Genomic DNA, 70,474 nt, shown 5'->3' on the forward strand with positions numbered 1-70,474 from the left:
TTCACAGCCTGTAATCTAGTTCTTCTCACCAAAACACTTTACCTACCTTCAAACTAGCACAACATTCTTCAGGGTATTATCCTGTTTATTTCCTGAGTGGCTCAAAGGATGAGACCTCTGCTCCTTTTCCTAGGGAACTGAATCTGTGACAACACTATCTCCTCTCCTGCTTCCTCCTGCCTATTCCTCCACTCTGGCCAGGCATTGACAGGGATTCTGGGCTGGGCTTTAACACCATCTCACCCCCAGCATGTCAGATGGATGCTTCTGTGATGGTGAAGATCAAGCAGGGAGTAGGAGCTCTGCTCATTCCCTCTGCAAACGTCTTACAGTCCCTGCCCCAGAGCTCCTTGTAACTCAGGCTGACAACTATTCCTGGGGCTGTAATGATGCAGAACAAGATATCTGGAGGCCCACCTCATTACTTCCCTGCTCTGAGGCAGTATCACCCTGTCCAATTTTGAATCTTTGAGAATAAAGTCTGCAGTTCACATTTTGGCTTTTTCACCTAAAACCAGAGCAGGCTGATCATCAAGCACAACTCATAAGAGAGTTGAAAAGATGCTTTTCAGCATTACTTGGCAGCATCTGGGTCCCTGCAGAGGGACCTGGACAGGCTGGATGGGTGGGCAGAGGCCAGTGGGATGAGAATGAACAAGGCCAAGTGCAGGGTTCTGCACTTTGGCCACAATAACCCCAAGCAGCACTACAGGCTGGGGACTGAGTGACTGAGAGCAGCCAGGAGGAAAGAGGCCTGAAGATACTGATAGATAGTAGCTGAAGATGAGCCAGCAGTGTGCCCAGGTGGACAAGAGAGCCAATGGCATCCTGGCCTGCATCAGGAACAGTGTGGCCAGTAGGACAAGGGAGGTTATTCTTCCCCTGTACTCAGCACTGGTCAGGCCACACCTTGAGTACCGTGTCCAGTTCTGGGCTCCTCAATTCAAGAGAGATGTTGAGGTGCTGGAACGTGTCCAGAGAAGGGCAACAAAGCTGGTGAGGGGCCTGGAACACAAACCCTATGAGGAGAGGTTGAGGGAGCTGGGGTTGTTTAGCCTGGAGAAGAGGAGGCTCAGGGGTGACCTCATTGCTGTCTACAACTACCTGAAGGGAGGTTGTAGCCAGGTGGGGATTGGTCTCTTCTGCCAGGCAACCAGCAGTAGAACAAGGGGACACAGTCTCAAGTTGTGCCAGGGGAAAGTATAGGCTGGATGTTAGGAGGAAGTTGTTGGCAGAGAGAGTGATTGGCATTGGAATGGGCTGCCCAGGGAGGTGGTGGAGTCACCGTCCCTGGAGGTGCTCAAGAAAAGCCTGGCTGAGGCACTTAGTGCCATGGTCTAGTTGACTGGCTAGGGCTGGGTGCTAGGTTGGACTGGCTGATCTTGGAGGTCTCTTCCAACCTGGTTGATTCTATGATTCTAGGATTCTTCTGCATCAAAGTCACCACCAGCAAAGAAATACAGGGTTTGGAAAAGCAAATCAGAAGAAAAATGAACAGAAAAACCCACAAATCTTTGGTGGAGGTTGTTTCAAACCTTATTTTTATTGGCCCTTCCCCCTGCCTACTAAAATGGAATACAATTGTCTTTTTTTTTTTTTTTTTTCTTCCCTCTGCACTAGCTTGCACTTTTAAAATGGATGAAGTCCATCACAGGGGTTTCAAAGGAGAAAGAGTGCCATGAAAATGCCTGCTACTGCTCTCATTCAACTGATGAATAAATTATAAGTGCATTACAATGCTATTTCAGCTGAGATTCTAGGGCCTGAGGAGAGTGACGTCTGTGACTTTATGCCTGTCAGACAGTGGTTTGCATTTCCAAACAGTTTGTGTAACCAACTGTTCAGGTCATCTTACACTCCACCTTCCATTCTGGGCTCAGTGTACAGAGCTCATTTGAGCCTGTTCAAGTTTCCACCTACAGGTGCTCCAACTGCACAGACCAGCTGCTGTAGATGCTGTAGTACTTAGAAATTCCTGATGTGCTTTCTGTTAAAAACTGAAGTGACTGTTGTCACGTTCCAAAACAACCATCTGAGGCACCTGTTGATTTATTTATAATTCTCTAGCTGCAACATCCATATTGTTTGGTCCTGTCAGTAGTTTCTATATGAAGTACTGGAGTATTAGGATATTCCATCTGCACAAGACATTTTTGTCTCAGGCATTAAACTGTGGCTGAGATGACACTGTGTCTTCATTTAGGTAGTTGCCCATCACAGAGTGATACTCTCCTCCTCCCCTCACGCTCTGGGAGACTTTGACTTTTGTTCATCCCTAACTGTTATGTCTGCAAGACCACAGCCAGCAGAGATTTCCTGCAAATATTTTTGGCACTTTGGAGGAGTCATTACAATTATTTCAGAACACATCACAGCCTGTGAGTTATTTCAGTGATTCCTGTTAGAATCACAAGAGTTCTTTAATTTGAGGAACACACATCTGTTGGGAAACACGTTCGGTGGAGCGCTATGGAAGATGACTCTTTGTTCACCAATATGGTTAGATGGTCAAATCCACTTTATTTCCATGATACAGTGACTTATATGCATTCTAGGAAGAGGCATGCTCAGCTTAAGATTGGTTACAGTCAGAGGGTCCAGAGTTACATGTAAGGTGTGCATAGGTTAACTTATCACAACATTCTAAGTGTCAGCCTTCCAGACCACCCACTCCAGCACCCTTGGTTATCTAGTCTCTGCCCACTGCAGCTGTGTGTGGGGTGCTCAGTTGTTTACATCTTGATTTCCTAGCCTCGCTGGGAACCAAGGACGTTCTCAGTGCAAGCTACCCATGTTTATGACTTTATGTCCTCGACTGGCGAGAAATTCTTCCACACACATCAGCTCTTCTCTGCCAGGGCTGTTACAGCCTTATTGTTTCTCCTGTTCTGGCTGAGACAAGATGTCCAGCTTGCAACCACATCTGTGCTGGGCATTTCTCAAGCACCCTCATGGTGCTGTCTGTGGGCAGGCAAGTGCCTGCTTTTGCCAATGTGAAACCCAATTTGCACTGTCTGAGGTTGTACTATGGTGTTTGTTCCCATGGATAATCACTTCATTGTTTTTCTTCATCTGTTTTTATACTGAATAGTATTTATGTTGTTTGTTAAGGACTTGCTAAGCAATAGGATCTTGCTCATGCTGACTGGTTGAGGTATCTCACCACCTCTGCAAAGATGAATTGTGTTGAGGAAGTATAGAACAATTTGGATTGTAAGAGGTCTTTAAAGGTCATCTAATCCAACCCTTCTGCAGTCAGCAGAGACATCTTCAGCTACATCAGGTTGTTTAGAACTGTCAGGACACATTGCTGTAGGCATCACTGGCATAAACTGGCACAGGACCCATGGCACACTCCGAAAGCATCACTTGTCTAAGCCCCCATCTTCAGTGTTTCACCGTCACCTCTGCTGCAGTCGACATCAGCTCTGCAGGACTGTTCTTGTCTTGAGAGTGAGTGACCATCATCAGGCCTTTGCAGTTGTCCCCATTCCTGGAGCTAAGCCATTTGGGTTAGACATTCACTGGAAGCAGGGTGAAGGAGCTGGACTCCACAGAGCAGCTGCCTGCTAGAATCATAGAATCAACCAGGTTGGAAGAGACTTCCAAGATCATCCAGTCCAACCTAGCACCCAGCCCTAACCAATCAACTAGACCATGGCACTAAGTGCCTCCGCCAGGCTTTTCTTGAAGACCCCCAGGGACGGTGCCTCCACCACCTCCCTGGGCAGCCCATTCCAATGGGAAATCACTCTCTCTGTGAAGAACTTCTTCCTAACATCCAGCCTATACCTACCCTGGCACAACTTGAGACTGGGTCCCCTTGTTCTATTGCTGGTTGCCTGGGAGAAGAGGCCAACCCCCACCTGGCTACAATGCCCCTTCAGGTAGTTGTAGACAGTAATAAGATCACCCCTGAGCCTCCTCTTCTCTAGGCTAAACAGGCCCATCTCCCTCAACCTCTCCTCATAGGATTTGTGCTCCAGGCCCCTCACCAGCTTTGTTGCCCTTCTCTGGACATGTTCCAGCACCTCAACATCTTTCTTGAATTGAGGAGCCCAGAACTGGACACAGCACTCAAGGTGTGGCCTGACCAGTGCTGAGTACAGGGGAAGAATAACCTCCCTTGTCCTACTGGCCACACTGTTCCTGATGCAGGCCAGGATGCCATTGTCTCTCTTGTCCACCTGGGCACACTGCTGGCTCATCTTCAGCTTACTATCTATCACTACCCCCAGGTCCCTTTCCTCCTGGCTGCTCTCCAGCCACTCAGTCCCCAGCCTGTAGCACTGCTTGGGATTGTTGTGGCCAAAGTGCAGAACCCTGCACTTGGCCTTGTTCAATCTCATCCCATTGGCCTCTGCCCACCCATCCAGCCTGTCCAGGTCCCTCTGCAGGGCTCTCCTACCTTCCAACAGATCAACACCTGCTCCTAGCTTGGTGTCATCTGCAAACTTACTGATGCTGGACTCAATCCCCTTGTCCAGATCATCAATAAATATATTGAACAGGACTGGGCCCAGTACTGATTCTTGGGGAACACCACTAGTGACAGCTGCCAACTGGTTGTGGCACCATTCACCACCACTCTCTGAGCTCTGCCATCCAGCCAGTTCTTGATCCAGCACAGAGTGAATCTGTCCAAACCATGGACTCCTGAGCGAGTCCATTGGACCCCAGTTCTACCTTCTGAACAGCCATCTCTTTGACAGAAGTCACTGTTAGAAGGGACAACAAAGAAGGCAAGGAAGAGGGAGGAAGAAGCTCTTCTGGGTCTTGCATCACTCCTGGTTCAAGTGTCAGGTACTAGGTGCATATCAACACCATGATCCATGCTAAACTGAGTCATTTCACATCCAGAGCATTATCAGCTACTCTCACTTGCTGCTGTGCCTCTGGTGGTCTCTGAGGACTGGTTTCCAGAAGTGATACAGTCATTTTCTGCCAGTAGGTCAAATAAAATACACAGCTATCTAGGCCTAGCTGAAGGTGCACAGCTCAGGTCCTGCCCATGGCCACAAAGAAGAGTTTCCTTTAAGAAACAGAGAGAGGGACCAACAGAACTAGTTGATCTTTAAGGTCCCTTCCAACCTAAACCATTCTGTGAGCTGAACTGGAAGTCATTTTGCCAAGGCTGAATTGAACCTTTCCATGATCCTTCTCAAGTACAAGCAGATTCAGAGGAAGGAAACCAAACTTACATGGCAAATGCAATGTCTTAATCCTCTTTATGCACAGATAGGCTACGAGCTCTGAAAGCCACACTCTGTGGTGGGTATGAAGTAGCACTGGAAAGGGGAGGACTGGTGCATCAGTCCTGCCAACTGCTCTGTATACCTGTGCATGGCAAGGATAAGGCTGAACTTTCCTACAGGAGTCTCAATCACCAGGAGGGTAATTAATGTAAATTCTCCCAGACAGGTGAACAAGTCTGGAGAAGTCCTTCTGCTTGGGCCCTTCTGAGGAGTGCAGTCATATCCAACCCAGGACTTGCCATCCCATTGAAATTTGGGAAGACCTTCTGAGAGGTCTGGAAAAAAAACAACTAGAAAAACACTGGTCTGATATCAGAAAGCCAAAATTGTCCCATGTTCTCTGTGTGGGAGAGCAGTGTTCAGAAGCTCTCCTGGAGATAAACTCTCCATGGAGAGACTGGCACTTCAATACCAGCCTGCATTGTCAGTGGCTCAGGAAGCAGTAGCTGGAGGTTGAACATCTGCTTCTCAGCCCTTCTAGTTCCTGTACACCCATGTCCCCTCCAGCGACCCTGTGCTGGTCCCTGTTGCTCCATCAGCACCCTGTCACAGACCTTGGGGCAATCCCAGGTACGTCTCTGCCATGGTTTTGTGGCTGTGGCTGGAGGGCTTACATTTTCAGGAGGGTCTCTGGTAGGGTTCTGGACAGGGCAGAGGCTGTGTGTCCTTTGTAGGTGCTGTATGTAGGTGCTCAATGTTTTGCTGTGCCAAAATCTCACTTCTATGTACAGCTGCCCACAGGGCCAGGTGTGTTTCCTCCAGGCTTGTTTAAGTTCCAGGAGGTTTCCATTAACTACCTGCTAGCTTCTCTGTTCTGCAGGAAAACCCTTGGCTGCACCAACTTGAAGGTCTCCATGCATGGTGGGTTTTGCACATGCTACATCTTGTCCCATTTAGCACTCTGCCTGGCCTGTAGGATGAGTCATTCTCCATCTTCAAATCGTCTCTTCAAGGGCCAGCAGAGCACAGAGTGCAGTCTGCAGGTTTGCATATGGGTGCACAGCAGGGCTGATCCCCTCTGCAGAAGCAGTCCCATTTTAAAGGTGCAGGAGGCTCTGATCACAGAATCATAGAATGCCAGGAAGGGACCTGAAAGATCGTCTAGTCCAACCCCTTCTACCAGAGCAGGATCAGCTAGACCAGATCACACAGGAATGCGTCCAGGTGGGTTTTGAATGTCTCCAGAGAGGGAGACTCCACAGCCCCCCTGGGTAGCCCGTTCCAGTGCTGTCACCCTCACAGTGAAAAAACTCCTCCTCATGTTTACATGAAACTTCCTATGCCTCAGCATCCACCTATTGTCCTGTCATTGAGCATCACTGAGAAGAGCCTGGCTCCAGCCTTCTGGCACTTACATAGAATCATAGAATCAACCAGGTTGGAAGAGACCTCCAAGATCATCCAGTCCAACCTAGCACCCAGCCCTAGCCAGTCAACCAGACCATGGCACTAAGTGCCTCAGCCAGGCTTTTCTTGAGCACCTCCAGGGACGGTGACTCCACCACCTCCCTGGGCAGCCCATTCCAATGCCAATCACTCTCTCTGCCAACAACTTCCTCCTAACATCCAGCCTAGACCTCCCCCAGAACAACTTGAGACTGTGTCCCCTTGTTCTGTTGCTGGTTGCCTGGCAGAAGAGACCAATCCCCACCTGGCTACAGCTTCCCTTCAGGTAGGTGTAGACAGCAATGAGGTCACCCCTGAGCCTCCTCTTCTCCAGGCTAAACAGGCCCAGCTCCCTCAACCTCTCCTCATAGGATTTGTGTTCCAGGCCCCTCACCAGCTTTGTTGCCCTTCTCTGGACACGTTCCAGCACCTCAACATCTCTCTTGAATTGAGGAGCCCAGAACTGGACACAGCACTCAAGGTGTGGCCTGACCAGTGCTGAGTACAGAGGCAGAATAACCTCCCTTGTCCTACTGGCCACACTGTTCCTGATGCAGGCCAGGATGCCATTGGCTCTCTTGTCCACCTGGGCACACTGCTGGCTCATCTTCAGCTTACTATCTATCACTACCCCCAGGTCCCTTTCCTCCTGGCTGCTCTCAGTCACTCAGTCCCCAGCCTGTAGCACTGCTTGGGGTTGTTGTGGCCAAAGTGCAGAACGCTGCACTTGGCCTTGTTCAATCTCATCCCATTGGCCTCTGCCCACCCATCCAGCCTGTCCAGGTCCCTCTGCAGGGCTCTACTACCTTCCAAGAGATCCACACCTGCTCCTAGCTTGGTGTCATCTGCAAACTTACTGATGCTGCACACAATCCCCTTGTCCAGATCATCAATAAAGATATTGAACAGGACTGGTCCCAGCACTGATCCCTGGGGAACACCACTAGTGACAGCTGCACTGGTGAGGCCTCACCTCAAGCACTGTGTGCTGTTCTGGGCCCTTCACTTCAGAAGGATGTTGAGGTGCTGGAGCAGGTCCAGAGGAGAGTGATGAGGCTGGTGAGAGGGCTGGAGGGAAAGGCTTATGAGGAGAGGCTGAGGGAGCTGTGGTTGTTCAGCCTGGAGAAGAGGACACTCAGTGGGGACTTTATCACACTCTACAATTACCTGAAAGGAAGTTGCAGTTAGGTGGGGGCAGGCTCTTCTCCCAGGCAACGAGTGACAGGACAAGAGGGCATGGTCCGAAGCTGCACCAGGGGAGCTTTAGGTTGGCTATTAGGAAGCACTTCCTCACAGAAAGGGTAATTAGGCACTGGAATGGGCTGCCCATGAAGGTGGTGGAGTCACCATCCCTGGAGGTCTTTAAGAAAAGATTGGATGTGGCACTTGGTGGCACGGGTTAGCTGATGTCATGCTGTTAGGTTGTAGGCTGGACTCAATGATCTCAGAGGTCTTTTCCATCCTCAATGATTCTATGATTCTGTGATGTATGGATAGGATCCTCTCTTAGTCTCCTTTTCTCCAGGCTAAAAGGCCCCAAGACCCTCATCCTCTCATGATAAGAGAGATGTTCTAGTTCCTTAATCATCTTTGTCACCCTGTGGTGTACCCTCTCACTCAGTTCCCTGTTATTGAACTGAGGAACCCAGAAATGGACACAATACTCCAGATGATGCCTCACCAAGTGTGACAGTTTGGGTGTACCTCGCTCCCCCCACACTTTAGAAATCACCCAGACTAGACTCAGACGGCTCTGGGAATATGAATGAAGCTATTTATTTACAGCTAGCAGAATATACAAGCAGATATTTACAATATATACAGTTATAGAGAGAAATATACAAGGTAAAAGGTAATACAGAAACACAACTCTCCTCCCAGAAACCTGAGTTCCCAGGAGGGGCTCTCAACCACCCCTCACCTTCCCCCTGCCCCTCCCAACCTTACCCCTGTCCCAAGGAAGAATGGAGGTTTGGCCAGGGGGTTAGGAAGCAAAGTGGGTTAGGCCAAATGGAAGGTGAGGTTAGGGAGTTAGATGTTGCTCAGCCAGCAGCCCAAGTGAGAGTGAGAGAAAATGGCAAGAGTGTTATCTCATGTTTTCATTTCTCCTTCCCAAACTCCTCAGCGAGACTCTGAGGGAAGTAGACATCACCACTGTTTTCCTTTCACAGCTTGTGATCTAGTTCTTCTCACCCAAACATCCTAGCTAGCTTCAGACTAGCACTCCAAGGCATAGTAGAAGGGGAGGAGAACCTCCCTTGGCCTGTGTGGCACACTTTTCTTAACGCACCCCAGGATGCCATTGACCTTCTTGGCCACAAGTGCACATTGCTGGCTCATGGCCGTCTTGTTGCCCACCATGACTCCTAGGTCTTATTCCACAGTCAGTCTGTGGTGGAGGGGCAGCAGCCCCAAAACTGAGGCTTCACCATGCCTCTACATGCCCAGACATGGTTTTCTGCCAGGACCCACGAGGCAGCAAATTGTGTAACACACACACGCCCAGCCCATGTACCCCTGGGGTCCGCCCAGGTAATCCCCTATTGGGAGGGTCCAGGCATGTCTCTATTGCCTATTGGGGCAAGGTTTGGCTTACTGCCAGCCTGATTGATCATTTTAGATGTCCAATGAGCCACGAATCTTGGCCCAGAGCCTTTAAAGAGGGGTGCACAGCAGCACCACGTGTTCATTCAGTCTGTTCAGACAGTCCAGACTGTTTACCAGTTCAGAAGCTTAGAGCATTTAGACTCAGCTCTGATCCACAGCAGCACTCTGCTGCCCTGACCCAGCTTGCATTGGCCTAGACAAGGGATCAGGCCTCACTCACCTGCAAGCATTACAGAGGCTCAGACCTCATGCATTGATCTCAAGGCACAGTCAAGCTACCTGCGAGCCCTTTGAGAAGCAGCAGAGCACATTCATGCCTGCACCATACATATATGGGGAGCTGAGACCCCCTGCCTAAAGCCTAGAGCTATCTTGATTCAGCTACGGAGTTAAATCTCCCTGCAGCACGGCATAGACCCTGCAGCCCAGCATAAATACTACTTGCCAGCTATCCTGTAGGTCTGGAAAGACCCAGGCCCAGCAGACCCTCAGACTGTCTGCAAACCTACGAACGCAGCCTGGTAGCTGAGTGACCGTGTCACAAGATACACAGACCAATCCTTCTCCTGCACCTGGGAATTCCTGCCAGCTGATCATCCCTGGACATGCACAGCATCCAGAAGCCGCAGCTCCAAGGCAGAGATCACCCCAGGAGAGAAGGTTAGAGAAAACTCAATTTACCCCAGAGACTGGGAAAACACTTTATCAATTCCCCCTTGCAAGCCAGGACAGACTCCAGCTATACCAAGACCCCAATACTGGGCATACACTGAGACAGATTCCCGGGAGGGTGATTAATGATTAATACTCAAGAGCAGCACACCTAAGTAAGCTTTAAATCTTTGTAATATCAGTTATCTCTACCTAAAGAGCACACACAGTTACAGCCTTTGCTGGGCAAACACTAGAGTGGTTAAGAGGCATTAAGCCCAAGAAATATTTCTCTCTGTCAATAATTGTTGATAATTTGATATTCCCATTTGATAATCAATCCCTGTAAATATATCCCAAGCTATTTTCATAAACTTGCAAACGAACCCTGGATTTCATAGTGGTTGGGGGTGGTGTAAATTTGTAAATATTAATTTTAATAAATAATTTTATAAAAAATCAAAACCACCTCAAATTAATTTCTCACCTCCCCCTAACAGAGGAGGAACAGAGAAAACCACTCCACAATGCAGTCCCCAACTTTCATCGATCCATGGGGTTATTCCTCTCTAGGTGCAATAACCTACAATTGCCCTTGCTGAATTTCATACAGTTACTGTCTGCCCAGCTCTCCAGCCTATCTGGATAGTGCTGGCAGCACAGCTTTCTGGTGTGTCAGTCCCTCCTCCCACCTTTGTGGCGTTGACAAACTTGTTCAGGACACACTCTATCCCTTCATCCAGGTCACTGATTTTTGTTTGCCTGATGACTTATGAGAAAAGGAAATTAGAAAGCAGGCTTTAGTGGCATCATGCCTAGCTTATCCTCTAAGAGCATAAAGCCATTCCTTCCAGAGATGTTTCCAAGCTTGACTTGATCACAGAACATTTGCCCCACTGCATCACCTTTCTCTTCCCCCACCCCTTCTTTCAATTAAAAAAAAAATACTTGTGAAAATGCCACCCCACTCATTTTGCTGCCTTATCCTACTTGTTGTTTGTATTCATCAACATCACATCTTTCACACATAAATATAATACATGTAAACATATATGCTTCTGTCACATCTAATTGCTGTCTGAAAGTTTGTGAAAGCTTTGAAGGATTTGCTACAAGATCAGAATGAAAATATGATCCTGTTATTCACAGTATCCTGATGAAAAGCAATAAAAGCTGTCCAAGTAATACTCTATCTGGAGCTCTCAGAGTACAGGGCATGGAAATATATATAAGCTGTGACTATCCCACCTGCCTTCATCCTTGGAGGCATTTCCAGTGGCTGGGAAACAAATTGCTTCTAGCTTACTGAAGTTCTTCACAGAGAGAGTGATTTCCCATTGGAATGGGCTGCCCAGGGAGGTGGTGGAGGCACCGTCCCTGGGGGTCCTCAAGAAAAGACTGGATGAGGCACTTAGTGCCATGGTCTGGTTGACTGGCTAGGGCTGGGTGATAGGTTGGACTGGATGATCTTGGAGGTCTCTTCCAACCTGGGTGATTCTATGATTCTATGATTGTATTTTGTGTGCATCTGGTTGGCCAAGCAGTATTTTATTGACTTTGAAGATTACTGCAGAGCAAGATGGCTCTCTGTTGGCACTGACACTGCCTTCACACAAGACACTTTGCACATAGAGAGATGGATAGTAACACCTTTCAAAGCCCTTGGTGTGAGGGTGGTATTTTTTCCACTCAGTAGATATACACTAATATGGCTTAAAGACTTGTGGGCCATTTTAGGGGCAATGGTCTTGTCTCTTCTGTAGAGAGAAGTGAGAACAGTCCAAAAGACAGAAAGGTGCAACTGTCCACTAGGGTTACTTTGAGTCCATCTCCTGCCAGTAATTTTACCATCCAGCCCTCAAGACATCTTGATCAGGAAAGCCAAGAAGATACTGCACATGGCACCAGGGAGCATGGTATGGCTGAAGGGAGGGAGGCACCGTTATGGCCATGGTTTCATGAGTCTCTTTAGGGAAGTGATTGTGCCCTGTACTTGGCACTAGTGGTGAGGCTGCACCTCAAATACTGTGTTCAGTTTTGGACCCCTCACTAGAGCAAAGACATTGAGTTGCTGGAGCACATCCAGAAAAAGGCAACAAAGCTGGTAAAAGATCTAGAGAACAAGTCTTACAAGGAGCAGCTAAAGAGAACTGGGGTTGTTTAGTCAAGAGAAGAGGAGGCTGAGGGGACACCTCATTGCTCTCTACAATTACCTAAAAGGAGCATGTATTGAGGCAGGGGTTGGTGTCTTCTTCCTAGTATCAAGCAATAGAATAAGAGGAAATGGCCTGAGATTGTTCCAGAGAAGGTTTAGATTGGATATCAGGAAACATTTATTTACTGACAGAGTGGTCAGGCATGGAAACAGGCTGCCCAGGGAGGTGGTGGAGTCACCATCCCTGCCAGTGTTGAAGAAATATGTGGACATAATTGCACTTTGGGTCATGGTTTAATTGCCATGGTAGTATTATGTTGAAGGTTGAACTCAATGACCTCAAAAGTCTCTTCCAACTCAAATGTGAGTTTATGATACCATGCCTTGCTCACGTGAAAGCCTGACCTGGGTCTGAGGCAGCAAGCTGGACTATGGCTGTTTAGAATTAATTGCTTTGAGTATTTTCTTTTCCTGTCTTGTTTTTCTGCATCACAGGAACGAAAAAAGGAGATTTGGAAATTCTCAGTCCCAGGCTGTGGGCTGTTTTCTTTCTGCCCTTGTCTTATCACACAGTCTTCAGGCTTGGTTTCTTAACTCAAGAGCCAGCAATTGGTGCTCTATCAAGGCACTGCACTGAGTGACTCCCTCACCACTGCCCTATCTCTAGGGACCTGCTTCCACAGGTCCAGATGGCAGCTATCTCCTGTCCCCACCTGTGGGTGCTATGTGTGTCCTTCAGAACACAAGCCTCCAGGAAATGCTTTGCACAGCACAGCAGTGAGGCTCTGGGACAGAACAGAATCATTGAATCAGTCAGGGTTGGAAGACACCACAAGGATCATCTAGTTCCAACCCCCCTGCCACCGGCAGGGACACCCTACTCTAGATCAGGCTGCCCAGAGCCCCATCCAGCCTAGCCTTACACACCTCCAGGAATGGGGCCTCAACCACCTCCCTGGGCAACCCATTCCAGCCTCTCACCGTTCTCATGCTGAACAACTTCCTCCTCACCTCTAGCCTCACTCTCCCCACCTCCAGCTTTGCTCCATCCCCCCCACTCCTGCCACTCCCTCACAGCCTCAAAAGTCCCTCCCCAGCTTTTTTGGAGCCCACTGGGAGCCTCCTCTGCTCCAGCCTGCACAGCCCTAACTCTTTCAGTGTGTGCTCACAGCAGAGCTGCTCCAGCCCTCTGATCATCCCAGTGGCCCTTCTCTGGACATGCTCCAGCATCTCCACAATCCTCTTGTAATGGGGGCTCCAGAACTGGATGCAGTACTCCAGGTGGGGGTCACACCAGGGCAGAGTAGAGGGAGAGAATCACTTCCCTTCACCTGCTGGCTACACTTCTCCTGATGCAGTCCAGGTTGGCCCTCCAGGCTACAAATGCACACTGCTGGCTCATATTGAGCTTCTCATCCACCAGCACCCCCAACTCCCTCTCCTCAGGGCTGCTCTCCCAGCCAGTCACTGCCCAGCCTGGATTTGTGCTTGGGATTGTCCCGACCCAGACGCAGGACCCTGCACTTGGTCTTGTTGAATCTATCTATCTTGGATAGATTCATGCAGCAGTATAATGAGTCTATCACAACTGACTCTGCATTTCTGCACTGTGTGCTTTTATATTTGTAAATATAGAAATGGCTCCCAATGGCCCATGCACCTCTCTTTGTGGAAGTCCACCCCTGGAAGGGCATAAGGACAAGTGACACTTCCCTAGAATATTTCCTGAACCTCCAACACTTTTTTTGTGACTCAGACACCCTGAGTCAGAGGTGTTCCTGTGTTTAATAGTCTTTAGTAGATTTTTTCTGCCGTGAACTTGTTCAGCTGTTTCTGAAGCCAGGTGGACGTTAAGTATTTGCAATATCCTGTCTCAGCAAACAGCTGCCCAGTCTTACGACCTGTCTCAGTGCAGAATCATTTCCTTTGGTTTATTTTGATCCTGTCACCTTCTAGTCTTTTTGATGCCCTCATGATAGAGGAGATGATGTGTGGTCATTTCCTATCCAAACACGCTCTGTTCCTTGTAATTTTGCAGGCTCTATCATAATTCTTGTGGCTGTCTTCTGGGGACAGAGAGATCTTATGCTGTTACAATCATGGTTTCCTTTTTGTCTCCATCCCTTTGACAATTAACATCTTGAGTCCTGGGTACACCCTGCCCACACCTGATTGTTTAAAAGACATATGAAAGGAAAATATCCCAAAGAGAGATTTCTGTCATCTCCCAGGTGGCTCCAGATTGTCCCATGCCTGTATGTCTTTCCCTCTGTGCTGCTGTTGTCCTCGCACAAGAGGACCTGATGCCTGGGTAATGTGTCTCTTTATGTTCCCTCCTAGACTAGACACAGGCGAGTCCAAGGGAATCCCAAATAACAGCAGTCATTCATCTCCAACATAAAATAGGTACAGTGACCTGCCTGTTTCAGGACAGAGGCTTATCATTTGAGGGTAAGGGAGCCATCTGCTTATTTCTTGGTAAGCCATTCCATAGCAGGGCAAGATGGAGTATCCAAGACCATCTACTTGGAATTTCAGGCTTGCTTGTGTGTTCACAAAACACTGTCTGCCAAGACAAGCTCCTGGCAAAGCCGGCAGCTCATGGCTTGGAAAGATTCACTCTGACATAGGTCAAGAACAGGCTGGAGGGCTAGGCCTAAAAAGTGGCAGTCAGTGGTGCCAGATCCAGTAGGCAGCTGCCACAAATGGTGTTGCCCAAGGATCAGTACTGGGCCAAGTCCTGTTCAATGTCTGGACCAGGACGTTGAGTCCAGCATCAGTAAGTTTGCAGATGACACCAAGCTAGGAGCAGGTGTGGATCTCTTGGAAAGTAGGAGAGCCCTGCAGAGGGACCTGGACAGGCTGGATAGGTGGGCAGAGGCCAATGGGATGAGATTGAACAAGGCCAAGTGCAGGGTTCTGCACTTTGGCCACAACAACCCCAAGCAGTGCCACAGGCTGGGGACAGAGTGGCTGGAGAGCAGCCAGGAGGAAAGGGACCTGGGGGTACTGGTAGATAGTAGCTGAAGATGAGCCAGCAGTGTGCCCAGGTGGCCAAGAGAGCCAATGGCATCCTGGCCTGCATCAGGAACAGTGTGGCCAGTAGGTCAAGGGAGGTTATTCTTCCCCTGTACTCAGCACTGGTCAGGCCACACCTTGAGTCCTGTGTCCAGTTCTGGGCCCCTCAATTCAAGAGAGATGCTGAGATACTGGAACACGCCCAGAGAAGGGCAACAAAGCTGGTGAGAGACCTGGACACAAACCCTATGAGGACAAGCTAAGGAAGATGGGGTTGTTTAGCCTGGAAAAGAAGAGGAGGCTCAGGGGTGACCTCATTGCTGTCTACAACTCCCTGAAGGGACATTATAGCCAGGTGGGGGGTGGCCTCTTCTCCCAGACAACCAGCAACAGAACAAGGGGACACAGTCTCAAGTTGTGCCAGGGGAAGTATAGGCTGGATGTTAGGAGGAAGTTGTTGCCAGAGAGAGTGATTGGCATTGGAATGGGCTGCCCAGGGAGGTGGTGGAGTTGTTGTCCCTGGAAGTGTTCAAGAAAAACACTGGATGAGGCTGGATCCAGTCCAACCTATCACCCAGCCCCATCCAGTCAACTAGGCCATGACACTAAGTGCTTCATCCAGTCTTTTCTTGAACACTTCCAGGAACAACAACTCCACCACCTCTCCCTTTGAAGAACTTCCTCCTAACATCCAGCCTATACCTCCACCAGCACAACTTGAGACTGTGTCCCCTTGTTCTGTTGCTGGTTGCCTGGCAGAAGAGACCAACCCCCACCTGGCTACAACCTCCCTTCAGGTAGTTGTAGACAGCAATGAGGTCACCCCTGAGCCTCCTCTTCTCCAGGCTAAACACCCCCAGCTCCCTCAGCCTCTCCTCATAGGGTTTGTGTTCCAGGCCCCTCACCAGCTTTGTTGCCCTTCTCTGGACACGTTCCATTATCTCAATGTCTCTCTTGAATTGGGGAGCTTAGATCTGGACACAGCACTCAAGATGGACTCAGTTAAACTTCCTAATGTACAGTGAGTGTGACCCTGCCCAGCTAGGGTCAGCCGCCCTTGCTTTCACTGCTCCTGGCTTTAGCACCTGGCTGACTCAAAACTGCTGAAGACTTTGACCATTATGGAGACCCATATGCCATATCTGGCCATAGGTAAACCCAAAGCATCCTATCAGCTTTGTTCTCACCAAATCAGGTGCTGCAGTCTTCTCAGAAATGTAGCTTTCCTGAATAGAACACTGATTCTATGACTCTACCCCAACCAGGACAGCCTGTCACCTCTGCATCTGGGCATTTGGGATTTTTTCAATCTGTTCTTCCAGCCCCTTAATATCTTATGGGGCAAGGCCACATCCTTGGGACTTATCCCTATGTAGAAGGAAGCCCAGGAGAACAGCCTTAACACCCACAGTTTCAGACTGCTGCTGGATAGTCCTGGAGCAGCAGAGTTCTTGAACTGGTCTTTGGTAGCATCCTCTTGAGTTGAGTCTTGTGTGGCTAGTAATGCACTTCAGTGTGCCCCGCTGTCTTCTTCCCAGTGGAAGGCACTGGTTATCTGTTCTTCCAGATGAGCTACCCAATTCCATCTCTGAAACACCTACACCTGAGGCTGAAGCTGTCCATGTGAGTCAAAAAAGCATGAACAAGGAGGGATCTGGTAGAGAAAAAGACAACACAGCTTAATAATCTCTGTTTTGTGGGAAGCAAGAGTAAAATGGACAGCAACGAGAGAGTTTCCTGAATGCTTATATCACCTCTGGTATAGCTTTCCCTGCATCCCAGCAAACACTGGCAGTCCCTGCCTCAGTTTCCCTGTTGAGTGACCAAGGATGGACCAAACCTGTCTTGAAGGGATGGAGGACTATGACAAAGAAAGAAGGGGACAGAGTTGTTAAACCTGAGCCAGGTGTGCCTGAAGATTTCAGTTAATCAGGTCATCATCATCATCATCATCATCACTTCTGATGATGTTTGCCCAGTGCCACAGGAGTAGGGTTTGACTGCCAGGTCATTTGACACTTAGCATTACATCATGTATAAATGCATGCCATGTGTGATGTTCTTGGGACTCTTCACTACATCTAGCCTAAGGAGCTGCCCTGGAGATTGACTTTATTTTTTTTTCCCCTGGGAGGGGAGGCAGAAGGGACGAGGGGAGGTGAGAGGGACAGAAGGTGCAGGGGTGGGGGTGGGAAACAGAGCAATATTCTGCTGCAGAGACATTGCTGAGGGCTGTTTTGGTGGAGCAGACAAGACAAACAAACCATCGCTGATAAAACGTGGCATGTCTGCAAAAGGAAAGCAGGCAGAGCTTTTCCCCTTCAGTGTTGCTGAAGTTATTTTTGGAGGCTGCAGAGAGTTTCTCGTTATCAGGAGAAAAAGAAACCCAAACACGTTCCTCCTTCTTGTTAAATCAGATAAATTTGCCCCCTGGCCTGCTGCAGAAAGCAAATGAAAGTGGCTGGAAAATAAAAGCAAAGACACAAAATGATCTGTGGGAAAAGCAAGCAGTTGTGTTGTTACAAAGAGGCAAAACACTGCTAATCATAGAATCATAGAAGCAACCAGGTTGGAAGAGACCTCCAAGATCAGCCAGTCCAACCCAGCACCCAGCCCTAGCCAGTCAACTAGACCATGGCACTAAGTGCCTCATCCAGGCTTTTCTTGAACACCTCCAGGGATGGGGACTCCACCACCTCCCTGGGCAGCCCATTACATTAACTTCCCAGGAGTTCTCTCTGCAATTTAGCTAACATAGTTTGGACATAAGGTTGACAGGGTCACTAACTTTGGACAATTAAAATCAGTCTCTTGCTTTCCAGTCCTCAACGATGTATTGGTTTAGTCCTCTTTGAATTCTTGACTTTTTAGGGTTGGGGGTTTTGCCTAAGGAGGGGTGCATAATGCACCATCATCATAGTGTGTGACCCACCAAGAAGGGCTGCAGCTGTCATACCATCACAGGAACTTTGGCTTTATCCTTGGAGCCACTGGTGCAAGTCTAGGTAAAGCTGCTGGGAGAGATTGGCCAGGCAGTGGAATGTGCTGGTTTGAGGATAACTGGAATATCCTAATAAGACAAAATAGATTATTGGTTATAAAATAATAAAGTCTGTATCATTCATTGGTTTGCTAAAAGGGATAAAAAAGCCCCAAACTCCTTGCTTCTGAGCACTTGCTCCCATCTCTCTGTCTTCCACTAACCTTGGCTGACTGGATAACACATAAGCCCTTGCTGGTTGCTTTTTGTGTGGGAGACAGAGAGAGAGGGTGGTGCTGGGCCCCCTCTGGGCTTCTTTTCTTTGCCCATGAGGGAAGTCTGGATTTCTGTATTATTTCTAAGTTGTATATCATTGTAAATATATTGTATGTATATCCTTGTAAATTTAGCTTTGCTGTAAATGCAGCTTTATCTTACTTCCAAGCCGTCTCAGCTGGTCTGGTAAATTTCACTGGGGTGTGTGTGTGTGTGTGTATGTAAGTTTCTCAACCCATTATACGGGAAGAACCACATCCCCTCCTAGCCAGACTGTCTTTCTGCCTTGCTTCAGGCACTACTGCTGACATCAGGTTTTGAGAAGCTTGATAAAAAAAAAAAAACATCTGAGGTCTTGAGGTGGTCAAGGCAGGCTAAGGATGGATGCAAAGGGTGACCCAAGTGAGGAACAGATGGAAACAGAAATAATACAACAAGGAGGGAGACAAATTCAGCCCTAGCCTGTCGGTGCCACCAGTGCTGTTATCTCATGGGAGATATATGAGGTATTGGCTGTCACAACGGTTCCTCACAGTGTGGGGCAGAAGGCTGTGTGCCCATGCATGATTTTGACCTGTGTAGAGTGAAGGGCTGGGTTGTGGTTTTTGTCCTGCAGTTGGTGGTCATGGACCTTCTAGGGTTTGGGGTTGACTTTGTAGGACATAGCATCTGGATGGCTCGGCTGCCTATGTGAGAGCAGTCAATAGGGGATGCAATGTAGATGTTTTAAATGAAGTATGCATCTTATTTTGAGGAGTTCTCCTGTTTTTAACATGCCACTGTTGGATTTTGGTAATGGTGTCTGGATTGTTTGTGCTGATGTGGGATTTTCCCAGGAATAGCTTGATGCCACGTTGCCATCCATCTGTGCCTCTTAGCAAAGCAAGAACTCTGGAATGCCACTCCAAGAAGACAATGGTACACATAGCTTGGGGATGATCACCTTGGTGGCTTCAGCTGGTCTGTGAAACATACGATTCCTGGGGATGAAGTCAGGGAAATAATTCCTCCCATTCCCCTTGAGTTACCAGGCAACTGGGATGAAGCATGGCTGGAAGTGGGAGCCCCACAGCAAGCAGGCAGCTAGCTGGGGCTATGCTGTGACTCTTTGGGCAAGGTTGGATGGTGGGAGGTGTGTGATGCCTGCAAGGGCGGGCACTGGCTGTGGAATGCTGTAAAATATTTTTTAGTATTAGTATTAGCATTGTAGCATGGGGTGTAATTAATGACTCACTAGGAGCTGAAATACTTTATTAAATCACATGTTCTGGGGAAGATGTCACTGGTTCTGCTCCCCACTGCAGGGCTGACTGGGAAAACTGGCTGCCCTGGCACAAACAGAAGCCAACCTGTCCCAGACACCCCAGTTATCCTTCTGGCACTCTTGAGTCCCTAGGTCTCACAGGGTCCAGTAGAGCAGGCAGTTTCTTGCCATGACTGTGAGTGTGTGAACATGTGTGTCCCTAGGTGTGTGCATATAGGCTTGTGTCTATGTGTGTGTGCATATATATGTGTGTGTATTGCATCTGCATGTGAACACATGTGTGTGTGTGGGCATACATAGGTGTGTGCACTGTGTCTCTGTATGGGCATATGTGTGTGGGCATACATAGGTGTGTGCACCGTGTCTCTGTGTGGGCATATGTGTGTGGGCATACATAGGTGTGTGCACCGTGTCTCTGTGTGGGCATATGTGTGTGGGCATACATAGGTGTGTGCACCGTGTCTCTGTGTGGGCATATGTGTGTGGGCATACATAGGTGTGTGCACCGTGTCTCTGTGTGGGCATATGTGTGTGGGCATACATAGGTGTGTGCACCGTGTCTCTGTGTGGGCATATGTGTGTGGGCATACATAGGTGTGTGCACCGTGTCTCTGCGTGGGCATATGTGTGTGGGCATACATAGGTGTGTTCACTGTGTCTCTGTGTGGGCATATGTGTGGGCATACATGTGTGTCTGTGTGCATTGAGTCTGTGGGCATACATACATGTGTGAGAGCATACATACATGTGCATGGGCATGCATACGTGTGTGCATCGTGTCTCTCTGTGTGTATATGTGTGTGAGCATCGTGTCTGTGGGTGTGCATGTGTGTAGACATACCTATGTGTGTGTGCATTGTGTCTGCATTTGTGCATACAAGTATGTGCACACAAACATGTCTGCATCATGTTTGTGTATGTGCACAGGTGTGTGTAGGCATACATATGTGTGTGTGTTTATGTGTCTGTGTGTGTGCACACGTGTGTAGGTGTGTGTGTGTGCATGTGTGGGTAGGTATATGTACCTGCAGGGAGTGTACGTGCACAGGTGCCTGTGTTTGTAGATGTGTCCATACAGATGCACATGTGTGTATCTGTATGTGTTTATGTGTGCACCTGGGCATGTGTGTGCATGTGTGTCCAGAGGTATGTGCATGTGGGGAGTGTACATTGTGTGTGGTTGGGTATGCACGTATGCAATTGTATCTGTGTGTGCTATGGGGCTTTCACCTGGAAGCAGAAGAGCAGGAGAAGCAGCAGGAGGCTGGGGAGATTCCAGGCACTGTCCCATTATCCAAGCCCACCCTGGGGCCAGACATTCAGCTCCTTCTGCCACCCCAGCTGGGTGTTACACTCAGTCCTGGGGACAGCAGGAGTTAAGGAAGGATGCTGAGGGGTTTGGACAATGGGCATGCCAGCAACCCTGTTGTGGAGGCAGGGAATTAATGTGGCTGAGTCAGGAACATATACAAAAATGGAATTATTTTATTTTCCTGAAACCCCACCCCCAAAACTATATACAGAAATTAATTTACTTGAATTAGCAGACTCAGTTGCATTGAGAATACCTTACAGAAGATACTAGAGATAAATGTGGCTATTTTAGAAGTCAGGAAATGGAAAAGGCTAAGCTGTAAACACAGCTTCTCTCCATTATTAATCAGGCTGAGCAGAAATGGTATATTACAGGTGAGCTAGGCTGTCTGAGAGAAAGGGTGGTCCAGGTGCTTGTCAGCTCTCTCTCTTTCAAAAGACATCCGAGGCTCCTTAGGCCTATTAAGCTTGCACAAAGGGGTGCTTACAGTGGGGAGCTGTCCTAGGCAGGGACAGTCCTGTCCCTCCGGAGCTTGTCCTTTGTAGCACCAGGGGACTCTCTCTGCAGGAACTATCCAGGCGCGGGAGAGCTCTAAGGCGGGAGCCCCAAGGTGGGAAGCATCCCAATATTTATACCTTTCCTAGACAAAGAGGTGATTTACCATTTCTAGGAGTGAAGACCACAGTCAATCCCCAGCCTGATTCCAGTGTGGGCATCTGCACAGGACACCACTCGTGCCAGAAGGACCCTTTGCTCCCCCCCCCCGCTTCATGCCTGCAGGGCAGGGGTGGGGGAAACAGGTTTTTTTGTGCCTGTCCTCTCCCACTGAAACCACGGACGGAGAGGAATTTTGGGGTACCCAGGACTCCAAGACAAACCCACTCTGTGACCAGGTCCTTCCTCCCTTGCTGATCTCAGTCACTGCAGGAATATGGTCCTGGGACCAGGGATGGCCAAACTGGTTTTCCCAGACTTCCTAAAACCCTGTGCAGGGCTGCAATTATCTTCACCTTAAATCAAAAGGAAGCTTGACACCACAGGTATGGCCACAGCAGCCACAGGTGTTGGACAGTGAGTCACGTCTCAGGGAGCATTGTGACACAGCAAGGACAGGGCATGATGAACTGGCAATGGGGGAGAGGAGTTGAGCTGGGGCATGGGCATCCTGGTCCTGTTTAGGACAGACAGGAAGAGAGGAAAGTGTAAGTTCCTCTAGCCAAGGAGCTATTTCTTTTGGGAACATGAAGGATAAATTTGGGAATATGGAGGATAAATGCAACAGTACAGATTAGAGGTTGACTTCCTGGAAAGCAGCTCCATGGAGAAGGACTTTGAAGTCCTGGTGGACAATAAGTTATCCAGGGGACAGCAGTGTGCTCCAATACTGTCCTGGGGTGCATGAAGAAGAGTGTGGCTAGCAGTTCAAGGAAAGTTTTCCTCCCCTTCTGCTCCGCCCTAGCGACAACATATCTGAAGTATTGTGTCCATTTCTGGGCTGCTCAGGTCAAGTGGGACTAGACAGTGTCCAATGGAAGGCTACAAAGATATTTCAGTGACTGGAACATCTGCCTCATGAAGAAAGGCTGAGATATGAAGCTGTTTCATTTGGAGAAGACAGAAGACTGACAGGGGACCTTAATACTGTTTATAAAATCTGAAGGCTGAGTGTCAGGAAGGTACTAGTCTCTTTTCAATGGCATTATGTGGTACAACAAGGGACAGTGGATACAAACTAGACACAGGAAGTTCCACCTCAACATGAGGAAAACCTTCTTTACTGTAAGGGTGATGGACCACTCCTTAGAGAGATGGAGGCTGCTCAGAGAGATTGTGGAGTTTCCTTCTCTAGACAGTTTCACCATTCAACTGGATGTGTTCCTATGTGACCTGTCCTAGGTCATCCTGCTTTGGCAGAGGGGTTGGACTCAATGATCTTCAGAGACCCCTTCCAACTCCTACCATTCTATGATTCCTCCCAGGTTAGGAGCTGACACTAATTTGTACTTAGCAGAATAACAGGAATGGTGCACAAGAACTGCTTTCAAAATTGACTAGGAGTTGAATCATAGAATCAACCAGGTTGGAAGAAACCTCCAAGATCATCCAGCCCAACCTAGCACCCAGCTCTAGCCAGTCATCTAGACTATGGCACTAAGTGCCTCATCCAGTCTTCTCTTGAACACCTCCAGGGACTCCACCACCTCCCTGGGCAGCCCATTCCAATGCCAATCACTCTCTCTGCCAACAACTTCCTCCTAACATCCAGCTTATACTTTCCCCAGCACAACCTGAGACTGTGTCCCCTTGTTCTGTTGCTGGTTGCCTGGGAGAAGAGACCAACCCCCACCTGGCTACAACCTCCCAGGCTAAACAACCCCAGCTCCCTCAGCTTCTCCTCACAGGATTTGTGTTCCAGGCCCCTCACCAGCTTTGTTGCCCTTCTCTGGACACGTTCCAGCACCTCAACATCTTTCTTGAATTGAGGAGCCCAGAACTGGACACAGCACTCAAGGTGTGGCCTGACCAGTGCTGAGTACAGGGGCAGAATAACCTCCCTTGTCCTACTGGCCACACTGTTCCTGATGCAGGCCAGGATGCCATTGGCTCTCTTGTCCACCTGGGCACACTGCTGGCTCATCTTCAGCTTACTATCTATCAGTACCCCCAGGTCCCTTTCTGCCTGGCTGCTTTCCAGCCACTCAGTCCCCAGTCTGTAGTGCTGCTTGGGGTTGTTGTGGCCAAAGTGCAGAACCCTGCACTTGGCCTTGTTCAATCTCATCCCATTGGCCTCTGCCCACCCATCCAGCCTGTCCAGGTCCCTCTGCAGGGCTCTCCTACCTTCCAACAGATCAACACTTGCTCCCAGCTTGGTGTCATCTGCAAACTTACTGGTGCTGGGCTAAATCCCCTCATCCAAATTATCAATAAAGATACTGAACAGGACTGGGCCCAGCACTGATCCTTGGGGAACACCACTAGTGACAGCTGCCAACTGCATGTAGCACCATTCACCACCACTCTTTGGGCTCTGCCATCCAGCCAGTTCTTGACCCATATAGGAGTGAATTTAACCAAGCCAGGAGCTGCCAGCTTGGCCAGGAGCTTGTTGTGGCAGATGGTGTCAAAGGCCTTGCTGAAGTCCAGGTCATAAAAGGAGATCAGGTTGGTGGGACAGGACCTGCCCTTCCTAAGCCCATGCTGGCTGGGCCTATCCCTTGGCCATCCTGCATGTGCTTTGTGATGGCACTCAAGGTGACCTGTTCCATGACCTTGCCTGGCACTGAGGTCAAGCTGACAGGTCTGTAGTTTTCTGGTTCCTCCTTTTGACCCTTCTCGTGGATGGGCATCACATGAACATCTATATTAAATGAATGCTAGTTTTGGAGGCAGCCATGGAATGCAAGCGTGAGGCAGTTTGTGTGTGGGTGTGCATGGATGAAGGTGGTTCATCTCTACCACAGGACAATTTGGATAGAGGAAGAAATTATTCAGAAATTACAGTGAGCAAAAATCTTCTCTTGGGATGCACTGGAAAGGGTTGAGGATGCTGCTGCTCTTGGCTAGGACTGAGAGAGGCTGTGATGCAGCAGCCAGGCAGGAGCAACAATGCACTGTAACAGGGACCATTGGCCCGGCCTCATACCTACAGCCATCAGCCACATCCCCATTGCAAGCATTTACATGCAAGAGGCAGTCCCCAGATACAATGAGACACCTTGGCTCTTGGGATACTTTCCCTGGAAAGCAGAAGCCTAATGCTCACCTGCAGGAGTTCTGGTTCCCTGTTTGACCCAAGGCTGGGACTCACCTTTCAGAAAACACCAGAAATGTGAGGTTCCTTCCTATGCCCACATAGGCAGCAGGTGAGTCAATGAATGGGCCAGCCTGTTTTCAGAACTGAAACAATGTTTGGACTCAAACAGGATCTCAGCACTGGGATTTCCCAGAGATGCACCACAGTGGCACCTTGTGGAAATGAACTCTGAAGGGTGGAATCTGTCCAGCATGGGTGTCACTGAATGTGGCATTGTTCTGCTTTCACTAGCAGAGGAAAGAGAGCACATGCACCGCTCCAGTACAAGACAGATGCAGCAGACCTGCAGGGCAAACAAAATCTGGCTTATTTCCCCGCCAACACCCAGCCTGCTTTCCCTCCTACTCCCAAGCCTGCTTATTTTCCCCTGAATCTGTTTGTATCTTCTACCCTCTGTCTTAATAAGCCTACTCATTTTGCTCCTGAAGAGATCCTGCTTAGTGTTCACACACAAACAGGAAAAACTTGAACTGATGCTGTGATGGTTCAGGGAGAAGAATTTGTACCTATCTTGGCAAAGACACAGTCCAGACTTGGATGCCATCACAGAGCAGAGACCTTCTAAAGGACAGTCTCACTGGAGTCACATTTGTGTTTCACAGCAAAGTGAGGGGAATTGAACATAAGCCAAAGAACTGGAAACAGGACAAAAAGTATCTGATTCCCGACTCTCTGACCTCTTGTTCACACATAGGGCAAGCTTTTATATACCTGGACAACACAACTCTGGTCAGATCTGGGGCCTGAGTTGCTTCTGTAAAGGGTTGTGTATATGTGTAGAGGCATATATAAAGAAGGTCTTTCCTATGCTGTAGTAATTTGCATTTAGGCTGCTGTTGGCTGAGCCCTGCTCGTCCCAGCCCCTGTGGGAGGTGGCCAAACCAGGTCAGGCTGCAGCGGCTTTGCCTTGTGCTCGCTGCAGGTCACGTACAGGGTGTCCACTCTGATTAATCACAAAATACTAGAGCCCAGCTCTGCAGTGCACAGGCAGCTCTGCACTCGCCCTGTCCAGGATCAACCCAGCCATCTTGCCTGCAGGAAACACTTCTCCGCCTTCACAGTATCGAGTAACTCTGGGTTCGCTGAAAACTCTTGTGAGAAATATGTGTTTGATCCAATCAATTCGTGGCAAGAGGCCACAGACAGGGAGGAAGGGGGTTTTGAATGGAGCTGCACTCCTCCTTGCACAACCATCACAAGAGTATACACAATAAATACACAAGATAGCAGCAATAAATAATTAGAAACTAGAAAGGTTGGTGGAGGAGGGAGGCAGGCGGAAGAGACAGCCTTTGTGCATGAGCAAACGGAGGAAGAGTCATACAAAGGACACTACTAGTTTGGAGTTCATGGAAAGCACACTTGAGGAAGATCCCTTACTTCATCACTGAAGACCACCAGAGGGAACCCATGCAGAGATACAGGCTGGGGTCGGAGTGGCTGGAGAGCAGCCAGACAGAGAGGGATCTGGGGGTACTGATTGATACCCGCCTGAACATGAGCCAGCAGTGTGCCCAGGTGGCCAAGAGAGCCAGTGGCATCCTGGCCTGCATCAGGAATGGTGTGGTCAGCAGGAGCAGGGAGGTCATTCTGCCCCTGTACTCTGCACTGGTCAGACCACACCTCGAGTACTGCGTTCAGTTCTGGGCCCCCCAGTTTAGGAAGGACACTGAGATGCTTGAGCGTGTCCAGAGAAGGGCGACGAGGCTGGTGAGAGGCCTCGAGCACAAGCCCTACGAGGTGAGGCTGAGGGAGCTGGGGTTGTTTAGCCTGGAGGAGGTTGCTCTCTTCTCTCAGGTGGCCAGCTCCAGAACAAGAGGACACAGCCTCAGGCTGCGCCAGGGGAAATTTCGGCTCGAGGTGAGGAGAAAATTCTTCACTGAGAGAGTCATTGGGCACTGGAATGGGCTGCCTGGGGAGGTGGTGGAGTCGCCGTCCCTGGGGCAGTTCAAGGCAAGGTTGGATGTGGCACTTGGTGCCATGGTCTAGCCTTGGGCACTGTGGTAAAGGGTTGGACTTGATGATCTGTGAGGTCTCTTCCAACCTTGGTGATACTGTGATACTGTGATACTGTGATAAAAAGAGACATGCGTGGAAGAGACACCTCCCATTCTTAAAACTGATAAGCAAAACCCAACCTTTTCTTAGAATTAGTAATGAATATGTAATAGAATAGGGTATAAAAAGAGAAAACTGAAAACAAAAGGTGTGCGTTAGGGTAGAGCAGAGCCTCCCCCTGCACCCAGCCCTGTACATTGCTTGATTCCTGCCACTCTATTAAAGCCTTATCTTGCATGAACCCAAGTTTATGGCTGTTATTTATGACACTCTGAAGGCACACGCAGCTCTACCACTAAGCCTCCCAAGGCTCCGAAGTGGAGGCTTTTGGAAGATCACATTCTCTCCCAAACTCCACTCGGCTGCCTGCCAGAACCACGCGTACTGCACAGACTGCAGCTTCTTTCGCTGCCTGTTTGTACACAGCCGGTGTGACTTGCTCCGCACCCAGATGGTGTGCTGGTTACCCACCTAATCCCCACAGCCAAACAGACCCAGGTGTTCCCCGCGTCTACAGTACGAAGTCACAGCAGACTGAAAACTGGTGTTCTGGTATGCATCTTAAGAGCCAGTGTACCCCATCCTTTCACCCCAAAGTATTGTACGGCCTCTTCCAAACACGACGTGTAAGGCACACTCCCCAGGAGGCAGCGCAGACCAGCCTGGGCTCACAGAGTAAAGCCAGTCCTGGCCCGGGATCGTCCTGCAGGGCGAGCTGACCTGAAGCAGTCACATGCGGCAAGTCTGACCGAGGCTGCCTCGAACTCTGCAGGCCTGTGCGTCACGGCTGCGAATGGGGTCCGCAGCGCACCTGGCCCCGGACAGCCGCTGGGGGCAGCTCGGGCTCCTGCCCAGCCAGGACCGGGAGGCACCAGGTCTTCTGGGGGCTGCTCAGTCGCAAGCCTGTGGGGCTTGTAACAGGACGCGACACCTCCGCGGGACGACGCTGGGTCGCTGCCCGCTGCGCCGGGAGCCCCTTAGGCGCCACCAGCGCCGCGGAGCGGGATCCACACTGCCGCCAAGCGCCCGCGACTGCTGCAAACTGCAGCGCGCCCTGCCGCAAAGCGAGGCGACCCTGGCCCGGCCTGCGCAGCCGCCTGGGCGGGGCGTTGTTTCGCGCAGCCAATCGGGAGCGGCTCTCTCCCAGTCTGCGCAGCCGCCTGGGCGGGGCGTTGGTTCGCGCAGCCAATCGGGAGCGGCTCTCTCCCAGCCTGCGCAGCCGCCTGGGCGGGCGTTGGTTCGCGCAACCAATAGGGAGCGGCTCTCTTCCGGCCTGCGCAGCCGCCTGGGCGGGGCGTTGTTTCGCGCAGCCAATCGGGAGCGGCTCTCTTCCGGCCTGCGCAGCCGCCTGGGCGGGGCGTTGTTTCGCGCAGCCAATCGGGAGCGGCTCTCTCCCGGCCTGTGCAGCCGCCTGGGCGGGGCGTTGTTTCGCGCAGCCAATCGGGAGCGGCTCTCTCCCAGCCTGCGCAGCCGCCTGGGCGGGGCGTTGGTTCGCGAAGCCAATCGGGAGCGGCTCTCTCCCGGCCTGCGCAGCCGCCTGGGCGGGGCGTTGTTTCGCGCAGCCAATCGGGAGCGGCGCTGCGCGGCCTTTGGCGTGCGTGGTGCCGCACGTGGCTGCGCGCCCGCGTGTGCGGCGGCGATGGGGGTGAGGCGGCTGGGGGTGCCCGGGGGAGCGGGGCGCACTGCGGGGGAGCGGGGCGCACTGCGGGGCTCTGTGGCGAGCCGTGTTGTCTTCTTCTCGCAGGGCTCTCCGGAGGCGATGGAGGGGGAGGAACAGGGGCGGGAGCCTCCCGCCAAGGAAGCGGCACGGGGCGGAAAGAGGTCCGCCCCGGCTGCGGCCGGAGCTCTGCAGCCGGTGAAGCTCAGCCGGGCCGAGCTCTACAAACCGCCCACCAGCGAGGAGCTTAGCCAGCTGAAGGAGACTGAGGACCTCTTCCACTCCAGCCTGCTTCGCTTGCAGGTCAGGTGCTCTGGCGGCGAACCTGGGATGAGGGATGGGAGAGTGGAGTTGGGAGGGGAAGGGAGCGGGGGGAGCCGTGAGGTCGTCTCCTGCATCTGATACTCAGTCGTGCAAAAAGCCTTTTCGTAAGCTGTGCGAGTGTGAATCATACCAGTAGTTCTATGACTGGTCCTAACATCGCAGTTAGTGGGATGGAGTCGGTTGCCATCCAGCACTTCACAGGAGATGGCAGGAGCTACCTTATCCTTCTGCCCATGGGCCAATTGGACTCCCTGTTCGAGGCACGGTTGTCCATTGGTAATGGGGGAGAACAGTTCCAGTGTGGCATCTGCTTTTGATGTTCCCCATTGCCCCTACAGATAGAAGAGCTTCTGAAGGAGGTGACATTGAAGGAGACTAAGAAAAAGAAGATTGATGACTTCCTCCACGAGATTAACAGCCTTCTGCATGCCATCCCAGAGACTGCAGAAACCGAGGTATGTACCGTGGATGAGAGAGGTGGTGAGATGCAAGGGTCCCTGGATGGAGCAGGCTTTGATGTTGCTCTGCGACCAGAGGTCCTGATAGACTGTATCCCTTAAGGACTGAAAAAATCTACTTTGCTTTGTCTTGGAGGGGAAAGGGGAACGTACTTTGTCCTTAATCTCTGGGTGCAGACGCCTGTAGCTGTGTGGGAAGAGTGTCCCCCACCCCTGCATATCTGGTGTTGGTGGTGCTGAGTGCTCTTGTCCTGTTTCCAGCTCACTGACCAAGCCTGGCTCCCCAAGGGCGTGAAGGTCCCGTTCCTGCAGGTGCCATTCATTGTGAAGGGGAGGTTCCGCTTTGTGCCCCCAGCTGAGCTGAAGGTGGTGGGCAGCTACCTGCTGGGCACTTGCATTAAGCCAGAGATAAATGTGGATGTAGCAGTGACCATGCCACGGGTGAGTCTGGCCATGTCTGCTTCTGTGTAGCCTGAGGACACCTCTGCCTGGTCCTTCCTGTTCCTTAGGGAGGTTACAGAATGTGGATGTACAGTGCGATGTCTCCCATGAAGAGCTGGAGGGTGCAGTCTCGCTGCTTGTTCTATCAGAGCTTGCAGCTGCTTTGATTTTAGTTCCTCATGAGGATCTTTCGCTTGTGACGAACTTCTTTCACGGTGCTAGGAAGATAAATGTGTCCAGTGTTGCACCCTGTTGCTCTTCTGCCCAAGCTCCTAAGGTTGTGTAACAGGGAGGGGAATGTCGGCAAGCTGTTGCCCCTCTAGAGCTCCTTCCCGCTGCTGCCCAGACTTCCTCTAACGGGGTTTGAGAAGACATGAGCCCCTGCTTGGTCCCATGGTTGTACTCTGTCTCCTATAATCATAGAGCCTGGTGAGCCAGCAGTGGGGCAGTGCTTCTGATCAAACTGGAGCTTCTTGTGGCTGTATCTACATGGCTGAGTTGAGGCTGCCTTGTGGGGCAAGGGAGAATGGTGGGTGGTGTGATGATTCAGACTGAACCAGGCTCTGCAGGCTGGTGAGGTAGGATTGCCCTGTTCCTCGTTTCCCAGGAAATTTTCCAGGACAAAGACAACTTGAATCAGCGCTACCACCGTAAGAGAGCTCTGTACCTGGCCTACATTGCCCATCACTTGTCCCAGAAGGAGCTCTTTGGGAGCGTGAAGTTTGCCTACATGCACAGCAACCATCTCAAGCCCATCCTGCTTCTGAGGCCTCAAGGTAGCACTTGAGCCTGCTTTGGTGGGGAGTGTGGGTGGGTGTTAAGTGGTGGTGTGTGGTGGTGTGCTTGTACCGTGCAACATGCCCTATGGAAAGGAGTCAGTCGGGGCTGTTGTCACAACCAGTGATATTTTTTTTGAGCTTTGATGCTTCCAGTTGTCCTCTTCCTCCACACACACCCTAGTGTTCAAGGTCTCTTTTCCTCCTAGCTTTCCTCTGTACTTAGCTGTGCTCCTCAGCCTTGGCCTTGCTGGGTGGCCTATCCTGTAAGTACTTCAAGGGCTAAAGCAGACCCTACAGAAATGTCTGTGCCTAACAGTGTCCTTCCTTCCTGCTCTTCCCATAATCCTTTCAATTTTCAGCAGTAGCTGTGTGAACCTGGCTTTTCTTTGAGGTGACTTGAGGTGTGTGTAGGTTGTTGCATGTTTATGTCAACCCCTGGTGACAGGAGGTTTGAGGCTAGGACAGACAGTAGCGTGCAAGGCCAGGGTGGACAGTAGGGTGCTGGGTTACTGGAGTGGCCAGTGAGATGAAGATGGCATTTGGACATGAGCAGTGTGTCCTCAGAATTATCATTGACTCCAGGTTGTGGTTATTCTGCTCTGACACGATTTACACTGCTGCTGAGCTTTGCTGGGAAAGAGCTTTTTCCTTTCCCAAGATGGGGATGCTCCCTGTTCTGATTTAATCTCTGACATCATTTCTTTCTGCACATCTTACAGGCAAGGATGAGAAAATGGTCACTGTCCGACTTCATGCCTGTCCTGCTCCAGGGCTCTTCAAACCCAGCCGCTTCTATCCCAGCAAGAATAATATCCGGACAGCCTGGTTCATGGAGCAGAGTACCTCCAGAGAAGGTAGGGTCTAAGGCTGGGGCAACACAAGGCTGCTCAGTTCAGCCAGAGGCTACACCCAGTGCCCAGAGGTGGGTCTGCTGCAGCACTTTTTGGTGATCAAGAGGTTGATGATAGCATCCAATGTGCTACTGTCTACACACACAGGAACCACCGAGCCCCCGACTCCTCACTACAACAACTCCATCCTCTGTGACACCATGCTGCTGTCTCACTTGCACTTCTTGTCTAGTGCAGCCACTGACTTCCCAGGCATGAAGGATGGCCTGGCCCTTCTCAAAGTTTGGTTGAACCAGCGGCAACTTGGCAAGGTATGTCATGTGTTAGGGGACAGGCAAGGCTCTGCTCTCTTGGCTGACCTGCCTTTGTCATGCTCTTTCTGAGGGTGGAATGATGGTGCTTTATTCCTGCTTGGTGGTGTGATGAGTTTGTGACTGGATTGCAGTGTGCTAGATTTCAAGCAGTGCCATTTTAACCCTGTGGGTTGCAAGGACTGCATACCAAACAATTGTGCCATGTAATGTTATAATGGAGTTTTGGGTTGATTGAGGGTATTTTGGGGAAAACTCATTCAGTTTCCCAAAGAACCTTGAGGTGTTGCCTTTCTACAAGGGGATCCATACGTTTTGCATGTTGTACAGGGCTTTGTGTTAGTGTTTTCCTGGTGGGCTTGGGGCTTGCCCTGTTAGTGATGATAGAGACCAGAAGCAGCCATGTGGGGCTCTCTGTGCTCATGGTGCCTTGCTGAGCTGTTAGCTCAGACCAGTGTTTTCGCAGGGTTTGGGGTGCTTCAGTGGATTCTTGGTCTCTATGCTGGTTGCCTACCTGCTGATGAAACGCAAGATCGTCAAGGTGATGAGTGGGTACCAGGTGCTGAGAAGCACTCTGCAGTTCTTGGGTGAGTTTTCAAGGGGTCTCTCCAAGCAGAGGAAGGCTGTTGTCAGTCTATGCACAAAACCTGAACACAGAGAAGGAGAACTTTGGGCTTCTCTCTCTCTGACGCTGAAAACCTTTGGATGGGGTGGACAGGAAGATGCTGAGCAGCAGAGCAGGGCTGGATTGGAGCAGCTTGCAGAGGAGTTGAGTCCTGCAAAGCAGAAGCCAACATTGTCTTGCAGCACTGTTAATGGTGTGAGATCAGGGTTCTGTTGCATGTATCTGTACCAGTATCACCAGTGGGGTAAATGTGGGTGCTGGTGTGACTCATTTCTTCCTGTCTGCCCACAGCCACCACTGATCTGAGTGTGACAGGGATCACCCTAGCAAAGGATGTTGATGCCTCATTGGTAAGCAGCCTCTGGAGGAGCCTGTATCTGAGTGTGCTGCCACTGCTGCCTGGACACAGATGTGCCTGTTACAGGGATGTCAGACGGCAGTGAGATGGTGGAACAGTGGTGCCTGTGCTGTGTAGCAGCACTAAGAACTTTGTTTACTCTTCCAGCCTGTCTTGGATGACTTCCACCAAGCATTTGAAGTGGTCTTTGTGGATCCCTCTGGACTAGTGAACCTTTGTGCTGATATGACTGCCAGCAAATACCATCAGGTATTGAGCAGGCTGTCTTAGAATTGAGCTGAGGCAGGCAGAGAATGATTTGTTGTCTTGTAGGAAGAAAGTGTACATGGGGAGGTGGATCGATGTTGCTTTTAACATGCATCTTCAACTCTGAAGCTTAGTGAGTTTTAAAGAGCTTGGATATGTTGCTGCCTTACTTGTCTTGCTTCAATGATGAACAAAACTTCTTTTAATCTTTGTGGGCATCTTCCTATGAAGCTAAGCATCTGTTTAACAGAATAACTGTTTTGGACCATTAAAAAAAAGTCCACCTTGATAGTGGGGACATGAGGGAGACTGTTTGACCAGCAGTGACAACTGTTGACTTGGCTTCACTCTGAGGACAGAGGTTGTCTGGGGTTAGAGGCTGATGGTGACTGTGTGTCTGTGGTTGTTAGGGGAACTTTGGTGATCATTGCTGGATGGATTTACATTTTTCTTCTCAATTCATGCTCTTGCTGTGTTCTCTTCTCACTCAGGTCCAGTTTGAAGCCAAGCGCTCCATGGAACTTTTAGATGACCGAATGGTGGATGGCTTTCAGGTGCTGCTCATGACTGCAAAGCCCATGCTCAGAGCCTTTGACCATGTCTTCCAGTGAGTCTTGCCATGTTACTGTGGGAATGCTGAGCAGCCTGTTGAGGGGAGTAGGCTGCTTCTGGCTTTGGACTGGGGTGGGTTTGGACCTGCCTGATTGAAGGTGATCCTAGTAGATCTGAGAGACTGGTGTGCCTTCGCGTTTTACCTATTCAGCTTTTACTGTCTAGAAAGCCTCCTGGGAAAATGCTGCTGTGGCCTTTGAGTGATGACCAACCCAACGACCACATTCTCCTATTAGTGCATCCTGATGTGCTGAAATGCACTACTCCTTCTTGTAGTCCATGTTTGAGCCTCAGTTCCCCATTTCATTTATCTTCTAGCTTTTTTCTTTCAAAGGATTTGGTAGCAGAGGTGGATGACCAGTTTTTCTTCTTCATCCATAGCCTGAAGCATGTCTCCAAGCTGCAGGGTACGTGCAAGAAGATGCAGCTACTGAATGACCTGATGGATTGGGGTGGGAACTATGTGGCTGCAGCCCTTTCCTTCGTTGTCTCGCTGCTGGTCCGTGGGCTGGCTGGGAGAGCGCTACTTGTGGCCCACTCTTTGCCTCAGACCCCCGAGGTAATGCTGCTCTGCAGTGACACTGTCTCCTTTGTAGCGTGTGGGGTCTTGTGTTGCTTGTGGCACTGCTGGACACAGGGAAGGGATCTTTTCTAACTGAGGGAAAAGACAGACCTGTCCTGTTGATGGAAAATACAGGCATCACAGCAGCTGCTACTTCAGTAACCTCGTGTCTGCTTGAGCTTCATGTACACCTTTTTCCTGCAGTGGCCAATTGATGCTGAGCCCCCAAAACATAAGGATGTTGGCCCCCTGATGTTTGGGCTGCTATTTGTTCCTGACTTTGCTGCCAGCACACTGGAGAAGGGACCACAGGCTGATAACCCTGAGGTGAGGGAAGCCCTTCTTGTGCTGAGTAGGGTAGACCAGGGATGGTGCCATGCTGTGGTTGCAGATGGCTGTGGGGCTGGCTCATAGTCATAGAAATGGTTTGTCTGGCTCTGCTGGTGACCCATATCCTCGTGTTGTCTTGGCCTCTATCACTGTTCAGGCCTCGGACTTCAGGACCTTCTGGGGGGAGAAATCAGAGCTGCGGCGGTTCCAGGACGGCAGCATTTGTGAGGCAGTGGTGTGGGAGGCCAAAACCATCTGCCAAAAACGCCTCATTCCTGAGCAGATCGTCAAGCACCTGCTGAAGCTGTAAGTCCTGCCAAGCAGTAGCTGAGGCTGGGAAACCTGCAGCTGAGGAGGGTCATTGCCACTCTCCTGGCTTGTCATGTCCCTGGTAACACCATTGTTAGCTTTGTGCTCTGGGGAATGTAGGTCTGGAGATCGTTTCTGTTATGGTCCTAATGCTGCAAGCTGCTTCCAAAGAGAAGGTGAGGAGGGCAAGCACATAGTCCTGTAGGTGATGGTAGTGCGAAGGGCAGCACTACCCTGTCCTTACGTGTTGATGGGGTTTTGTGACACTCAGTGTTGGCAGAACAGGAGGAGAAGCTGTCTGGACCTTCCAGTGGTTCACAAGGCTGTGTCTCCCTAAGGCACTGGAAAGTCTCACTGTAGCAGTTTATACATACTGCCAAAAATGAGAGTTTCTGGTATAGAGTGGAGAGGTACCTGGATCTCTTTATCCTGGTTAGAGGAGGGGTCCTGTAAGGAAAGGCTGCACACGGGTGGCTTTGAATCCTCTGAAGCTTCATGAGCCACTAGGCTGCTTTGGCTTTGGCATGGGAGGAACATACAGAGATCAGTCTTTTCACCATGATTCTCCTGTATGGAGTGATGCCTCATCTTTGGACTGACTCTTTCCTGTGGATGCAGCATGCCATGCCAGGATGGGCAGTTTGGTATGTCTTAAGTCTAATGTTCTGTTGTCTTCCTCCGTGTAGACATGCAGACATTCCTGAATCTTCCATCTGCTATACTGGAGCCCTGCTGGAGTCTGTGATCAGGACTGGGCAAAAGGTATGGTTGCTTTCCTATTGCAGCTGTGGTCTTGTTGAGGAAGGGCAATATGGGGAGGGCTACAGGGAGAGTCATTTTAGACTTGTGGCTTTGAGGCAGCTAGGTGGTTTCTGAGAGAAGGTAGAGTGTGTGAAGAAAATTTCTGCCTGCAGGTGCTTATTTGGGCATTGTGGTGCATTCCTTGGATCTGCCAAGTCTTCTAGGGCAGTCAAGGCACAGCCACTGAAGTTGTCTTGTTCTGGCAGCTCCCACACCCTGTTTTCCCTTGTTAGAATCCCACTGATCTCTGCTTGCATCCACTATGTCCGCATTGTCTGAGGCTGTATTACTGTTCCGCTGCACTCCTCTGCCTTTGCCCTTCAGGTTCTGCATCCTTTGTAGTATGGGCAAGACACTTCTGTGCTGTCATCCCATAGGTCCATCTGGGAAACTCAGGGAAAGGACCTTTCCTGTCATGGTGCCAAGTGCTATATAATCCCTACCAAGCCCAGCTTAGTGATCCAGCTGAATGTACAGCTAAAAGAAAGAAACTTTTCTGTGAGACTAAAAAGGCCTCATAATCTTGGAGGCTGAGAAATGTCCCTCTCCCTACTTTGGCTATTCAGCTTGTGAAATTAAACCCTGGAGATGAGCCACTTTGATGCTTGGTAAAACCATCTTTTTACCTAGCTATTGGATGGATTATAGAATAGTTTCCTTTCAGCTTTTTAAGAGCAAAGGGGAAGAAATACGATCAGAAGAGTCTTCTGTGCCAAAAGCAGTTGTGGTATGGGTAAAGCTGCATGTCAGATTTGGGATGAGATTCTGGTTTTCACAGCCTGTTGTGTAGTGAGGTGGTAAAAGTCTGCATGGGCAGTGTCCCTGTAAGCTAGCCTGGGGAAGTCAGGGCTGACAAGTCTTACAGAGAGAGAGAGAATGCTCTTTCCTGGAGCCAGAAGGATGTTGAGGAGTCCTATTGTTGGTAGTGCTCAAGGAACAGTGGAGAAACTTGCCATTGTGGGGTGCTCTATGAGAGTCTGTCTGCCTCTCCAGTTCGTTGGGTGCATGCAGTCTGGGAAGCCCGTGGTGGTAAGGCAATGCAAGGGACAGTGGGACATGGTGTAGCCTGCTCTAGAAGTAGGCAGGATGGAGCTTGTCATTCCTTGCACACCCCGCAGAGGGCGCTGCTGCTCTGCCGTAAAGCCCACACTTGCTGGATGTGTGGGGCTCAATTCAGCTGCATCTGTCTCCACCTCGTTCAGGCTCCTGCTGTGCTTTGCAGAGATGGAAAGCAGCAAGGGCAGCAGCAGTTCTCCTTTTGGTGCTTCTTATCTGACTGCTCCAGGGCTTCTGCAATGCTCTGGCTCTTTTCTGTCTGTTTTTGCTGTGCTTCACAGCTCTGCCTCAGCTAAGAATGTAGTCTGTATAGTTTTTTTGTTGACTGCTGCCTCTGTTGGCATTGCAGTAATTGGCAAGGAGGCAGTAGCAGACCTCTTACCTTGCCAGTTTGTGATTTCTATTCCCAAATTGCTCTTAACTTCTCCTTTCCCAGAGAGAATGCTGGCAGTAGCTCTTGGTGCTGCCTTACTGTCTTGCACGGGAAAGAATTTCACTTAACACTTCACATGCAGTCTCTAGGATGCATACAGCTGATGGGGAGCCACAGAGAGACTCATCCTTGACTTCCTTCTATCTCACCTCACCATTTTGCTGGGTGCTCTTGCCAGAAGCTGCGTCCTGATGTGGCAGTGCTTGGTCCTTGGTGTTTGGTGGAGGGAGATGAGGTGGGTGCCCACGCAGGAGCAGGAGACATGAATAGAGAGTCTTCCTGTGTTGTCTGCAGGCATATGGGACTGGTGAGGAGGCCATGGTCAGTGTTGTCTGCTCCTGTGACGACTTGAGCCGCAAGCTTTGGAACCTGAAGGGGTTGCCACTGACAGTGACTGCCGTGCAGGGTGTCCATCCAGCCCTCCGATACACTGATGTGAGTGTCCATGGGTATGGCCTGTGCATGGGGGTCTGCAAGAAGCTGGGGGATGCCCTAGGGTGAAGAGGGACAGAGTGAATTAGTCACTCTCTGCTTTTGTGGCTCCTGAGAGCTGTCTGGGTGATGTGGTGCCTCCTCTTTGCTGCCCTGTCTTCAGGTTGGGGGGCTTTGCTGGGGTGGGGCTTGTGGGCTTAAGGGGTGAGTTGTGCCTTGTTCTCAGTCTTGGGATAACTATTCTCTCCCAGGTCTTCCCTCCCATTCCCATGAAGCCGATTTATTCCGCCCATACCCGAATCAGGATCAAGCACTTGTTGCTTCCCTCAGAGGAGAAGCCCTGCCCAGCCTATGTGGCCCCTTTGAAGAGTAAGTGCATGATTTGGTGGGGGAAGTGGAGGCAGGCAGTGACTCTAATGCTGTTTCTGCTATGCATATGTGATGTAACTAGAAGCAGAGGCTCAGCGCCTCCTGCTCACTTGCTGTAACCTCTAGTCCTAGCTACCTCCACCCAAGACCTCGTTTCTGTGTGGGCTAACTGGCCTCTTCCTGCCCCTTTGTCCCCAGTTATCTGCCACATGGAAGGCAGTGGCCAGTGGCCACAGGACAAAGAAGCCATCAAGCGCATCAAGGCAGCTTTCCACCTCCAGCTGGCTGAGCTTCTCCAGCAGCAGTATCAGCTGATTTGCAGACCTGCAGTCACCCACACTGATGTGTACAAGGTAGGGGGCTAATAAGGACCTTCTCTGGAACTGACTTGTTACTGAGAAGATGGGCAGGGATCTGTGGCAGTGGACCCACTGGACAAAAGCAGAATTGGGATGGTAGGCCTAGAAAAGAGCATGGTGAGACTGCACTGATGCCAGGATACTACTGTTGTTTCCTTGAGATGCTTGCTTTTGGTGCCACTAAGCCTAACTTTACCTTTTGTTTTCATCTCAGGATGGCTATGTTTTCCGTCTCCAAGTAGCCTACCATCGGGAGCCACTAATTTTGAAGGAAGTGGTCACCCCAGAAGGGATGCTGAAGTACCAGGACACAGAAGAGTCTCGTCTGCTGGAGCTGGAGACAGTGCATCTGCCCTATCTAACCAGTTCTCTGCATGGGTAGGTGAGGTGGGGGGTAATTTCAGGGAAGGCAAGGACATGGCATGTGTCTGTGTGCCAGTTTGAAGGTGTCCTCAGATGTTGGAGGGTGATGGTGTTGAGAGGAGCTCATCATGGGAAGTGGCCATTTAGTCCACTTCTGTGAGGGACTCTGTAGGAGGATAGAGGGACAAATGTGGATGGGGGCAACACCATTTGTCTCTCTTTTCATATCCAATGGTCACCCCCAAAGTTTCAGCCCCTACAGAGTACCCAGTGCTAGTGATGCTGTGTTCATGTTCCTGGCATATTTTCTCCACTTTCCTACCAAATGTCAAAAGGCCATTTTGGGTCCTGGGAAGTGCGGGCTGAGCTGTGACTTGTTTCCTTCCTTGCAGGCTTCAGCAGCAGCATCCTGTCTTTGGCAGCACTTGCCGACTGGCCAAGCGTTGGGTCAGTGCCCAACTCCTGAGTGATGACATCTCTGAGGAGTGTGTGGACCTCCTTGTGGCATTTCTCTTTCTCCACCCAGCCCCTTTCATTCCACCAAGGTAAGGATGAGGAGCTGGCCTGATGGGGATTTAGTGCTTTTTTTTTCCCTTACCTGGGATGGACAAAAGTTGAGATGCTACTAGGCAAGGAGATGCTGGAAAGGTGCACAGCAGGAAGTGTGAGGCCCTTGTGCTGCCAAAACACTGTCCCAAGCCTTCTTGAGAGTGGCTGATCAGAGGAAGGTGGAGATGTTTCCTCCACGCTGTGGGCTGTAGAAAAAAGCAGGGGGAGGCAGGGCAGGATGGGAGCAAGTGGCCTCTGGATGCTGGTAGCACATCCACAGGTTATCTTGTGTCTTCTTGAAGACTGGTGGGACCCACTCTTCTGGAGGTGATGGCCAGGAGAAGCACAGGCAAAAGCCGTGTTGAGGCTAGCAACATGCTGGAACTCCTGGGTTGCTCCAGGAGGGATGCTGTGGTGGTGCTTGTGGCTGCAGCCTTCTTCCTGGAGAGGATTCTCCAGGGACGAGTGAGAGGTTGGCTACTGAAAGATGAATGGAGTAGCATATTCATAAATAACTCTGTCATCTGCTGGGCCCTGGCAGGTGGATGGGGATACAGATCAGAGGGAGTGAACTGAAGTTAAAGGAAGTAGTTTTGCTCTTTGTGAAGCCAAAAGGTTACTCTGCTGTGTGCTCAGGATCTGTTTTCCTTTCTCAGAGTAACAGCTTGATACCTGGAATGCTCTCCTGTGTCCTAAAATAACACTGCTAGGAGGGTGCCCATCTTCTAGCTGTCTGATTTTGCATGTTTGTTGTGTTGCAGGGTTGAGAGGCATGGTTGGAACTTGACTGGTGTTGTTCAGAGCTGCCTCTGTTGTTCAGGAGCAGACCTCTCTTCATCTCCTCCTTGCTGCAAACCTGGCAGTTTTGGGTGGGGAGAACCTCAAGAGCTGAGCCAGTGTTTTGCTTCCTGCTGTTTTTTTTTGTTTGTTTGTTTTTCATTTGGGGAGATAAGAACAAGGGGAGAGACTTTCTGCAGAGATTCAGAAAAGGGGAATTGCCTCTTGTGTGTCCTGGACTTCTCCCACAACGTGGGATGTGTGCACTAAGTCCAGTCTGTTGCTGTCAGGGAAGCAAATGCCAGTGTTGACCTCTTTGTGGTCTTGCCTGCAGTTCTCCTCAAGTGGGACTTCTGCGCTTCCTCGACTTGCTAGCAACCTTTGACTGGAAAAACAACCCTCTGATAGTCAACCTGAATGCTGATCTTACAGGTGAGCTTTTGGCATGTGGGAGAGCCATGGTGTGAGGGTCTTGGAGACCTCCTTTGCTGGTACCTGGCTCCATGGGTCTTGGAGACATTGCAGCTTCTGCCAGGGGCAAGGAAATTGTCTGTTCCCTTTCTCCTGTCCTGCTATTCTTTCCTTATTTAATCCATATCCGAGGCCAAACTGTAGCAGTTGCTCTATCACCTGATGGCCCTTCCACAGCAGAGAAGGGGATTAGGAGAGGACTGAGAGACTGAAGGGTTGAAATGGAAATTGAAAATAGAAATAATACAAATACAAAGTATGTGAAGTTCTACTCATCCCTGAAAAGGTACAGGAGTCACAGTAAAATGGGAAAACAGTCCTCAAGAGCAGGAGAAGGAGCAAGACTGGGAGGAGTCCAGGCAGAAGGCTCCTCTCTCCTCGTCAAGCTTTGTCCTTTAATATGGAATGTGACATTTATGGTACTGGATACTCCTGTGAGCCAACTCAGGTTGGCTGCCTTGGCTGCCTCAAAACTGCTAGTGGCTTGCAGCCACAAGTAGTCTATGAGTCTGTCCCAGCAAAACCAGGGCATATTCTTAACTGGACTTCAGGATGAGCTGTGGTGTGGAACTTTTTTCTCTGCATGCCCTGCAGAAGAGCATCACCAAGATCCACTTCTGCTGCTCTGGTCTCACTGAAAACTGATGAGTTTGAGGGATGTGGGGTGTGGTGGTGTCTTTGAAGCCCTCTGCTCCTTTGTAGCCAGCATTTTCACTTAAGGCTTTGCCCTGGCTATTTAAAGCCTTCTGCTTTGAGAGCCCCACTGAGCCACTCATACAGAATCACAGAATCATTAAGGTTTGAAAACACCTTTAAGGTCAAGTGCAGCTACCCAACTACCATGACCACTAAACTATATCCTGAAATGCCGCATCTACACACTTCTTGAGCACCTCCAGGGATGATGACTCCACCACCTCCCTTGGCACTCTGTTTGAATGCTTCATCACTCTCTCAGTAAATAAGTTTTTCCTGCTGTCCAATCTAAAGCTCCCCTGGCACAACTTAAGCCCATTTGTTTTTGTCCTATTTCTAGTTACTTGGGAGAAGAAACTGACACCAGCCTCGCTACAACCTCCTTTCAGGTTGAGCAATAAGATCTTTCTGGACTAAACAAACCAAACTCCCTCATTTTCCTTATGAGTCCCTCCAGACCCCTCACCAGCCTCATTTCTCTTCCCTGGACACATTCTAAGACTGCAATATCTTTACAGTGTCCTTCAGAACTGAGTGCAGCACTCAAGGTGAAGATTTGATCATCTCCCATTTCAAAACTTGCAGGGGAAAAGGGTTACAGTTCTCCAGGTTTTACTACTACCTGAGCCTTGAGAATTTCATGGAATCATAGAATGCATTAGGTTGGAAGGGAGTTTCAAAGGTCATGTAGTCTAAACCACCTGCACTAAGCAGGGACATCAACTCCATCAGGTTGCTCTGAGCCCCATCAAGCCTGAAGGGTGCTGAGGGGCATGTGAGAGTAGGGCAAGCCCAAGATGGTGAAGCTCTAATCGCACATGGACTGTAGGATGGAAGGGTGGGAGAGCATAAAGCCTGTTGCACTGCCCTTTCAAGGGCTGCAGTACATGAGTGAGGAGGCTGGAGGGTTGTGAGTGGAGCAGAGCATCTCACTTGTCTGTCTGTCCTCTCCAGATGCTGACTGCACAGAGATCAAGAACAAGTTTGTGGCTGCGCGCTCTCGCCTCCCTGTCATGTTCATTGCCACTCCCAAAGACCGGTGGGGATCCATGTGGACCCAAGAGCGACCCTCGGCACAGGTGAGCTGGGCCTTCTGTTCTTGTCCCATGATAACTGCTGGTTTGGAGCAATTCCTTACTCCCAGTGCTGGAGTGAGCTTCAGTGGCTCCGTGGGTGGGCCAGATCCCTGCTATGTCCAAGGCTGCTGAGTTTCACCCTCTGGCATCCTTACTTCCTCAGATCCTGCAGCGCCTTCTTGTGCTGGCCTCAGAGTCTCTCCACACCTTGGAGGAGCAGCTCATGGACCCACTCAACAGCCACGATGTGAAGGTAACTCCCTAGGGCACCAGTACAAGCCTTTTTCAGACTCTGGCAAAGCACACCAGTCTTTGGTGATGATCGGTGGGACGTGTTAATGCATGCTGTGGCCATATGTGGTTGCCCAGGGATGAGGAACAGTAAGGATCAGAGAGAGCATGGGGGCTGATAGCCCTTCTCTCCTAACCTGCTGCTCTGCATAGCAGTCTGGGGTGGAAGTGAAAAGCCTTTCCAATGCAGCTTGGAGTTGCCTCTTCTTCCCATGTGTGGTGTTTCGTTTTTTGGTCTTTGCATTTGAGTCTCTTGGTGGCAATTCCTGCTCCCATGCAGATGCACACATAGGTTTGTGAGCTCTTTCTCTGCTCATAGAGTGGTAACAGTAAGCTGTGGTCTTGGTCAGCTGAATGGGAAGAAGAGTCTGCATAGACCAGATTAGGAACTTGGTGCCTCTTGCTGGTACTCTTCATATGTGTTCTCCCCAGCCTGGCTCTAAACCAGTTCCTAACAGTGGGTTTTCTACCAGCACGAAGTTGGGCAGTGTCCCATGCCTTTTGATCATGTCTCTGCATCATTTATTCCATGAAAATAGACACATAGTTTTAAGTTTTTTTTTCCATTTTAATACATGTGCATCTCCAGTGCCAGATCCTCCATGTCCAAATATTCATGTGACTGAGATTGCTTCTGTCCAGTAGTAGAGCTTGTTCTCACCATCTGTCTGCTTCATCCAAGATGCTGCTATACTATGGGGCAACTGCTGTTGCACAGATAGGACTATCTTGTTATTAGATAGCTCCTTGTGTCCCCTGGGTGGTGTTCAGCTCCTATTAGCTTCTTGATTATCCTCTTTGTTATGGTACCCTGGCACCTGTGGTGCAGTTATCAGTGTCTCCGTTCATCTTCTGTCCTCTTGATTGCCCATCCTACTGCTATGCATTCGAATGGGTTCCTGGTATCTGTGGTTAGGACTGTAGAGGAGCACCTTAGTCCTTTGAAGAGTTGGCCCTGGAAGCAGAATAACAGGTGAGACTCTCCAGAGATGGCAGCCATCAGGAGGAGAGACTGTTCCCACTGAGCTTCCTAAAAATTAGTGACCATGTCATATATGGTATGGAACACCTTTTGTTGGCCAGCTAGGGTCAGCTGCCCTGGCTTATGCTTTTAACTTTAGCACTTAGTTGACTCAAAATTGCTGAAGAGTTTAGGTACCATAAGGATCCACATGCCAGGCCTGCCAATACATGAAAACAAAGGGTCTTACCAAATTTGGTCCTGCAGTCTTCTCAAATGCAGCTTTCCTGAACAAAACAATGGTTTTATGATTCTATTCCCATGAAAGAAGGACAATATTTTGGCAAAATTCTGACATAAGTCTCACCAAAAAAACTGTGTGGATTGCTGCTTTCTAAGAAGACAGGTGTAAAATAAAAGCAATGGCTTGGGAATGCTTTGTCATCTTTCCAGCTGGTCAGTGTCCTCTCGAGTAACACTGGTCTTTGCTCTTTGCAGATAGTCTTCCGCCCTCCTTTGGATTCCTACGATGTCCTAATCCACCTGAATCCAATCCAAATTCCTCGGCATCTGGAGAGTGTGGACCGGCCATTAAAGTCGTTTTCCCGGGGTGTGGTGAAGAACAGCAGTGCTGTGAACATCCTCTTCCCTGTGGTTGGTTATGACCCCGTACAGTGCTACCTCCAGGAGCTGAGGGTAAGCGTGGCCCGCAGGGGAGATGCCTTCTGCCAGTGCAGAAGCATCTTTATGTATTTTGTGTGGGATGGTCACTCTCTGTATGCTTCTGGAATCACATCTTCAGCAGAAGGCTTGATGAATGCCTCTCCCATTCCCTGGAAGTGCTGCTGATGTGAAAATGATGGCAGCTGCAAAGCACCAGGAGCTTTTGATGAAGAATATGCTACTTCAGTGCATAAGTATCTTTTAGCTGTTTGTCTCTAGTCAGTTAACTGGCTTTTTGTGGCTCCTTGTACCAACCAAGATGTGCAATGTATTTTCAGGCAGGGTCAGGAGGAATGTGTGACCTGGTTGACCTTCTATTAGGCCAGTGGTTGCATGAGCTGTAGAGGTTAAATGCTGCTTATAGGATGGTTTCTCTGTGTCTGCATGTGTGGTTGTGGAGGAGGTTGGTAATGTGGGTATATGGAGAACATGGCTATCCAAAATCATCAATCCCCTTCTCTTATGTGGCTGTGTTGAAAGCTCAGCAAGCTGGGGAGATAAACAAGATACTGAGCAGTAGCAGAGATCCACACCAGAGCTGGAGAGCAAATGCTTTGCTAGATAGGGATGACATTTAACAAGGCCAACTGCACTTTGGCCACAACAACACCAAGCAGCGCTACAGGCTGGGGAGTGAGTGGCTGGAAAGCATCCAGGAGGAAAGGGACCTGGGGGTACTGATAGATAGTAGGCTGAAGATGAGCCAGCAGTGTGCCCAGGTGGCCAAGAGAGCCAGTGGCATCTTGGCCTGCATCAGGAACAGTGTGGCAAATAGGACAAGAGAGGTTATTCTTCCCCTGTACTCAGCACTGGTCAGGCCACACCTTGAGTGCTGTGTCCAGTTCTGGGCCCCTCAATTTTAGAGAGATGCTGAGGTGTTGGAATGTCTCCAGAGAAGGGCAACAAAGCTGGTGAGGGGCCTGGAACACAGACCCTATGAGGAGAGGCTGAGGGAGCTGGGGTTGTTTAACCTGGAGAAGAGGAGGCTCAGGGCTGACCTCATTGCTGTCTCCAACTCCCTGAAGGGAGGCTGTAGCCAGGTGGGGATTGGTCTCTTCTCCCAGGCAAGCAGCAACAGAGCAAGGGGACACAGTCTCAAGTTGTGCTGGGGGAAGTATAGGCTGGATGTTAGGAGGAAGTTGTTGGCAGAGAGAGTGATTGGCATTGGAATGGGCTGCCCAGGGAGGTGGTGGAGGCACCGTCCCTGGAGGTGTTGAAGCAAAGCCTGGCTGAGGCACTTAGTGCCATGGTGTAGTTGACTGGCTAGGGCTGGGTGCTGGGTTGGACTGGCTGATCTTGGAGGTCTCTTCCAACCTGGTTGGTTCTGTGATGGTGTTGCCTCTCTGACTCTTCCAGCTACTTGTGTGGTAGCTCAGTCAAACGACAGCGTTCAGAGAGGTGGGACTGTGGTGACCGTTTTAACAAAACCTGGTTTGACTTTTGAGTGCCAGCATCCCTTAAACATAAGTGCTTAAGTGTCAGAGCTAGGAGTTGTATGCTGGCTTTGGCAGGAAGGGTGCTGTGAAGGGCTCCAGCCTCATTCCCCACTCAAGGCAGAGCCAGCAGAGTGGGATGACTATAGAGCAGGCTTCTCAAACCCTGGTTCTGTTGAATGTCAACTGTCTCAAGGCATGAATTTTTCACGCTTCTTTGTCACAATGGTTGGCAATCATTGTAAAAGAGATGCCTGACTTGAAACTCTGTTTCAGGCTGGAAGATGCTGGACCCTTTAAATTCAAGTTCCACTTTTACCTCAGGTAGCTTAGGGCATAGGCCAAGAAGACTTGCAAAGGTTTTTCTGAGGCGCTCACCCTGGGTGCAGCGTTATTACCTCCTGAACTGCCTGCCACCTGTACTACATGATGACCTCTGCCCATAGGATTCTGCTGCTGCTTCAGCAGAGCTGCCAGGTTTGCCAAGGTGCAAGCTTAGTCCTGTCACCCGCAGCAAGCTGGGACAGTCATGAGGGGTTAGGAGTTGAGAGACAGGGATGCAGGCAAGACCTCTTTAAACTGAGGAAGATCTTGAAATTGTCCCACATTTTCCCTGTACACTGCTGTTTTAGCTGGCAGGACAAGTCAAGAGGAGATTGCTAGTGCTTTTTCTTTTGAGAAGGAGGGTATTTGAGGAGCTGGAGGTCATGCAGACACACTAAAAAACAGTGAGAGATTTCTTGGGTTCAGGATGTGCAAGGAGGAGAAGTAGTGCTGAACCGAGAGACCTAAATCTGGGTGAGAAATGGAGATTCTTAAGCTTGAAATTCATCTTCTGCTTGTGCTGGAAGGATGGCCTAGAATTGTACAGAGCCTGTCAGCAGCTGCTAAAGTGCTGAAGGTGCCTGTATGTCTGGCATTGGAGCCTCCAAGTCTCTGAAGGGGTCAAGGAAAAGCAGCCCTCAAGGAGATGGGGCAGGAGGAGCTGAAGACTGCTGAATGAGCAGCCTGTGAGAATGGGCTCTTTCGAGAAGCTGTTAATTGCTTGCAGCAAGTATCACAGAAGGCATTGGATTGGAAGGGACCCTCAAAGGTCATCTTGTCCAACTGTCTGTTCCTTCACTGAACAGAGACCTCAGCTATATCAGGTTGCTCAGGGCCCCATATATGGCTGTTTGAGACAGCCAGGAAACTCTTCAGGGTGTGTTGCAGTGTTTAGGATTTTTTTGTGTGTACTTCAAGTCAATGTGAGCAAATGGCTCTAGAATTGAAATGTGCAGAGACTTCCCTGGAGAGTAGCTTTCATTATCCCTCAAGCAATTATGACTTAATCAGTCTAGTCAGTAATGACATCCAAATGTCTTCATTTTTACTGCCTGTTTAGTACAGGTAATAATAGACTCAGAATAGGGCTTGAGTTACAGAGTGCAGCTAGTCCTAAATCAAATATACTAACATCCCAATGAAGAAACCATGGATATGAGCAAAGGTCACATTGCCTAGTTGGAAGCAGTGTTGCATTCATTTGGTGTCTCCTGTTATTTGAAACAAAGGGTGCTCTGGCGGGGTCAGAGCAGGAACTGGTCACAGTTTTCTCTGAAGAGTAAGGTATGGGATAGAGAGCCTGAAATCTGCCTCAGTAGTCCTGCCTGGGGGGGCTTTTTCCCTTTTTGAAGGTTCTGAGATAAGTATGTCTGTGTTCCCTTGTGGCCATTCTATTGGAAGTATCTTGCAGTACCAGTTCACTTGTCTGTTGTAGCTTCGGGATCAGAGGCAGGCAGACCTGAAGAGGCTGATGAATATCTCTTTCTGGGCAAGCAGGTGTTTCTTCTCCTGGAAAGATCAGAGGTGGTTCTCAGATAAGTCAGCTGTATTCATATCCTTTTGGAAGACTCAAAAACTGACTTTGCATTGCAGGATCACCAGGAAGCAAGTGATGCTGAGCTTCAGTAGAAGCTACTTCATCAAAAATCGTTTGACTTTTTGTTTCAGTGTACCAGTACTGTTGATTAAGCTAAGACCTGTGCACTGGCTTTCTGCATTGATCTGGCTTTGGTTGGTAGCCTCTCATGTCTTGTATTTCTCTTCCCTTGACTTTTGCTGCATTAAGTGGTGTTCAGCTGCTCCTCATTCTGCAGGCTGAGAGCCTTGGGGGATGATTAGCAAGAATTTCATTCTGGAAAGCAGTGTGGAGCCAGCAGTAAATCCTTACAAGAGGTTTTTGGATGTGAAGGCACTTGGATGCAGAACTGTCTGGCTTTGAGTCAGAGTAATTATAGCACAAAACACAGAACTGAGCAACAGGGTTGCAGCTGAGCCTGGCAGTGCAGCCATGGTGAGTTTATAGCAATGAAGGGACATCTGCCATGCAGCAGTGCTGTGGGATTTTGTTCTCTTCTGTGGGCTGAAAAGAAACATCTGTCCTTTTTTGAGCTTCCCGTGTGAAAAAGGGCGTGGGCATACTGAGTTGAGAGGGACAGGATGTAGCATCTTCTCCAGTATGCTTGGCCTAGTAACCAGGAGACCTTCTTTTTTCCTGTCCAACCTGCTTGCTTCTGAGAGGTCCCTGTTCTTTTCAGATCTAAGGGGTCAGCAAGGCAGGAGCACTCTGAAGCTGGAGGTTTACTGTGTGCCTGAAAGGAGGGGAGGTGTTGGGTCCTGACTGCTTTAATTTTGCCTTCTCCAAGGAGATGTGGTACAGGAGCTGGTCTCATTGAGTTGCTCAGGTGACTGGGAGGCTGTGGTTATAAGTGAAAGGTTGGTCATGGGATTCAGACAGGAAATTCTTCAATTCCAGGACATATCTGATAGAAAAAGCTTGCTCTTGGAGTCTGTCCAGCTAACAAGGTTTGTAGACAGAAGCTTTTGTCTGAAAGCAGGTGCCAGATGTTACACACAAAGGGCTTTCTTGGAGCTTGAGCTTCATCACCAGCTTCTGTGCCACTTAAGCTCCTGAGCACCTCAGCATGCAAACCTTGGGTTGAGTCCTTGTGCGGGTTCTCTAGCAAGCCTAAGCTAAGTGTCAGAAATGAGGCTCCCTGTGGATCTCTGCGGGACTGCCAGTCTGTGTCATGGCAGCTGACAGGCTGCAGAGCAACCAGATGTTTGCTGGGGATGTGGCATAGAAAGGCTTGCATAGTGCAGCTTTTGTTCCAGGGTGGCTTGGCTGTCCTTCAGACAATTCTGAGGCCACCAGACTTGTGGGTATGCTTGCCACACCATCAAACTTACAAAGCCCAGATCTCCCCGAGGTGCAGAGCTGATCTCTTATGGTAAGGAAAAGTGGATGAAGGTTCCTGTGCCACACCCACCTGCGTGTCTGTAAAGAATGGTGAAAGACCTAACGTTTCTTATCAAGTCTTTAGTATCAGTAGGTCACTGGATGTAAAGCATTGTCTTTTCACTGGGATTTTAGCTTTCCCTGGCTGAACATGCCTGTAGGAGCTGGTAGGGGAGCTGTCCATTTTGTACACGTGTGATCTTTCCTGTGTGGATGAGCAAGAAAATACCTCCTCCTTTACTTGTAAGCAGCCTTCTCTCTTAAAACAATGTTTTGCTTTTCTTGCACTTTCAGGCAAGACATATCTGGAAGATTTACAGCCCTTACACGTTCCTGTACCGTGGGAAGAAGAATCTTGCTACTGCATGTTAGGAAGGAATTAGTGACATTAAATACTCTCCATCTTTTATGATGTATAAGCTATGGTTACAGGATGTAGCTAGAACTGGTGCAATTTTTTTCAGGTTGGGCTGTTCCCTTTTCTTTTTTTGACTGACAGGGGCAACTCCTCCTATGGCAGCTACAGACAGTCAGAGACAAATTGAAAAAGCATGGTGGGCCTCATAGAATGGAGGAAACCTTTCTCTGTGGAAACAGCCACACCACTACCTGAAGGGTGGTTGTGGCCAGGAGGAGGTTGCTCTCTTCTCTCAGGTGGCCAGCACCAGAACAAGAGGACACAGCCTCAGGCTGCGCCAGGGGAAATTTAGGCTGGAGGTGAGGAGAAAGTTCTTCACTGAGAGAGTCATTGGACACTGGAATGGGCTGCCCGGGGAGGTGGTGGAGTCACCGTCCCTGGAGCTGTTCAAGGCAGGATTGGACGTGGCACTTGGTGCCATGGTCTAGCCTTGAGCTCTGGTAAAGGGTTGGACTTGATGATCTATGAGGTCTCTTCCAACCTTGGTGCTACTGTGATAACTCTTCATGTTGTGCCCAAGATTAGGAGCGTTCATGTGTGTGTGTGGATATACAGGCACGAATGTACTTGGTGAGGCATTAGCCCCTCGTGCTCCTGGGGTGAGCTGGCAGGGTAGTTGAGGCTGTATTTCTTCTGTGTTGGTTTTGCTTTTCCAGACGTTCTGCAGGATTTGTCCTGTAAGAAGTATCTGAATACCTTAGTCTTGTGTGGATTGGTGGATGGGGTATATTTGCTAGTACATCTAGCAAAATGTGTTGGGGCTGTCCCAAACCTCCAGGACAAGGATGTGCATGTGGCTCTGCTGAGGTGGAAAAGTTTGGGTAGTGTGAAATACCTTTTACCATCTGCATCCCAAAGCTTAACACCCATGTTTCCTTTTACTTTTAAAATCTCCCTGGCACAGGGAAAAATCCCTGCCTGCTTTTCTCTACAATGCTTCTTGCTCTGTTTGGGCATGAGGAAAACCTGTCTGTATCACCTAAACTGTTAGGATCAGGGCAGGTTGCAGTAGGATGACAAGGACCTTAAAGTATTAACCACAAATGTAGTCATTTGTTGGAAGAAGCTTTAATATGGATTTACACTGATCCCTTACTATGAAGGCTTAAAATGTTCTAAGCACTGAGGAAACGTTGATGTATTTGCCACTTGAACTGCTTTTGCACCAGGAAGAGCTGCTAGGTGCATTCTGGGTGGAGAGACCTCCCCAAACCGCTCCTCTTTTTCCAGCAGCAGTGATGCAATGAGCCCAATATCTAGGTATAAGTAAGAGCCACTGAAAAACTGGGTGGACAAATAGTTAGGCCAAAGAACCGCACCCCTAAACAACAGCAGTGTTGTTGCTTAACTAGCAATGAGCCTCATGGTACAATCCACACTTCAGCCTGAGCTGCTTAATCATAAACTTAGAGAATGGTTTTACTTGGAAGGGACATTTTAAAGGTCCTCTAGGCCAATCCCTGCGCAGTCAGCAGCGACATATTCAACTGGAACAAGTTGCTCAGTGCCCTGTCCAACCTGACCTGTGTTTTGATGGATGGTGCACCTACCACCTCTGTATCACAGTATCACAGTATCATCAGGGTTGGAAGAGACCTCACAGATCATCAAGTCCAACTCTTTACCACAGAGCTCAAGGCTAGACCATGGCACCAAGTGCCACGTCCAACTCTGCCTTGAACAGCCCCAGGGACGGCGACTCCACCACCTCCCCGGGCAGCCCATTCCAGTGTCCAATGACTCTCTCAGTGAAGAACTTTCTCCTCACCTCCAGCCTAAATTTCCCCTGGTGCAGCCTGAGGCTGTGTCCTCTTGTTCTGGTGCTGGCCACCTGAGAGAAGAGAGCAACCTCCTCCTGGCCACAACCACCCCTCAGGTAGCTGTAGACAGCAATAAGGTCACCCCTGAGCCTCCTCTTCTCCAGGCTAACCAATCCCAGCTCCCTCAGCCTCTCCTCGTAGGGCTGTGCTCAAGGCCTCTCCCCAGCCTCGTCGCCCTTCTCTGGACACGCTCAAGCATCTCAATGTCCCTCCTAAATTGGGGGGCCCAGAACTGAACACAGTACTCAAGGTGTAACCTGTGCTGGCATTTCACCACCATTACTGTAAAAAAAAAAATCTTCCTTGTTTAGTCTGAATCTACCCTCTTCAAGTTTAAAATCACTACCCTGTGTTCTGTTGCACTGGGCCTTGCTAAAATCATTGTCCTGATAGCTGTTTTTTTGCTTCTACCCTCCCTCTAAGTAGAGGCTGCTATGGGGTCTCCCCAGACTCTTCTCTTTACCAGGGTGCACAGCCTCAACTCTCTCAGCCTTTTTTTTCATAAGAAAAGTGTTCCAGCCCTCTGATCATTTGTGTGGCCATCTTCTGAACCTGCTCCAACAGGTTGATATCATCTTTGCCCTGAAGACTCCAAAGTTTGACACAGCACTCCAGGTGGGGTCTCATCAGAGTGCAGTACAGAGGTGGAATTGCCTACCTCGTATCCAACTTTTCATCCACTGGTGCTGCCCAAATCCTTCTCTGCAAGGCTGCTCTCAGTTGAATAATCCCCTAACCTGTGTGGGGGATTGTCTCACCCCATGTGAGAGGCGATCACTCGATCGGTCAGACAGGACTTGGAATGGGCTGCCTGCCACTGGAATGGGCTGCCTGGGGAGGTGGTGGAGTCGTCGTCCCTGGGGCAGTTCAAGGCAAGGTTGGATGTGGCACTTGGTGCCATGGTCTAGCCTTGGGCACTGTGGTAAAGGGTTGGACTTGATGATCTGTGAGGTCTCTTCCAACCTTGGTGATACTGTGATACTGTGATACTGTGATACTGTGACTTGCTGTTGGTAAAACCATACTGGCTGGGAATCCCCTCCCTGTCTTAGGGTAGGAAGGATAGGAAACTTATAGACTTAGCATCAGTTTTAGAATGATCTCTTTCATGGTTTTCCTAGTCACAGCCATGAGGCTGACAGATTGGTGGTTTGCAGGGTCTTTCTTTCTACCCTTGTTAAAAATAGGTGTAATGAGTCTCTTTTTCCAGTCACCAGGGACTTCACCTGACTGCCAGGACTTTTCAAATGTCATGAAGAATGGCTTGGCAAATGTATCAGCCAAAATCCTCAGGATTCTGGGATGGATTTCTTGCAATGGGGGTAATCCCAGTTTAGATCAGAGTATTGCTTTACTTGCCACCTTTCTCCATACTTTCATTTGAACAATCCAGATGTCTCCTTACAGACCTTGAGGTAGTAATCTTTCTGGCCCTATGTACTCCTTCACTGGACAATGTGTTACTCTGAGTTGCAGTTCCCCTCTGTCTTTGCAAGATTGGAGTCAGCTGTAGGTTTTGCTGATGACAGGTGTCTTCTTCAGTGGACAGAGCTTTCCCTGAGTCTGAAGCTGAACTGCAGCCAAAGGTAGGGCAGCTTGAGAGGGGTATAGGGATTGAGTTCATTCTTGGCCTTTTCACTCCTGAGGAAGGTGTCGGCAGGTTCAGACAAGCCCAGTGGCATTGGGCATGGAGCACGGGATCTGGAAAGGGAGGTGAACTCTTTGCTTTTACTACCCAAGCCTTTGTACAAACATAAGTGTGGTGACTAATACACCAGACCCTTTTAATGCAGTAGTTTCCCAAGAGTTAAATGTGCATCTCTGCAGCTCAGAGGGGCCAGTCCATTGCAGTGTCATATAGGCTGCACTAGGAGTAGCACAAGTGCAGAAGCTTGTCCTTACTGGGATTTTGAACTGGATGCTATCTTTTTAGCATCTGGTCTCTGCTCCCTGCTGTCTGGATAAAAGGTGCTGGGTATCAGGCTGAACAGCGTTTTTATTGGGAAATGAGCTGTGCCTGGAAGGGCTCCTCAGGCTCCTGTCCAGGTACACATGCCTATTAAAAAAAAAAAAAAAAAGGTGAAAAAAAAAATCTTTCTCTTGTAGGGAGCATTATATTGCAGTTGAGACCTCGCCCTGTAGAGTAGTGGGGCTGCTTCAAGTTCCCACATGCGCTGCTCCCCTTTGGTTCAGAGAGGTGCACACTGGAGGTCAGCGTGACCTGAGCTTTCTTCCCTTCCTTGTGCTTTCCCTCCCTCAGCTGTTTGCCTTTTGGCTGAAGTCTCCTGCGTTGACAGGGTTCTGAGTGTACCCTGCCACTTTGAGCAGAGAAGTGCTGGGCTGCCGCTTTCTCAGCGTGTTTTCAGACTGTGTTTTATCTGCCCAGTTTGGCATGACCATGCCTTCACCAGCCTTACCCCTGTGAAGACCCCATGAGGTGAGATGACCTGGCAGGTCTCAGAATCTTCCCAATTTGTTGGCCTCCTAGTGATACTTTAAAGACCATACTCATAAATGTGGCTTTGAAGGTTGCAGACAGCACCACCCCTCCCTGCTTATCAGGTCTTTACTCTTAAAATGCCACTCCACCCAGTGGGATCACTGGTAATACCAACCCAATCCACCTTTTTCTGCTACTGCAATGCTGGTATGTCCATGCAAGACCTCTTCCAAGCTTGCCTTTGATGTTGATGATTTCTTTTTTTGTTTTTAATGCACACCCTCATGAAAATGTCATGACACAATGATGCCAGCAGAGACTTCTCTTTGTAAGAGCATGGCAAAGTTGCAGCTGGGGAAACTAAGGGGATGGAGGCTGATGAGGGAGCAGAGAGTCTGCATTTTGTGCAGCTGGTTTTCCCAAAGCTGGTAAGGCCATATGCAGAAACTTGTTCTGTATTGATGCTGGGAGCCATTTGCTCAGCTTTGTAGACGTGTGCCATTGTCTGCTGTTAATTTACTCCAAAATGAAGTAGTGTCAAAGAGCAGATTCTTGGCTGATCAGCTGCTCTGTGGATGCATATCTCCAGGTACCAGCACGTTGGGTGCTCAGCCACAGGTGGCCTGTTGGGTTCAAAGAGTTGCTTCCACACAGCATTGTTTACTTCTGATGCAGTTCTCATCATTTGCCTTCTTGAAGCACTGGCAGTCCAGTTGGCATGGATTTTCGAGAGAGCAAGACTGGATTTCAGTCAGCTTTTTATGCAAGATCTCTGAGCTCTGCTGCCCAGCACTACCAAAGGAGCTACTGTCTGGCACAGCTGCTGAAAGCCAGGGGCACAAAGGGGAGACTTCTGCAGTGCTTCACAGAGCTTGCCATCTCTTTGTGCCTCACACGACTTTGCTACTTAACTTCTGCTGGTGTGTTTCCTTTTAGGACCCTGTGTTCTGACAGCATACTTAAGGTTTATTTGGGGGGAAGAAGGAGCTTTGATACTGCAGAGCAGGAGATGCTGGCCTCCAGTGAAAGGTCCTTGAATGGAGGCTTGTTCTTTGCTGCCACGTATCAAAACGTTGCAGCAGCGTTGCCTGCTGGGCAGGGCCTGCCTCTTGAACTGTGATGCGCTGAAACCTTGGACTTGGCTGTTGGACACTGGGATAAGGCAGCTTGGTAGTGACAGACGGGGGGATAATAGTGAGGAACACTCTATGGGTTGACACCAAAGGGGCTGAGTGTTCTAAGGCTGGCTGCTGGTTTCTGGGTTCTCTTGAAGCCTGTGGGAGGTTCTAGGTCATGTTTCTGCTTTTTAGGAGATGGAGAAGTGGGCAACAATAAGGACTATATGCAAAACTTGGAGGCAGTGCAGTGTCTCCATCAAAACTAGGGGAAAGGAGGCAGGAAGGGATACCTAGGACTTGTCAGTGGGCTGCAAGTTGCTTTCTTTGTTGGGAATCTACTTAAAAGTTTTGATCCTGGCTTGTGTGGAGCCTCTGTGTGTAAGGAGGCTGAATCAGGGATGGGCTCTGCCTTGTCTGATGCAACTTCTGTTTTCCACACAGAGTGCCTTCAGCAATCTTGCCTTGTTCTTCTATGACAAGCATGGTGGAGAAGTGATTGCAGTTTTATGGAAACCTTTGAGCTTTCAGCCTCAGCCTTTTAAGGTGAGTTTTCGACTCTAAGTTTGTTACCTTTGTGCTCTGAAAGCTTGGAGTGCTTTTTTGTCCTGCATTGTAATTGCTTTGTCTAACTCTCATCAGCCCCCAGGTTTTTTGGGAAATAGAGCTCAAACCGTTGTCCATTTTTGGAAGGGGTGAAAACAGGACAAGGCTGTATCTGCAGTGCCCCCTAGTCATGAGCAGAGCTGAGAGAGAAACGTGTGTCAAGCTGCAGCACCTTAATTATGGCTCAGAACAGAGGTCTCTGTACCATCTGCTCTTCTTTGGTTCCCCTTCTCTGAGATGGACCATGCCTTGTTTGCCATAGACGTTTGATGTATGCACCTGGCTGTCCCTTTCGCTGGTTTTGTGTTTGACAGTCATAGTCAAATCGACCTGATAGAAGCTGGAGGGGCAACTTCTAGGTTTGTAGTGCCTGAGTCCTGTGAAAGTATGGAGATATTTTCCAGCTACACTGTGTGGAATGGCAAACTCAAGAGGGTGGTTAAACTGTGTATGAGGCACACTGGAGTGACTCATGCTGCTTTCTATGAAGGAAAGACGCAAAGAAACCATTGACTCATGGCTCAGCGTTGGCAGCCTGGGCCCTTCTGCTGTCAGTCTGTGGGTGATTTATCTCCCCTCTCTTCATGGCCAGAGGGTATTGGCCATTGAGCCTAGCTGCAGTTGTGAAACCCGGTTATTCATGGTGGTGAAATGAGAAGGAGATGCTTGCATCTGAGCTGAGTGGCTTGATGAAACATGAGAGTTTGGGGTTTAACTCTGGTGGAGGCAAATATCTCTTTGTTTCTCTTGAGGCCTTGAGACCTACCAAGGAGCAGAGCAGAGCGCAGGCACTTCTTAACATTATGTTGTCCTTTTTTCATACCCCATCTACTCTGCTTGCACAGACTTTCCTACCCACTTTTACACTTTTCCCATCTGTACCATGCTCCTGGCCATTACTTCTCTCTGTTTCGTATGTGGTCTTTGGACTGTGACTCCAGGGTACGCTCTAAAAGATGCTGGAAGAGACAGTCTTGTACTTCATTAGCTCTGATAATGAGCACTGATGGTGTTGAGAAGTGAAGCTTAGAAAATTTGATGTCATGGTGTTGCAGGGTTTGGTCATGATAGGGAGAGCAAATTGCTTCTCTCACTTGGGGCTTACAAAGATTGCAAAGCAGCCCTGAGTGGGTATTCCCATTTGCTCAATGTTTGTGTCCTGCAGGTCTCCAGCATGAAAGGAAGGATGATGACAACTCTGAACAACGAGCCAGTGTGCATTCCCAACGTGGAGGCAATTCTGGAGGACTTTGAGGTTTTGGGAGAAGGCTTGGTCAAAAGCGTGGAAGCTCGTACAGAGAAATGGACTATCTGAGGCCAGTGAGAGGTGTCAGGAGTGCCCTGTCTTGAAGCAGTTTGTTCTGAGACCGTTTTATTAATCTGTCATGGGAAAGGCTTTCAAATTTTAAAATCCCAGAGTGTGTTTTACTGTATTTCTTTATATGCCTGTTTCAGAAAAGCCATGGGACTTATTATTGTTTTAACAAATACAAATGCCTTGTTTTGAAGAAAATATAAAGGTGAGATAAAGTTTTTGGAAGTGTGCCTGTTCTTGTGGGAAAGAAAAGCTGTGTTCCAATGAAAATGTTAAGGCCTGGGAATTCTGGATGAGCTATGTGTTGGGAAGACAGTTTCCACAGGCTGCAGGGACTTCATACCAGCTGCTGTTATTCTGAAGGTTAGCAAAGAAAGATTGAGCCCTTCAAAAATGATCAGATTATTCTCCTCTGCTCAGCACTGGTGAGGCACATCTGGCATGCCATGTCCAGTGCTGGGCTTCCCAGTCAAGAAGTGATCTGGACACTAGTAAAGAGCAGCAAAGGCGATAAAGGAGTCGAAACCTCTCTTGTAAGAGGAGAAGATGCAAGAGGTGGAATTCCTCAGCCTGGAGAGGAGAAGGCTAAGGGAAATCTTACCAATGTGTTTAAATGCCGAACAGGGGATAGAGAAGTTGGAAACCATGCTCTTCTCAGTGATGCCTGATGATTACATGAGAGGTGTAACTTGAAATGCAGGAAATTCTACCTAAAACACCATTTTTTGGGTTTGTTTTTCACCGGGAGGGTGACCGAATGCTGTCACAGGTTGCCCACGGAGATGGTGGTGTCTCTATCCTTGATGTTTCTCAAAACCCAACTGGACGTGCTCCTGGGCAGCTGCTGTAGGTGCCCTTCCTCTGAGCATGGGTGCTTATTTCTTTTGTGTGAAATGGTCTTGGGGGACTCCTGATGGGAAGAGAGGCAGAAGTAAGAGGGAGTGAATGTGCTCTTCCTATCCCCTCTTCTGATGGAGTACATATGCTCTAAGTATAGGTGAATCACTTGTGGAGTAAAGAAAAAGTACTTCACGACAGCAGAAACTAAAAATGGATCAAGCTTGGTAAGGCAAGTGGATGTTCAGCCAGTTCAGCTGGGGACAGTAGTAAAGAGTATTTCAGATGGGGTGTTGCTTCAAGACCTGGCCTCTCCAGCTGCTGGAATTGGGTCTGAAACTTTGTGAAGGAGATTCTCAACTGATTTTTTTTTCAGATGTCTTCTCTGAAGCATCTGAAAGCTGCTAGTGACAGAGATGTGGCACTGGGCCGATGCTCTCTACTGGCCTCTGATCCAGTGTTGGGAGACAGAATGTGTCCTGCAAGATAGATACTTGTATGTGGCATCTCTGGCTTTGGGATACAGATGCAATATTAAAACCACATGAAACATTTTTCTTTCTGCTCTGTACTGGCCTCTAAGGGAGGCTATAGATAAAATCCTTTGCCCATCCTTTGTTTGCAAGAGCTTTTTGAGTACACCTAAAAACTTAGTGGGAAACGCAGATACCACATCTGAGAACAAAGCATTACTTTCTGTTGCTACCAGGACCCTGTGCAGCCTAAGAAGCTGCTGACAGGTCCATTAGCAAACGATTTAAGCAGAGATTTCAACAGGTTTCAGAAGGAGTTAATTAGGGATTAGTTTTTAAGCTTCTCTTTGTTCTATCATACTCTAGATGCTAGAATTGCCCAATCTGCCTTCAGTGATGGCTGTAATTTTCCTTAGTAGTCAGGTCATTCCTGCTTTTTGTGCCTATCTGCTTTCACTCGGAACATGGTACTTGACACTGGAATCCTGAAAATTTGCCAGCACAACTGTTCAACGTGGCTTGAATTGTCACACTGGCTGTCTGTGCTAGAGCTCTGCCTGTTCCTTTGCTGTTCTGCATCCTGCCCTCGCTTGCAGATGTAAACGGTTTTGGCCTGGGGTGTTCTTGCTGTGCAAATCTGTGCTTTTCCCTGGGGCAGAGGCGTGTGTCATAGCCCATGTTAGCTTGTAGGGGAGCAGGGCTCCTCCACCCCTACTCCTGCACAAGGTGAAGGTCCTGCTCCCCCTTACTCAAAGCTGATGCAGGATGTGGCCTCTTGCTGGGATAGTCACTGCCTGGGAATATTTGTGGAGAAATGGTCTCTGCTGTTGCAGCTGAGTACTGCTCTAATTCTTTTCCACAGAATTACAGAATGTCAGGGTCTGGAAGGGACTACCCAAAATCATCCAGTCCAACCCCCCTGCCAGAGCAGGATCTCCTATACCAGATCACACAGGAACGCGTCCAGGCGAGTTTTGAGTATCTTTTGCCCTGTCCTCCCCAGCCCTGCTCCTGCAGTGGGGTGGCTTATGAGGTATGTGAAGGATGTACCCTTCAGGGGTAGCTCTGCAGCTCTGCTTTTATCTCTTGTTATGCTGTCAAGTATCATTGCTACTCCTTCTTGGGTTTGCCTCTAAAAAGTCATAAAACTACTTCAAGCTTCAAGCTACCCATATTGAATCCCCTCTCTGCTACTCCTTCAGGTAAAACACTGTTGTTTCTAGCTTGCATCAAAGGGTTGGGAAGTGTCCAAGCTAGCCCTCTGCAAAAGTAATGGTGCCAGGTTAACTGCTGATAAATGAACTCACTCATAACCAAGCCCTCATGCAAGTACCGACCTGCTTGTGTTTCACAAGGTAACACCACTGTACTCAGCAGCCAGATGGGAGCTTCAGTCAGGCTCATGCTGCAGATGTTTGCTGCTCCAAAGCTTGATTTTAGTGATCTGCTAGAATCTCAGCCATGCCCTTGACTGGCAAAACTGACCACTAGCCCAGCTTACATCACTTGGAGGGGATGGGTAACAAAAGTTATCCATGTAACATGTTACCCCAGCTGTTCTCACAGAGTTCCTCCTGTTGCTAAAGCTGTGGCTCATCTACGGGCTCCTGCTTCCTCTTTCAGAGGAAGAGTAACACCTTAATGCCCCAAATTCTCCCTGTATCTAAGCATTTAAAGGCCTTTGAGCCATTTTGGAGACCTTGTTTGTACGATCAAACATTCTGTGTCAAGTTTTAATCAACTGCTGAAGTCAGACTTTGATGGACAAGACCACTTTGGGATTGAGCTGGACTGTCTGAGTATGCTCTTAAGGACTAAGAGTTGGTCCTCTCTGACTTCTTGACCACCAGTCAGTACCTAAAGCAAAATGCAAAGCACCTCTGCCTCTGGAGCAGAGGGTCCATCTGCCTCTAAGGGGTTTATAAGGACAAGATCCAAAGGAAAGGAACGTGTTAGGCACAGAAGGGACCAAGTGAGATCTCTATTGCAACTTTATCTCCTGTTGCCTGATTAGTACTCTTATTGCACTGTGACTAATTTCTGTTGTGAAAGCTGGGGTAGGGCCCGGGTTATTTGGAGCACAATTGTTTGACAGCCCATGCTGGGTTTCCATTTCCAGATAAGTCACTGGACGCTTGCTTGCAGATATTTGCTTAGCTGTGGTCCCAGCCATAAATGAGAGCTGTACAAACACAGAGCTGCCCTGGAAAGCCCATGCCTTATCATGTAGCAAGAAGCAGGATGAGGGGAAAGGGAGGGAAGTGCTGGAGCTGAGACAATAGCAGTTGGCTTTCATGTGTTGCCACTCTACCCCATTGCTTTTGCAAAGCTAGCTTTGAAGATTCATAGACTCATAGAATGGTTTAGGTTGGAAGGAACCTTAAAGATCATCTAGTTCCAAACTCCCTCCCATGGGCAGAGACATCTGGTAGACAAGGTTGCTCAAGACCTCATCCAACCTGGCCTTAAACACCCCCAGGGAGGGGGCATTCATGATCTCCTGTGCAACCTGTCCCTGCGTCTCACTACCCTGACTGTAAAAAATGTCTTCCTAATGCCCAGTCTAAATCTACCCTCCTCAAATTTAAAGCCATTCCATCTCACCCTATCACTACATGCCCTTGTAAAAAGTCCATTGACAGCTTTCTTGTAGGCCCCCTTCAGGTACTGGAAGGCTGCTTTTAAGGGCTACCTGGATCCTTCTTTCTTCAGGCTGAGCAGCCCCACTCCTGTAGCCTGTCCTTCAAAGCTCTTTTTGGTGTTTCCTGTGCATGAGAGGTGAGCTGTTTACAAATGCACAACTGGGCTGGAGCAGCGTTGATGCATATAGTGGATGGATGGGATCAGTTAAGACAGAGCTTCACAGTATCTGTTTTCTAGTAGACCTCTCCAAAAGCTTATGAGTCTTCCTGGGCTTTTATCTGAGCCACAACCCTTGTTCCTAAAAGGGTCAGCTCACACTTTGTGAGGATACTCTCCCAAGAAGAGGTTGTTGGGGGGAAGCTTGTGCTGGCTCAGGAGGAGGGATGTTGAATGGAGCTTTTCTCCTGCCATTAAACCACTGCTTGCCAGGTGCCCTTGATAACTTTGAGTGGCAATGGCAAAATATATAAAAGAAACTGGGGAAACAAGTTGATTATGAAATGCAGCTGTGATGATGGGATGGTCAGAGCAGGTTGAGTGCTGTGGGGTCTTCTTGTCAGATGAACTGTTCTTGCTTTACTCATTGGGGCTACAGATCTTTTTGGCGGCAGGTTAGGGTCTCCATGCCTGTCAAACATCAGACTGATTCCCTGATGGCAGGAAGCATGTGTCTGCTTGCTGAAAATAAAAGCTCTTGTATGGAGCGTTTTGCTGAGGCATGCACAATCCCCAGTCACTTTTGAACACTCTTAGTCTAAATTTCCATGGCTGGCTGGAGAAGGAGTGGTTGCTTGTTTCTTGGCATAGAAAAAGAATATCCTCCTCTAGTTTGCTGTTCCCACAGCAGCCATGCTGCTTGCCTGGCTGCTGGCTTGTTTGCCAAGGTTTCTGTTATCTGCAAAATGCTCTGGACCTGAAGTGACTTTTTTTGTTATTTATTTTTTCTCTTTTCCTGGCCAAGGCAGCAGCTTTCTGGAACTGCCAGCAGCAGCTTTCTATCTGTGTGGCCTCTCTCAGACATCAGAGGGGTGCTGCCCAAAAGATTAATGTGTATCAAGTGCAGGGTGCACAAAGGGAAGGGACAGCTGTTGGGGAGAACTGAAAAATGGGAGAAACGTGGTCTGTGAAGGGACTGGGGAAGAGTTGCTGATCACTGGCACACCAGGGCCAAGTTGGAGGAGCAGAAGGAAGTTGCATATTGTTACCATGTCTGGCACAAAGATACAGTCTCTGGTACTGTGAAGTCTGCACCCAGCCCCAGGTGCTAAATGTTTAGCAGCCACTAGGAATAAAATAAGCAGTGGGCATGAGTGCAGTGGGGAGGTGCTGTGTGCTGGTGGTGCCATGGTGTACTTTTGCAGAGGAACACACCAGAGATGCATAGGGATCTCCCTATTGCTCCACTTCCCTGATGAGCATCATGGCCAGGTTCAGGACATTCACTGGCTCCTCTCACCAGAGTGAGAGAGAGGATCTGCTCCTCAGGGCTTCATTTGCAGCCACTAACAAAGGTTCCAGAGGCTTATGTTGACTGTGAGACTGCACAGGAAAACTTGCACCTTGCACTTGCGGCTTCTGCTCTGCAGAAGGTACCAGGCACACTGTTCCTGTTCCTCCTGGATGTGCCTGGAAAGGATGAGGTAGGTGCCAGCAAAGGGTGTGGCAGGCATCTGGGTCAGTGGTGGTTTATTAGCTAGAGTCTCTCTGTTTTACCTAGATCACCTATTGTTTCTGTGTGTATGAAAATGTTGAGGATGATGGTGCCATGGGGGAAGACCAGAGCACTGGCTCCAGTGGGCTGTGAGTTTGTAGCTTATGGCTCTTCCCTTCCAAAGCACCTTGTGGTAGTCAACCTTGATTTTACTGCTAATCTGCCTTGCACTGATGCAGCATGAGAGACCTTGTTTGTGGGTTGGAGATGCTGCCACAGTGTAAGCATGTGTTGAGTGCTTGAAGACTGCGGTGGTGGTGGAGTGCAGGGGCTGAAGGGTGTTGTATTCTTGGTGGCCAGCAGGCTCTGTAGTGACACTGGGGAGCAGCACACCCTGTCCTGGATCATGGTTCACCCCTCCTTGAACCAAAGGAAGAATAGAGGGGGGCAGGTAGTGACGTCTTTCTTCTACTTAGTGCAATCAAGACTCGCAAGGCAGGAGTGCTTTGCATGAGGGGTATCCTACAGCACAGAGCTAGGCCAGCTTTTATTATTAGGTCTTTCTGGTGGGGATTAGCTTCACTAAAGGATCAGCCAGGTGGAATAATGTGCAACCAAATCCCAGGCTTCTTCCCAGTCTAGCCTGGAGCTGCAGAAGTGTAACTGCTTCCATGGCTGCAGTGCCAGGACCTTGCCTCTTTTTCCCCTGGCAGTCCCATTCCAACGACCTTTCCTTTCCCCTGTGGCCTTCAGAATAAGCCTCCATGTACTGTTAGATGAACGTGGGGCAATATATGCTACCTTATACCTTGTATTTATACAGATACACCTGCATCTTCACTTTTTTTCAGGAGGGCCTGGATATCTTTTGGGGAATGGCAAAGCATTGGCTAATCATGTGCCTCTTCCTGGCACAGGCAGTTGGGTAACCAGCAGACTGTGCCACTTCATCACTGGCTGGTGGCAAAGAGCAAGGGTCTCCATCTCTGCAGTTGCTTGCCCTGGACCCTTTTGACACTGCCTAAAGCGATTTCCTGAGTGAGTAATACTTGCAAATCCTGCCCTGTGACTGAGATGTTTTTCTTCAGAAACTTCAGTTTATTTAGCACCAGTGATTTGCTGCAGCCCTTCACAAAGAGACAGTGAGATACTTTCCCTGCCCTGAAGCACTGACGGTTGTAGGGAGGCAGGATGAGACGAGGAGGGTGTGAGCAGCAGCAGAGGAGGGAGCCTCGGGGGGAGTACAGGCTGTGAGGCAGGTATGGGGTGGTACATCACAGACATGGGTTCTGGAAAGACTCCAAAAATGGGACACCTTGTCTCTCTTGTCTGAGGCAGTATGATGGCTTCCTTTCTTCTCATGCTGGCTCTCGGTGAGATAGGCTTGCAGGGTCTCTTCCCCTGCTCTTTTCCCTGCCATGGTCCTCAACTCAGCCCTCCACAAAACATCCAAAAGTGTGTTTGGCACCCTCTGCTCACCCCAGATGCTTGCTATGTCCGTTCCAGTGTGAGACCATGAGTCTGGTGCTGCTGCTGTACTGGGGACAAGTGTTGGCCTGATCCAAATGTGTGCTCTTTACTGTGTTTACACCATTTCCCCAACACAACAGCCATTCCCCTATCACACCAGGGCAGGGAGCACACCTGGCAGTTTCCTTGCATGGCTGCACACTTTGCCACCTTATTCAAAAAGCTCTTTAAAAATGCCTTACAGCCATGGTCTGACGGTGCTGGGACATGGCTGACTTTATCTCCCTGTCTCAGCTGGTTGCTGTGAGGCTTGTGGAGGTGACAGGGCCAAAGCTGCTGGGTGAGTTGTTGGCAGGGCTGGGAGCAGGGATGTGGTTCCAGTGATGCTTCACCCCTTCTTGTAATGAGTTGCTGCTGCCTTGAGGCTTTGCAGGCTGGGAAGAGCAGTGCAGCATCTCACAGATAGCTTGGTCCTGAGAAGGAAAATATTTCCATGTGCTACCTGTTGCCCCTGAAGAGTAATGTTCAGAGCCCCAGAAGAACAATGTTCAAAGCTGCCAAGAGGGTTTTCTTCCCAGGGGTGTGGTATTACCGGTGCTCAGGAGCAATCCAAGATAAACTATCAGCCTGTAGCACACTTCTACGAGGCCCCTCCTGCACCTCCGGGTGCTGCAGGGCAGCTGTGTGGAAATGGGGCACTGGAAAGCTGCTGTTCCTCCTGTAATGAGGACAGAAAAGCCCTGTCCACGCAGAGGAATCTCCTCTGCAAGGCGGCTGCCCCTGGAAATAAGGGGTGGCCTTGTTGCATTTTTGCACATGGGAAAATTTATTCACTGGTGGGAGGTGGAGACAACAGCCTACTCAGCAGCAAGCAGCCTTGAATTGACAAGCCACAGCTCCCAGTGCTGCTGGCAGGGATGGAGGGGTTGGTTAGCATGGAGGTATGCCAGGGTCCAGCAGGTCAGGCTGGTGGTGAAGGGGTGTGTGCAGCTGCCTGCCCAGGTTTCAGCTGTCTTTTGTGGTTCACAATCCAGATACCACTCCAGTGTGCCTCAACAGTGTTCCTAGTACAAGCTGGAGAGGGCTGGACTACCTGCCTGGCGCCTTATGGGAGGTAAGCAGAAATCTGGTATCTGCAGGCTGACAGAGCACCCCATTATTGCAGGTACAAGTTGGATTAGCTTCTCTCCACCTCCTGAACCACCCCAGGTGCTCCAGTCTTGGATGGACCAGAGGGCTAGCTGTGCTTTCAGCTGTCAGCCTGATCTCCTGGTGCAGATTTAGCCCTGTCTCACAGCAGTGTCTGACTCTTGCTGCTCAGAGTGACACTGAAACCTGAAAGTGAAACTTGGCCAAAGGACTTGTATGTCTAGAGTTTCTTCTGAAACCACAACACTGTTCGTAGGTTTCTGTGCAAAGCTCAATAAGCTCCTTCTGGCTCATGCCAACACTTACAACAAAGCTTTATCTATTAGTATTAGTTTTTCTTCAAGAATTTTGGCTGGGCCATGTGAACTGGCAGGCCTTGCTCAGGCTGGGATTTACAGCTTAAACCAGTACCCCTGGGGCAAACAGGTCTTGGTGTGAGCCAGGGCAGACCTTGATTGTGCCATCACATGTGCTACAGCACTTGGGAAACCTTGCTTTCCTGGAAGAACACTCAACAGCCTCCACAGGGCACTGCTGGAGACAGCAAATGTGAGTTCACTACTAAAGCAGCCATTGGAACTCTCTAGAGAAGAAAAACATATTGCTCATCCCTGAATTGCTGGGCTTTAATGAGGAGCTCAATGTGCATGGCATGAGTGGAACAACTGTGGTCTGTTTGGGGATCACCCACACTGAGCTGCCCAGAAGGACCTGGATCTGGGCTGTGTGCCCAAAACAAAAACATCCAACCTGGAGGTGAGAGTGGTAGGCATACAAGTAGCACCAAGAGGAAAGCAAAGCTTGCAACTCCCTTCTGTTTTGCTCAAGCTGCCTCCACGCTGTCTTCTCTAGTGTACCCATTTCCACTTAAACCCTTGGGCTCCAGGCTATCCTTGTGGTGCCAGCTAGGACAGCCTGAAAATGCCTTACCCCAAAAAGTGGTCAACAAAGCCCTGAAAAGAGAACCCCTCACACCAGCTATACCCATCCAGTTCATTCCTTGAGCCACTGTGCCCACTTGGCTGGTGAAGCAACGGGGGGGGAGCTAGAGGGCACCATCTGCCTTCCCCAGGGACATTCTAGGTGGGATGGGTGAACATCATCTGGTCCTGGAGTGGGAACAGGGAGGCCCTATCTGGCCTCCTGAGTCCCGTGCTTCCAACAAATGCTGTCATCCCAAACACTGTTTCTGCACCCTGTCACATTAAGGGTACAGAAGAAAAGGCTGGGAAGGGCAGCACAGGCAGACATTGCTCGTGTTGCTTCCTCTGCAGCAGTACAAAGGACATGAGCTTTTCTGAGAGCAGGTTTCAGTTCTGGCTTACCTACAGAAGTCTGAGAAGTTCCTGTGTACATCTTTAACACACCTGGGATTTAAGCAGTGGCGTGTCATGTCCAAGAGGAGGTCTGCAGCAGACAATCAGATGCTGCTTGTGCTCTGTGTGCAGATTGATTCCTGGCTCTGCAAGGAGGTTTGCCCTGACTCCATTAAGCTTGTCTCTAAAAGGCACATTGCTGAATGTCACACAAGAAATGCAGGGGTGGATCATATATCAACTGTTTGTTCCTCCTGGGCTGATCTGTGTCTTGTGCAGTCCCTGAGCACCGTGTATCTCTTAGCCCAAGTGGCATGCTCCTCAAGAGGAGTGAAACACCAAATTTACCTTCCTGCCTTAAAGCAGAGACAACTCATGGTGGAGCTCACTTGGTTTTTACCTGCTCCCATGCTCAAAGGACTCTTTTTTTTTTCCCCTTGATTTTTTGTTCTTGTTGAGAGGTGGAACAGTTTAAACAAAAGGCATGAAGGGCCTTCCTCATCTTCCCACTTCTCAGTAACCCCATGTTGCTCCCACGGCTCAGCTTCTTGAGTCTGAAGTCCCAGCTGCAACCCTGCCACATCCTGTGCACTTGCTGGGAAAATGGCTATACTGGGAAAGGTAAGACAATAGAAGTGGGATGACAGAGATGGTGGCAGCAAGGAAAGGTGCAAGATCCTGAAGGAAAAAGCCACAGGGATTCAGAGGATTTTTCAGACACTGTGGTGTATTGTCCTGACTGACATGTTACAGCCACATCTGTGATAAATCAATATCAATACAAGTGTATGAGGAGAGGCTGAGGGAGCTGGGGTTGTTTAGCCTGGAGAAGAGGAGGCTCAGGGGAGACCTCATTGCTGTCTATGATTACCTGAAGGGAGACTGTAGACAGGTGGGAGTTGATCTCTTCTCCCAGGCAACCAGCAACAGACAAAGGGGACATAGTCTCAAATTGTGCTGGGGGAGGTATGGGCTGGCTGTTAGGAGGAAGTTTTTCATGGAGAGAGTGATTTCCCATTGGAATGGGCTGCCCAGGGAGGTGGTGGAGTCACCATCCCTGGAGGTGTTGAAGAAAAGCCTGGATGAGGCACTTAGTGCCATGATCTAGTTGATTGAGTAGGGCTGGGTGCTAGGTTGGACTCGATGATCTTGGAGGTCTCTTCCAACCTGGTTGATTCTATGCTTCTATGATTCTGAGTGCTCTGCCTATGCTACCTTGTGGCTGTTTCCTCCCAACATTCTTCATCAAGCAGATCTTGGATGAGATGCCCCTGCCTAATGCTCGGCTGAATGACATAGCCTTTCAACCAAGATACAGTGTGATTCTGAAAGCCAGACCCTCTTCACCAAGCATGATGGACAGGATCATGGTGGAATAGCTGGGTGTGAAGCTCTTTGGTCTGGGTGATGCCAATGTTCAGCCTTGATGCTTAACATCCCATCTGTTTTGCAAATCTCTGAATGCTGGGGTTTGCTCTGCAGGAGTCAGCAGCAATAATGTGAAGAATGGGATGTAGCTTTGTGTCCTGGCCTTAAAGGCATAGGAATCTGACCCAAGAGCAGGTCTTCTTGCTCATGCCTTGTGCTGTCCACACCATTCCTTCATCCTACTGCTGTCTTGCCTTGTTACCATCCTTGGAGTGATCCTAGGATGTTCCTTCTTTCAGCAATGCTCTGTGCAGTAAAGTGAGGTGTGAGACCACCTTCTTTCCTGGACGCCTAGTCCATCGCAGCACTTGCTGTGAATGGGTTCACGTAGCTTTCCATGACTCATTTATTAGCTTACCCAAGCTACTTAAAAAAAAAAAAAAAAAAAAAGGGCAAGTAAATTTGCAGTGCCTTGGCAGCCCTACCTCCTTATTGAGGCTGTTTTTCCACTGCTGTACTTGTCTTTGCCATGTGCTGAGCCCTTTTGTGGTGTAAACCCCAAAAGGTGTTCCTAAAGTGGCATTTCAGTGGGCTGGTGAGATGGAGAAATGCTGGTGAGATGCCAGTGAGATCCACACGGTGGTCCTGCATCTGGGCTTGACCTGCTAGACAAAGATCATGACAGGGACTTAGCATTTCCCTTCCACATGCGAGAACGTGATGAGATAAAAATGCATGTTCCTCCCCACAGTATCATGCAGAAATGCTCCCTGACCTTCTGGACTACACGGACAACACACCTGTTGGTGTCAATTCTTCCATTCCCTTTAACTTCAGGATTGTCCATAGCCCAGGAGAGGTCTGAGATGCCTCAAAGGAGAGGCAGATAGCAGTGCTATGCTTTGGGGTGGCTTTGGGCTAGGGTATCTGCTGGTTATGAGCAGGCTCCACCTTGGAAAAGGATCCTTAGAAAAGAATCTCTATCTATTCTCATTTGCACATTGCAAGACACTCTCTGGATAGTTAGGAAGTGTTTCCATCTGACCTGATGAGCAGGTCTTTCTCAATTTACTTTATTTATGTACTCCCTATGCTATCACTGATCTCAATGTAAGAAGAAGCCAGCTGCCACATGCAGAGACATGAGAGTGCACAGCAACAGCTGAAGGTGCAAACAGTGCCTGGTTCATCCAAGGAAGGGGAAGAGAATGCTTTCATATTACACCTACCATCTGCCCACTCTGCCTGTGCCTGCCCATGTCTGATGCCTCTCAGAAGATGACAGCTTCCTTTACCTAGTAACACTTCATTAGCCTTGACCAAAGATATTGTAGAGAGGAAGCTAAGGAGGTGGCTGGGCAGCAAGTGATGCCCCACAGCTTCAGTAGCAGATGAGAAATAGGTTAAAAAAGATAAAATGTTGAATAACATGACAAGAGGAGAGACACTCTTGATAAGGTACTTGACAAAGTGCCTCCCCTTTAGCACTACTCTGACGTTTCCCCAGTGCCTTAGCAGGAAAGCAGTAAGAGCAGTGGTGTACAGATCAGGGCGTTGGAGCACTTCTGCTACAAACACAGGCTGAGGGAGTTGATGTTGTTCAGCCTGGAAAGAAAAGACTCTGGGAGACCTAACAGCAGCCTTCCAGTATCTGAAAGGGGCCTACACCAAGGCTGGAGAGAGACTGTAAAAGTCTCTCCTAACAGGACAAGGAACAACAGCTTGAAACTAGAGAAGAGCAGACTTAGATTGGATGTTAGGAACAGATTCTTTACCGTGAGAGTGGTGGAACTCTGAAACAGGTTGCCTGGGGAGGTGGTTGGGGACTCATGCCTGGAAATATTGAAGGTGAAACTTGACAGAGCTCTGGGCAGCCTGATCTAGTTGGAGATGTCCCTGCTGACTGCAGAGGGGGTTTGACTAGATGACCTTTGGAGGTCCTTTTTCAACTCAGGCAATTCTATGGTTTTACAGTTCCCTGCCTCATTCCATGCATAGTGCATCATTGGGCTGGTGTAGCAGCAGTCTTTACCTGGGGCTCTGGGGTGAACACTCTTGTCTCTGCTGTTTCTGTGCAAAAGAAGCAGCACTAAGACCAGAGGTCTGTCAGATGAGAAGGACCAGGCAGCCAAACTCTTGCCTGTGCCAATCTACTGGGATCCCTCCCTTCATGTGATGTGAACTATTTCCATCCATCATGGCTTTACACTGTGCTTGACTTTGTGCATGTAGATCAGAACCCTGAAAGTGTCCTAATGTTTGTGGTAGCTAATAAATACGACAGCAAAATCTAGGCAAGTGTTTTATTGTGGCAGGAAGTGTACAGTGATGTCAGTGTAAGTCAAGAGATAATTATCACTCTCAATGCCACTGCTACCTGCCTCCAAGTAGATATCACAGTATCACAGTATCACCAAGGTTGGAAGAGACCTCATAGACCATCAAGTCCAACCCTTTACCACAGAGCTCAAGGCTAGACCATGGCACCAAGTGCCACGTCCAATCCTGCCTTGAACAGCCCCAGGGACGGCGACTCCACCACCTCCCCGGGCAGCCCATTCTAGTGTCCAATGACTCTCTCAGTGAAGAACTTTCTCCTCACCTCCAGCCTAAATTTCCCCTGGTGCAGCCTGAGGCTGTGTCCTCTCGTTCTGGCACTGGCCACCTGAGAGAAGAGAGCAACCTCCTTCTGGCTACAACCTCCCCTCAGGTAGTTGCAGACAGGAATAAGGTCACCCCTGAGCCTTCTCTTCTCCAGGCTAACCAATCCCAGCTCCCTCAGCCTCTCCTCGTAGGGCTGTGCTCAAGGCCTCTCCCCAGCCTCGTCGCCCTTCTCTGGACACGCTCAAGCATCTATATATGGAATCACAGCATAGCTTAGATTGGAAGGGGCTCCCAAAGGTCATTTAGTCCAACCCCCCCCTTAACTGAGCAGGAACATCCTTCAGCTTGCCCAGAGTTCTGTCAAGCCTAACCTTGAGTATCTCCAAGGATGGAGCCTCAGCTACCTCCCTAGGCAACCTTTCCCTGTGTTCCACCACCCTCATGGTAAAGAACTTTTTCCTAATGTCCAGTCTAAATCAATTGTTCTTTAATGTAAAACCTCTGACCCTTGTACTATCACTACAGGCCTTTGTAAAC

At 49.4% G+C, this 70,474-nt stretch overlaps 1 protein-coding gene across 1 annotated transcript; it reads left to right on the top strand.

The window, feature by feature from the left end:
- The first annotated feature begins 28,326 nt into the window (after positions 1 to 28,326).
- On the top strand, positions 28,327 to 56,641 carry NOL6 (nucleolar protein 6). The gene is made up of 26 exons (XM_064140261.1): positions 28,327 to 28,424; positions 28,524 to 28,739; positions 29,099 to 29,215; positions 29,480 to 29,659; positions 30,267 to 30,435; positions 31,158 to 31,292; positions 31,437 to 31,600; positions 32,067 to 32,187; positions 32,517 to 32,575; positions 32,731 to 32,832; positions 33,321 to 33,436; positions 33,823 to 34,000; positions 34,208 to 34,330; positions 34,491 to 34,639; positions 35,329 to 35,404; positions 37,227 to 37,367; positions 37,616 to 37,733; positions 37,932 to 38,086; positions 38,307 to 38,470; positions 38,848 to 39,000; positions 40,116 to 40,213; positions 41,903 to 42,027; positions 42,188 to 42,277; positions 43,775 to 43,972; positions 54,950 to 55,051; positions 56,277 to 56,641. The coding sequence occupies exons 1-26, from the start codon at positions 28,419 to 28,421 to the stop codon at positions 56,424 to 56,426; spliced, it is 3,405 nt and encodes a 1,134-aa protein (XP_063996331.1). The 5' UTR covers positions 28,327 to 28,418; the 3' UTR covers positions 56,427 to 56,641.
- Positions 56,642 to 70,474: the final 13,833 nt, after the last annotated feature.

Source organism: Pogoniulus pusillus, chromosome Z, assembly GCF_015220805.1.
Source record: "Pogoniulus pusillus isolate bPogPus1 chromosome Z, bPogPus1.pri, whole genome shotgun sequence".
Lineage (NCBI taxonomy): Eukaryota > Metazoa > Chordata > Aves > Piciformes > Lybiidae > Pogoniulus > Pogoniulus pusillus.

What these genes read in the sequence shown, in the direction of transcription:
- NOL6 (XM_064140261.1), top strand. An exon ending in TAGCAGTGACCATGCCACGG is followed by an intron (nt 29,660 to 30,266) that starts GTGAGTCTGGCC and finishes CTCGTTTCCCAG; the next exon opens with GAAATTTTCCAGGACAAAGA. An exon ending in TTCAGCCTCAGCCTTTTAAG is followed by an intron (nt 55,052 to 56,276) that starts GTGAGTTTTCGA and finishes TGTGTCCTGCAG; the next exon opens with GTCTCCAGCATGAAAGGAAG.